The sequence below is a fragment of the Cololabis saira genome, chromosome 10, assembly GCF_033807715.1.
Source record: "Cololabis saira isolate AMF1-May2022 chromosome 10, fColSai1.1, whole genome shotgun sequence".
In the NCBI taxonomy this organism is placed as follows: domain Eukaryota; kingdom Metazoa; phylum Chordata; class Actinopteri; order Beloniformes; family Belonidae; genus Cololabis; species Cololabis saira.
The window spans coordinates 1,612,035-1,684,123 of record NC_084596.1 but is presented as its reverse complement, the minus strand read 5'-3'; the positions used below and the strand labels follow the sequence as shown (position 1 = coordinate 1,684,123).

The window sequence follows — 72,089 nt, the reverse complement described above, 5'->3', positions numbered from 1 at the left end:
ATATTCTCTCATCCATTCATGTGCAATATTCTCTCATCCATTCATGTGCAATATTCTCTCATCCATTCATGTGCAATATTCTCTCATCCATTCATGTCCAATATTCTCTCATCCATTCATGTGCAATATTCTCTCATCCATTCATGTGCAATATTCTCTATCCATTCATGTGCAATATTCTCTATCCATTCATGTGCAATATTCTCTCATCCATTCATGTGCAATATTCTTCATCCATTCATGTGCAATATTCTCTCATCCATTCATGTGCAATATTCTCTCATCCATTCATGTGCAATATTCTCTCATCCATTCATGTGCAATATTCTCTCATTCATTCATGTGTAATATTCTCTCATCCATTCATGTGCAATATTCTTCATCCATTCATGTGCAATATTCTCTCATCCATTCATGTGCAATATTTTCTCATCCATTCATGTGCAATATTCTCTATCCATTCATGTGCAATATTCTCTCATCCATTCATGTGCAATATTCTCTCATCCATTCATGTGCAATATTCTCTCATTCATTCATGTGTAATATTCTCTCATCCATTCATGTGCAATATTCTCTCATCCATTCATGTGCAATATTCTTCATCCATTCATGTGCAATATTCTCTCATCCATTCATGTGCAATATTCTCTCATCCATTCATGTGCAATATTCTTCATCCATTCATGTCCAATATTCTTCATCCATTCATGTGCAATATTCTCTCATCCATTCATGTCCAATATTCTCTCATCCATTCATGTGCAATATTCTCTCATCCATTCATGTGCAATATTCTTCATCCATTCATGTCCAATATTCTCTCATCCATTCATGTGCAATATTCTTCATCCATTCATGTCCAATATTCTCTCATTCATTCATGTGCAATATTCTCTCATCCATTCATGTCCAATATTCTCTCATTCATTCATGTCCAATATTCTCTCATCCATTCATGTGCAATATTCTCTCATCCATTCATGTGCAATATTCTCTCATCCATTCATGTCCAATATTCTCTCATCCATTCATGTGCAATATTCTCTCATCCATTCATGTGCAATATTCTTCATCCATTCATGTCCAATATTCTCTCATTCATTCATGTGCAATATTCTCTCATCCATTCATGTCCAATATTCTCTCATTCATTCATGTCCAATATTCTCTCATCCATTCATGTCCAATATTCTTCATCCATTCATGTCCAATATTCTTCATCCATTCATGTCCAATATTCTCTCATCCATTCATGTGCAATATCCTTCATCCATTCATGTCCAATATTCTTCATCCATTCATGTGCAATATTCTTCATCCATTCATGTGCAATATTCTTCATCCATTCATGTGCAATATTCTTCATCCATTCATGTCCAATATTCTTCATCCATTCATGTCCAATATTCTTCATCCATTCATGTGCAATATTCTTCATCCATTCATGTCCAATATTCTTCATCCATTCATGTCCAATATTCTCTCATCCATTCATGTGCAATATTCTTCATCCATTCATGTCCAATATTCTTCATCCATTCATGTGCAATATTCTCTCATCCATTCATGTGCAATATTCTCTCATCCATTCATGTGCAATATTCTCTCATCCATTCATGTGCAATATTCTCTCATCCATTCATGTGCAATATTCTCTCATCCATTCATGTGCAATATTCTTCATCCATTCATGTGCAATATTCTCTCATTCATTCATGTCCAATATTCTCTCATCCATTCATGTGCAATATTCTCTCATCCATTCATGTGCAATATTCTTCATCCATTCATGTGCAATATTCTCTCATCCATTCATGTGCAATATTCTCTCATCCATTCATGTGCAATATTCTTCATCCATTCATGTGCAATATTCTCTCATTCATTCATGTCCAATATTCTCTCATCCATTCATGTGCAATATTCTCTCATCCATTCATGTGCAATATTCTTCATCCATTCATGTGCAATATTCTCTCATTCATTCATGTCCAATATTCTCTCACTCATTCATGTCCAATATTCTCTCATTCATTCATGTCCAATATTCTCTCATCCATTCATGTGCAATATTCTCTCATTCATTCATGTCCAATATTCTCTCACTCATTCATGTCCAATATTCTTCATCCATTCATGTCCAATATTCTCTCACTCATTCATGTCCAATATTCTCTCATCCATTCATGTGCAATATTCTCTCATCCATTCATGTGCAATATTCTCTCATCCATTCATGTCCAATATTCTCTCATTCATTCATGTCCAATATTCTCTCACTCATTCATGTCCAATATTCTTCATCCATTCATGTCCAATATTCTCTCATCCATTCATGTGCAATATCCTTCATCCATTCATGTCCAATATTCTTCATCCATTCATGTGCAATATTCTTCATCCATTCATGTCCAATATTCTTCATCCATTCATGTCCAATATTCTTCATCCATTCATGTGCAATATTCTCTCATTCATTCATGTCCAATATTCTCTCATCCATTCATGTCCAATATTCTCTCATCCATTCATGTGCAATATTCTTCATCCATTCATGTCCAATATTCTTCATCCATTCATGTCCAATATTCTTCATCCATTCATGTGCAATATTCTCTCATCCATTCATGTGCAATATTCTCTCATCCATTCATGTGCAATATTCTCTCATCCATTCATGTGCAATATTCTCTCATCCATTCATGTCCAATATTCTCTCATCCATTCATGTCCAATATTCTCTCATCCATTCATGTGCAATATTCTTCATCCATTCATGTGCAATATTCTCTATCCATTCATGTGCAATATTCTCTATCCATTCATGTGCAATATTCTCTCATCCATTCATGTGCAATATTCTCTCATCCATTCATGTGCAATATTCTCTCATCCATTCATGTGCAATATTCTCTATCCATTCATGTGCAATATTCTCTCATCCATTCATGTGCAATATTCTCTCATCCATTCATGTGCAATATTCTCTCATCCATTCATGTGCAATATTCTCTCATCCATTCATGTCCAATATTCTCTCATCCATTCATGTCCAATATTCTCTCATCCATTCATGTGCAATATTCTTCATCCATTCATGTGCAATATTCTCTATCCATTCATGTGCAATATTCTCTCATCCATTCATGTGCAATATTCTCTCATCCATTCATGTGCAATATTCTCTATCCATTCATGTGCAATATTCTCTATCCATTCATGTGCAATATTCTCTCATCCATTCATGTGCAATATTCTTCATCCATTCATGTGCAATATTCTCTCATCCATTCATGTGCAATATTCTCTCATCCATTCATGTGCAATATTCTCTCATCCATTCATGTGCAATATTCTCTCATTCATTCATGTGTAATATTCTCTCATCCATTCATGTGCAATATTCTTCATCCATTCATGTGCAATATTCTCTCATCCATTCATGTGCAATATTTTCTCATCCATTCATGTGCAATATTCTCTATCCATTCATGTGCAATATTCTCTCATCCATTCATGTGCAATATTCTCTCATCCATTCATGTGCAATATTCTCTCATTCATTCATGTGTAATATTCTCTCATCCATTCATGTGCAATATTCTCTCATCCATTCATGTGCAATATTCTTCATCCATTCATGTGCAATATTCTCTCATCCATTCATGTGCAATATTCTCTCATCCATTCATGTGCAATATTCTTCATCCATTCATGTCCAATATTCTTCATCCATTCATGTGCAATATTCTCTCATCCATTCATGTCCAATATTCTCTCATCCATTCATGTGCAATATTCTCTCATCCATTCATGTGCAATATTCTTCATCCATTCATGTCCAATATTCTCTCATCCATTCATGTGCAATATTCTTCATCCATTCATGTCCAATATTCTCTCATTCATTCATGTGCAATATTCTCTCATCCATTCATGTCCAATATTCTCTCATTCATTCATGTCCAATATTCTCTCATCCATTCATGTGCAATATTCTCTCATCCATTCATGTGCAATATTCTCTCATCCATTCATGTGCAATATTCTCTCATCCATTCATGTGCAATATTCTCTCATCCATTCATGTGCAATATTCTTCATCCATTCATGTGCAATATTCTCTCATTCATTCATGTCCAATATTCTTCATCCATTCATGTCCAATATTCTCTCATCCATTCATGTGCAATATCCTTCATCCATTCATGTCCAATATTCTTCATCCATTCATGTGCAATATTCTCTCATCCATTCATGTGCAATATTCTCTCATCCATTCATGTGCAATATTCTCTCATCCATTCATGTGCAATATTCTCTCATCCATTCATGTGCAATATTCTTCATCCATTCATGTGCAATATTCTCTCATTCATTCATGTCCAATATTCTCTCATCCATTCATGTGCAATATTCTCTCATCCATTCATGTGCAATATTCTTCATCCATTCATGTCCAATATTCTCTCATTCATTCATGTGCAATATTCTCTCATCCATTCATGTCCAATATTCTCTCATTCATTCATGTCCAATATTCTCTCATCCATTCATGTCCAATATTCTTCATCCATTCATGTCCAATATTCTTCATCCATTCATGTCCAATATTCTCTCATCCATTCATGTGCAATATCCTTCATCCATTCATGTCCAATATTCTTCATCCATTCATGTGCAATATTCTTCATCCATTCATGTGCAATATTCTTCATCCATTCATGTGCAATATTCTTCATCCATTCATGTCCAATATTCTTCATCCATTCATGTCCAATATTCTTCATCCATTCATGTGCAATATTCTTCATCCATTCATGTCCAATATTCTTCATCCATTCATGTCCAATATTCTCTCATCCATTCATGTGCAATATTCTTCATCCATTCATGTCCAATATTCTTCATCCATTCATGTGCAATATTCTCTCATCCATTCATGTGCAATATTCTCTCATCCATTCATGTGCAATATTCTCTCATCCATTCATGTGCAATATTCTCTCATCCATTCATGTGCAATATTCTCTCATCCATTCATGTGCAATATTCTTCATCCATTCATGTGCAATATTCTCTCATTCATTCATGTCCAATATTCTCTCATCCATTCATGTGCAATATTCTCTCATCCATTCATGTGCAATATTCTTCATCCATTCATGTGCAATATTCTCTCATCCATTCATGTGCAATATTCTCTCATCCATTCATGTGCAATATTCTTCATCCATTCATGTGCAATATTCTCTCATTCATTCATGTCCAATATTCTCTCATCCATTCATGTGCAATATTCTCTCATCCATTCATGTGCAATATTCTTCATCCATTCATGTGCAATATTCTCTCATTCATTCATGTCCAATATTCTCTCACTCATTCATGTCCAATATTCTCTCATTCATTCATGTCCAATATTCTCTCATCCATTCATGTGCAATATTCTCTCATTCATTCATGTCCAATATTCTCTCACTCATTCATGTCCAATATTCTTCATCCATTCATGTCCAATATTCTCTCACTCATTCATGTCCAATATTCTCTCATCCATTCATGTGCAATATTCTCTCATCCATTCATGTGCAATATTCTCTCATCCATTCATGTCCAATATTCTCTCATTCATTCATGTCCAATATTCTCTCACTCATTCATGTCCAATATTCTTCATCCATTCATGTCCAATATTCTCTCATCCATTCATGTGCAATATCCTTCATCCATTCATGTCCAATATTCTTCATCCATTCATGTGCAATATTCTTCATCCATTCATGTCCAATATTCTTCATCCATTCATGTCCAATATTCTTCATCCATTCATGTGCAATATTCTCTCATTCATTCATGTCCAATATTCTCTCATCCATTCATGTCCAATATTCTCTCATCCATTCATGTGCAATATTCTTCATCCATTCATGTCCAATATTCTTCATCCATTCATGTCCAATATTCTTCATCCATTCATGTGCAATATTCTCTCATCCATTCATGTGCAATATTCTCTCATCCATTCATGTGCAATATTCTCTCATCCATTCATGTGCAATATTCTCTCATCCATTCATGTCCAATATTCTCTCATCCATTCATGTCCAATATTCTCTCATCCATTCATGTGCAATATTCTTCATCCATTCATGTGCAATATTCTCTATCCATTCATGTGCAATATTCTCTATCCATTCATGTGCAATATTCTCTCATCCATTCATGTGCAATATTCTCTCATCCATTCATGTGCAATATTCTCTCATCCATTCATGTGCAATATTCTCTATCCATTCATGTGCAATATTCTCTCATCCATTCATGTGCAATATTCTTCATCCATTCATGTGCAATATTCTCTCATCCATTCATGTGCAATATTCTCTCATCCATTCATGTGCAATATTCTTCATCCATTCATGTCCAATATTCTCTCATCCATTCATGTGCAATATTCTTCATCCATTCATGTCCAATATTCTCTCATCCATTCATGTGCAATATTCTCTCATCCATTCATGTGCAATATTCTCTCATTCATTCATGTGCAATATTCTCTCATTCATTCATGTCCAATATTCTTCATCCATTCATGTCCAATATTCTCTCATCCATTCATGTGCAATATTCTTCATCCATTCATGTCCAATATTCTCTCATCCATTCATGTGTAATATTCTTCATCCATTCATGTCCAATATTCTCTCATCCATTCATGTGCAATATTCTCTCATCCATTCATGTGTAATATTCTTCATCCATTCATGTCCAATATTCTTCATCCATTCATGTGCAATATTCTCTCATCCATTCATGTCCAATATTCTCTCATCCATTCATGTGCAATATTCTCTCATCCATTCATGTGCAATATTCTCTCATCCATTCATGTCCAATATTCTCTCATCCATTCATGTGCAATATTCTTCATCCATTCATGTGCAATATTCTCTCATCCATTCATGTCCAATATTCTCTCATCCATTCATGTGCAATATTCTTCATCCATTCATGTGCAATATTCTCTATCCATTCATGTGCAATATTCTCTATCCATTCATGTGCAATATTCTCTCATCCATTCATGTGCAATATTCTCTCATCCATTCATGTGCAATATTCTCTCATCCATTCATGTGCAATATTCTCTATCCATTCATGTGCAATATTCTCTCATCCATTCATGTGCAATATTCTCTCATCCATTCATGTGCAATATTCTTCATCCATTCATGTGCAATATTCTCTCATCCATTCATGTGCAATATTCTCTCATCCATTCATGTGCAATATTCTCTCATTCATTCATGTGTAATATTCTCTCATCCATTCATGTGCAATATTCTTCATCCATTCATGTGCAATATTCTCTCATCCATTCATGTGCAATATTCTCTCATCCATTCATGTGCAATATTCTCTCATCCATTCATGTGCAATATTCTCTCATTCATTCATTTGTAATATTCTCTCATCCATTCATGTGCAATATTCTTCATCCATTCATGTGCAATATTCTCTCATCCATTCATGTGCAATATTTTCTCATCCATTCATGTGCAATATTCTCTCATCCATTCATGTGCAATATTCTCTCATCCATTCATGTGCAATATTCTCTCATTCATTCATGTGTAATATTCTCTCATCCATTCATGTGCAATATTCTCTCATCCATTCATGTGCAATATTCTTCATCCATTCATGTGCAATATTCTCTCATCCATTCATGTGCAATATTCTCTCATCCATTCATGTGCAATATTCTTCATCCATTCATGTCCAATATTCTTCATCCATTCATGTGCAATATTCTCTCATCCATTCATGTCCAATATTCTCTCATCCATTCATGTGCAATATTCTCTCATCCATTCATGTGCAATATTCTTCATCCATTCATGTCCAATATTCTCTCATCCATTCATGTGCAATATTCTCTCATCCATTCATGTGCAATATTCTTCATCCATTCATGTCCAATATTCTCTCATTCATTCATGTGCAATATTCTCTCATCCATTCATGTCCAATATTCTCTCATTCATTCATGTCCAATATTCTCTCATCCATTCATGTGCAATATTCTCTCATCCATTCATGTGCAATATTCTCTCATCCATTCATGTGCAATATTCTCTCATCCATTCATGTGCAATATTCTCTCATCCATTCATGTGCAATATTCTTCATCCATTCATGTGCAATATTCTCTCATTCATTCATGTCCAATATTCTTCATCCATTCATGTCCAATATTCTCTCATCCATTCATGTGCAATATCCTTCATCCATTCATGTCCAATATTCTTCATCCATTCATGTGCAATATTCTCTCATCCATTCATGTGCAATATTCTCTCATCCATTCATGTGCAATATTCTCTCATCCATTCATGTGCAATATTCTCTCATCCATTCATGTGCAATATTCTTCATCCATTCATGTGCAATATTCTCTCATTCATTCATGTCCAATATTCTCTCATCCATTCATGTGCAATATTCTCTCATCCATTCATGTGCAATATTCTTCATCCATTCATGTCCAATATTCTCTCATTCATTCATGTGCAATATTCTCTCATCCATTCATGTCCAATATTCTCTCATTCATTCATGTCCAATATTCTCTCATCCATTCATGTCCAATATTCTTCATCCATTCATGTCCAATATTCTTCATCCATTCATGTCCAATATTCTCTCATCCATTCATGTGCAATATCCTTCATCCATTCATGTCCAATATTCTTCATCCATTCATGTGCAATATTCTTCATCCATTCATGTCCAATATTCTTCATCCATTCATGTCCAATATTCTTCATCCATTCATGTGCAATATTCTCTCATTCATTCATGTCCAATATTCTCTCATCCATTCATGTGCAATATTCTTCATCCATTCATGTCCAATATTCTTCATCCATTCATGTCCAATATTCTCTCATCCATTCATGTGCAATATTCTTCATCCATTCATGTCCAATATTCTTCATCCATTCATGTGCAATATTCTCTCATCCATTCATGTGCAATATTCTCTCATCCATTCATGTGCAATATTCTCTCATCCATTCATGTGCAATATTCTCTCATCCATTCATGTGCAATATTCTTCATCCATTCATGTGCAATATTCTCTCATTCATTCATGTCCAATATTCTCTCATCCATTCATGTGCAATATTCTCTCATCCATTCATGTCCAATATTCTTCATCCATTCATGTCCAATATTCTCTCATCCATTCATGTGTAATATTCTTCATCCATTCATGTCCAATATTCTTCATCCATTCATGTCCAATATTCTTCATCCATTCATGTCCAATATTCTTCATCCATTCATGTCCAATATTCTTCATCCATTCATGTGCAATATTCTCTCATTCATTCATGTCCAATATTCTCTCATCCATTCATGTCCAATATTCTCTCATCCATTCATGTGCAATATTCTTCATCCATTCATGTCCAATATTCTTCATCCATTCATGTCCAATATTCTTCATCCATTCATGTGCAATATTCTCTCATCCATTCATGTGCAATATTCTCTCATCCATTCATGTGCAATATTCTCTCATCCATTCATGTGCAATATTCTTCATCCATTCATGTCCAATATTCTTCATCCATTCATGTGCAATATTCTCTCATCCATTCATGTGCAATATTCTTCATCCATTCATGTGCAATATTCTTCATCCATTCATGTGCAATATTCTCTATCCATTCATGTGCAATATTCTCTATCCATTCATGTGCAATATTCTCTCATCCATTCATGTGCAATATTCTCTCATCCATTCATGTGCAATATTCTCTCATCCATTCATGTGCAATATTCTCTATCCATTCATGTGCAATATTCTCTCATCCATTCATGTGCAATATTCTCTCATCCATTCATGTGCAATATTCTTCATCCATTCATGTGCAATATTCTCTCATCCATTCATGTGCAATATTCTCTCATCCATTCATGTGCAATATTCTCTCATTCATTCATGTGTAATATTCTCTCATCCATTCATGTGCAATATTCTTCATCCATTCATGTGCAATATTCTCTCATCCATTCATGTGCAATATTCTCTCATCCATTCATGTGCAATATTCTCTCATCCATTCATGTGCAATATTCTCTCATTCATTCATGTGTAATATTCTCTCATCCATTCATGTGCAATATTCTTCATCCATTCATGTGCAATATTCTCTCATCCATTCATGTGCAATATTTTCTCATCCATTCATGTGCAATATTCTCTCATCCATTCATGTGCAATATTCTCTCATCCATTCATGTGCAATATTCTCTCATTCATTCATGTGTAATATTCTCTCATCCATTCATGTGCAATATTCTCTCATCCATTCATGTGCAATATTCTTCATCCATTCATGTGCAATATTCTCTCATCCATTCATGTGCAATATTCTCTCATCCATTCATGTGCAATATTCTTCATCCATTCATGTGCAATATTCTCTCATCCATTCATGTGCAATATTCTTCATCCATTCATGTGCAATATTCTCTCATCCATTCATGTGCAATATTCTCTCATCCATTCATGTGCAATATTCTTCATCCATTCATGTCCAATATTATCTCATTCATTCATGTGCAATATTCTCTCATCCATTCATGTCCAATATTCTCTCATTCATTCATGTCCAATATTCTCTCATCCATTCATGTGCAATATTCTCTCATCCATTCATGTGCAATATTCTCTCATCCATTCATGTGCAATATTCTCTCATCCATTCATGTGCAATATTCTCTCATCCATTCATGTGCAATATTCTTCATCCATTCATGTGCAATATTCTCTCATTCATTCATGTCCAATATTCTTCATCCATTCATGTCCAATATTCTCTCATCCATTCATGTGCAATATCCTTCATCCATTCATGTCCAATATTCTTCATCCATTCATGTGCAATATTCTCTCATCCATTCATGTGCAATATTCTCTCATCCATTCATGTGCAATATTCTCTCATCCATTCATGTGCAATATTCTCTCATCCATTCATGTGCAATATTCTTCATCCATTCATGTGCAATATTCTCTCATTCATTCATGTCCAATATTCTCTCATCCATTCATGTGCAATATTCTCTCATCCATTCATGTGCAATATTCTTCATCCATTCATGTCCAATATTCTCTCATTCATTCATGTCCAATATTCTTCATCCATTCATGTCCAATATTCTCTCATCCATTCATGTGCAATATCCTTCATCCATTCATGTCCAATATTCTTCATGTCCAATATTCTCTCATCCATTCATGTCCAATATTCTCTCATCCATTCATGTGCAATATTCTTCATCCATTCATGTCCAATATTCTTCATCCATTCATGTCCAATATTCTTCATCCATTCATGTGCAATATTCTCTCATCCATTCATGTGCAATATTCTCTCATCCATTCATGTGCAATATTCTTCATCCATTCATGTGCAATATTCTCTCATCCATTCATGTGCAATATTCTTTCATCCATTCATGTGCAATATTCTTCATCCATTCATGTGCAATATTCTTCATCCATTCATGTGCAATATTCTCTCATCCATTCATGTGCAATATTCTCTCATTCATTCATGTGCAATATTTTTCATCCATTCATGTGCAATATTCTCTCATCCATTCATGTCCAATATTCTCTCATTCATTCATTTTCATAGTGTATATATTATTTATTATTATTTATTCTTTATTTCATTCATTGATAAAATAAAACAACAAACAGTTTAATATAAACACAAATGTTCCTAAATTGTGAAAGAAAGGGAGCAGAAAGAAGAAGAATCTTATTAAATCTGACCCTTTTTCCCTAGAAATCAATTTACAAAGAACATGAATAAAAAAAAATAAAAAACAAAACAAAGTAAACTAAAAACTAAATTAAAATATCTGCCGGCGACACAAACACAAACATTCCTGTTTAGTTCCAAGTTACAGTTCAGTTAATCCCATTCAACATCAACAAACCATGTTAAACCTTTCATGACGATGGGTCTGTCAATCAAACGTAACTAACATTATATTTCCTTAACATTCTGGCTTTAATTGTTCTTTTGAATGTAAAGTTTGATTTAGATTCTTTGTTTTCTTTGTTCAGATTGTTCCATAAACTGATTCTTTCACAGAAACACAACGTTCCATCAATTTAGTCCTGAATCTTGGTTTTTAACATTTCTGTTCCTTTTAAGTTATACTTGATTTCTCTTTTATATAAGAGAAATCTTCTTTCTCTATATATATAATGTCTGTTTCTTATTTAGTTTTTACAGCCTTTTACATGTGTGCACTTTTATGGAGCTGCTGCTTAATCTCATGATATTATTATAATGACAATAAAGGCTTTCTATTCTTTTCTATTCTATCAATTATTTTCATCAATTTATTTTATTCTAATTACTTATTTATTTGAATTTTTTTAACTGATATTTGGGGGAGGTGTCTCAGTTTGCAGAGCGTTCGCTCTTGAACCTGAAGGTTGGATTCCTAGTTCCTCCTGTTTCCACCGTAGTGCCCTTGAGCAACACACTGGATCCTTGAGCAGACACTGAATCTACGGCAGCCGTTTGAACATGTAATGACTAAGTTTGACTAACCGGAATTAACATATAGATTTCTACAACTGCATTCGGACTATAGTCGTAATGACATTGTGTCTGGTGAGAATCGTGATTCTAGAGATCTATAACGTCATTTTGACTCGTCAAAACTCTAATTCTAGATATCTGTAGTTACATTGTGACTATAGAAGTTAAATATTCCTCCAATTTGAGATATCTATGATTAAAATTCATTTCAAGATATTTATAACTTGATTATATTATCATATAATAATAATATTATATTATAGATATCTACAATTAAATTATGACTGTCCGTAATTCCAGTTTGAGATTTCTACAACTTGAATGAATGAATGAATGAATGAATGAATGAATGAATGAATGAATGAATGAATGAATGAATTTATTTCGAACATGTATATAAAAAATAAAAATAAAAATAAAAATAAACAGTAACATCTTCAGGTTCTAAAAAGAGTAGGAAGAAGTTTACACTTGTTCCTAGTTCCTTTATAACTCTATGAATTTACATTATTGTTATTATTATATCTACACAATATCCATATAAATATAGTCTATATAAATACTACGTAAACATGCCTATTATTACATCATTATCCATATAAGTATATAGAAAATATAAATATTACATAAATATTATATCAATATATAGAAAATACAAATATTATATCAATATACACTATATAAACTACATAAATATCCCTATAAATATATATATGCTACATACATAATAAATATATAACATATATTACATAATTATAACTATCCCTCTCAACATATAATATATACATAAATACATAAATATCCTCTTCATTCTGACTAGTCAAGACTTAATTTAAGATATCTAAAAAGGACGATGTAGAAATGTTGAATTAAGGGGAATTAAATATATCTGAAACTGGAATTATGACTAGTCAGAATTAGATTGTAGATATCTGAAACTGGAATTACAGCTAGTCCTAATTCAGTTACAGAAATCCGTAATTCACATTCCAGATATCTGTAAGTGAATTGTAGAAATCTGTAATTAGAAACACATGAATGGCAGAATGACGTTGTAAATATCTGAAATGATAATTGTGGACAGGAAGAATGTAATAATATAAATCTGAAATGCTCTTTTTGACTAGGAATAAATGGAATTGTAGATATCTGCAACACATATCCAGTCTAGCTGTTAGATATTAAAACGGCTTGCCAAAGAATCCCCAGTTGTTCCTGTTGTCAGGGAGTGTCGTTGAACAGCCGGCGTGTGAATGTTATGTTAATGCATGTATGAATGTATGAATGTATGAATGCATGAATGCATGAATGCATGAATGTATGACTGTATGAATGTACCCCCCTTGGGGCTGCAGGAGTTACAGCTGGAAAGAGTTACATAAGTGTAAACCATGTACATGTATTCATTACTGTTCATATTTAAATACATATCCTTGATGCATTTTATGTTTTTACTTCATTTTTTTATTGTATCTATTTTATTTATAATTTTCAATTTTAAGTGATATTAATTTTTTTTTATTTTCATTTATTAATATTAAATTCTATTTAATTTTAGTTACTGTTTTCTATTTACATACATTTTATATATCTCTATTATTTCTAATTAAAGGCTTATTTTAACTAATTTTATTTTTACTTAATTATGCCTCACAGAGTTTACATTTCAAACTGTACTTACTTTGATATTCTTGATTTTTATCTGTGACGTAAGTCGACATAAATTGATACATCTCTTATCTTTTTTTATCCTCTGGTTTTTAATTTTTAACTTTCTTGATCTCAACGTTTTTATCTTTGTGTCTGTGAAGCGTCTTTGAGATCTTTTAAAAGCGCTCTATAAATAAAATTGATTCACAATATATTATACATTATACACACATATATATATATTATATTATATTATATTACAATATATATATATATATATATATATATATATATATATATATATATATATATATATATATATATATATATATATATATATATATATATATATATATATATATTTATATTTATTTATATTTATATATATATATATATATGTAATATATATTTATATATATTTGGTTCCTGAACGTTTAAGTAAGTAAAAGTTAAGAAGACTCAGATTCCCAGAATGCCCTGCGTGTGTCGGCGACGCCCTGAGCTGTGATTGGTGGAGCGGCGGTGACGTCACGGTTCCTGCTTCTCCGTCCGTGTTTGTTCAGTTTTAGTCGCCGCAGGCTCCGAGTTCTGCTGGTCATCATTTACACTTCCCCTCGAACCAGGACCAGAAACCGGACCAGGACCAGGACCAGGACCAGAACCAGGACCATAAACCCGGACCAGAACCCCGGTAGGTGGACCGGCTCCCGGACCGCTGCAGTTATCAGCTGTTTGATAAAAACTGATGTTAAAGTCAGAGCAGAGCAAAGGTCCAGCTGATAGAACTGATCAGAACTCATCAGAACTGAACTAAACTGATCACAACTGATCAGAACTGAACTAAACTGTAGTCTGACAGCTCTGTTACTCTGTTACCTCCGTTACTTTGACAGGTTAGTAGTTAGTTAGTTAGTTATTAGTTACAAAGTAGTGATGTAACTTAGTTACTACAGTCACCTGCTGGGACAGCTCGGTTCCTCCGTTAATCTGAAAGGTTAATGGTTTAATTTAGTTACTAGACTTAAATGCTTATTTTAACACAATTTATTTTTATTTTTACTTAATTATGCCTCGCAGAATCTACATTCCAAACTGTATTTTACTTTGATATTCCTGATTTCTATCTGTGACATAAGTCATAAATGGATATGTACAGAGCAAAAGTTTGGACACCTCATTCAAACAAATGGGGAAGTGTGTCCAAACTTTTGCTCTGTATATATATATATATATATATATATATATATATATATATATATATATATATATATATATATATATATATATATATATGTAATATATATATATACATATATATATATATATATATATATATATATATGGTATATGTATATATATATATATATATATATATGGTATATGTATATATATATATATATATATATATATATATGGTATATATATATATATATACCATATATATATATGGTATATATATATATATATATACCATATATATATATGGTATATATATATATATATATATATATATATATATATATATATATATATATATATATATATATATACATATATATATATATATATATGGTATATATATATATGGTATATATATATATATATATATGGTATATATATATATATATATACCATATATATATATATATATATATATATATATATATATATATATATATATATATACCATATATATATATGGTATATATATATATGGTATATATATATATATATATACCATATATATATATATATATATACCATATATATATATGGTATATATATATATATATATATATATATATATATATATATATATATATATATATATATATATATATATATATATATATATATATATATATATATATACCATATATATATATGGTATATATATATATATATATACCATATATATATATATATATATACCATATATATATATGGTATATATATATATATATACCATATATATATATGGTATATATATATATATATATATATATATATATATATATATATACATATATATATATATATATATACCATATATATATATGGTATATATATATATATATATGGTATATATATATATATATATATATATACCATATATATATATATGGTATATATATATATATATATATATATATATATATATACCATATATATGGTATATATATATATATATATATATATATATGTATATATATATATATATATATATATATATATATATATATACATATATATATATATACCATATATATATATATACATATATATATATATATACCATATATATATATATATATATATATATATATATATATATATATATATATATATATATATATATATATATATATATATATATATATACCATATATATATATGGTATATACATATATATATATATATATACCATATATATATATATATATATATATATATATATATATATGGTATATATATATATATATATATATATATACCATATATATATATGGTATATATATATATATATATATATATATATATATATATATATATATATATATATATATATATATATATATATATATATATATATATATATACCTTCCTGCTGTTGGGAGGAAGTGACGTGTCACAGCAGCAGTAGCAGCTGTTACCATGGTAACAGTAGCAGTTGTTACCATGGTAACAGCAGCAACAGCAGCAGTAGCAGTTGCTACCATGGTAACAGCAGCAGTAGCAGCTGTTACCATGGTAACAGCTGCTACTGTTACCATGGTAACAACTGCTGCTGTTACCATGGTAACAGTAGCAGTAGCAGTTGCTACCATGGTAACAGCTGCTACTGTTACCATGGTAACAACTGCTGCTGTTACCATGGTAACAGCAGCAGTAGCAGTTGTTACCATGGTAACAACTGCTACTGCTGCTGTGACATGAGTTGTTACCATGGTAACAGCTCCTGTCACAGCAGCAGTAGCAGCTGTTGCCATGGTAACGTGTAACAGCAGCAGTAGCAGTTGTTAACTTCGTTACTAGACTCTGTCTGAAAGTTAGTATTTTAACTTAGTTACTAAACTCTATTTGATGGATTAGTATTTTAACTTAGTTACTAGTCTCTATTTGATGGATGAGTATTTTAACTTAGTTACTAGTCTCTATTTGATGGATGAGTATTTTAACTTAGTTACTAGTCTCTATTTGATGGATTAGTATTTTAACTCGTGTGGTTTTGCTGGTTCCGAGGAGTTAACAGATTTAAGTGTTTCAACATGAGGATCCATCAGGGTGAAATCCTGCCCAGACTTTTGTCTCATCGTAGAGCAACAAGAACAGAACAAATCAAACTTTAGCAACAGAACAAATCAAACTTTAGCAACAGAACAAATCAAACTTTAGCAACAGAACAAATCAAACTTTAGCAACAGAACAAATCAAACTTTAGCAACAGAACAAATCAAACTTTAGCAACAGAACAAATCAAACTTTAGCAACAGAACAAATCAAACTTTAGCAACAGAACAAATCAAACTTTAGCAACAGAACAAATCAAACTTTAGCAACAGAACAAATCAAACTTTAGCAACAGAACAAATCAAACTTTAGCAACAGAACAAATCAAACTTTAGCAACAGAACAAATCAAACTTTAGCACAGTTGAGACACGTTTGTCTGCTGGGATTCCGACCTTTCACCGCGGTGCAGCAACGTTTGGGTCGGCGGTTTGAACTTCCTGAAGGTTCATGACGGCCGTCTGGGCAGAGAGAAGGAAGGGACACGCATTAGTGCTTCTGAATTGTCTACATGATTATTAGCAGGAAACTCTAAAATAGCCCCGATTATCGGCCGCGCCCCGTCCTTAACGACTCCTTTGTCTCTGCTTTTTCCCCAGACTCATCATGAACTTCGTCCTGGAGACGCTGCAGGTGCTGGTGCTGTCCGTCTGGTACAACCTGGAGTCCTTGGTGTTCGTGTTCGTGCCGCGGCGGAAGAAGAGCGTGAGCGGCGAGGTGGTGCTGATCACCGGCGCCGGCAGCGGCATCGGCCGCCTCATGGCGCAGGAGTTCGCGGCGCTGGACGCCGTGCTGGTTCTGTGGGACATCAACCAGGACGGAGTCAAGGAGACGGCGCGGCTGCTGAAGAGCAGCGGCGCCGCCAGGGTGCACTGGTACCTGTGTGACTGCAGCGACAAGAACGAGGTTTACCGGGTTGCCGACCAGGTAACTAGAGCCTGCTACTGATGCTAATGCTGCTAATGCTAATGCTGCTAATGCTACTGCTACTGCTACTACTACAGCTACTACTACTACTACTACTGGTACCTGTGTGACTGCAGCGACAAGAACGAGGTGTACCGGGTCGCTGACCAGGTAACTACAACCTGCTACTGATGCTAATGCTGCTAATGCTAATGCTGCTAATGCTACTGCTGCTACTGATGCTAATGCTACTACTACTACTACTACTACTACTACTACTGGTACCTGTGTGACTGCAGTGACAAGAACGAGGTGTACCGGGTCGCTGACCAGGTAACTACAACCTGCTACTGATGCTAATGCTGCTAATGCTACTGCTACTGCTACTGATGCTACTGCTACTGCTACTACTACTGCTACTACTGCTACTACTGCTACTACTGCTGGTACCTGTGTGACTGCAGCGACAAGAACGAGGTGTACCGGGTCGCTGACCAGGTAACTACAACCTGCTACTGATGCTAATGCTGCTAATGCTACTACTGCTACTGATGCTACTGCTACTGCTACTACTACTGCTACTACTGCTACTACTGCTGGTACCTGTGTGACTGCAGCGACAAGAACGAGGTGTACCGGGTCGCTGACCAGGTAACTAGAACCTGCTACTGATGCTAATGCTGCTACTGCTACTACTGCTAATACTGCTGCTGCTACTGGTAATGCTACTACTACTGCTGCTACTACTACTGGTACCTGTGTGACTGCAGCGACAAGAACGAGGTGTACCGGGTCGCTGACCAGGTAACTAGAACCTGCTACTGATGCTAATGCTGCTAATGCTACTGCTACTGATGCTACTGCTGCTACTGATGCTAATGCTACTGCTACTGATACCTGTGCTACTGCAGCGAAAAGAACCGGGTCGCCGACTAATGCTGAATGTCAATAAAAAGAAATAAAAAAGAAAAAATTAAAGCTGAAAGCAACGATGAACGGGCCCTTGCGCGTGCAATTCGAATCCGATAACACCACCATGATAGAGGGCTGCATTGGGATTGGCAACGCAAATCTCGCGGGATCGGGCGGTTTGAATTTTGCTGCGGGCGGGAGCGGCCGACAAAAAAAACCCCTGCGGGATCGGGATGTAGTCTAGCGACCAGATGGAAATAAATTACGTGAAAAAGAACCTAAAATAAGGTCTTTACAAAGCAAAGACCAAGCAAGGCCAGTCAGATATTTGGAGAAACTGCAACTCTAGCGTCGCCACGGTAACGCTTTTGACTGGGAAAGTAATGACCATCGTTGCAGGATAGAGACGCACATTTTGATGTATAACACATCTGGGTGCACGTTACGGTTCGGGCTGAATTAACGGCCGAAGGAATGGCATAAATTGCGCCAAAATGACACGATTAATTCAAAATGGCCGACTTCCTGATCGGTTTGGGCCATGGCTCCAAGAGACTTTTCTTTAAGTTGTGACATGATACAGGTGTATAGCGATTTTCGTGCATGTACGTCAAACCGTATGGTGGGGCTTGAGGCACAAAGTTTTCTAGGGGGCGCTGTTGAGCCGTTAGGCCACGCCCATTAATGTAAACCATTAAATATCACATTTATCACCAGGACTGGCTTGGTGCAAAATTTGGTGACTTTTGGGACACGTTTAGGAGGAAAAAAGACCCTCCTTTCGTCAGAAGAAGGAGAGAAAAAAACTATTCCTCCAGATACAACAGGGCGTTTGCACCGTCGGAGAGAAAAGAAAGAGAAGAGGTAAAATAATAAAAGCAGCAGTTGTTAGTCAGTAAGGGCAGTAGATCCAGCAGATTCATCTCATTCTTACAATGGCAGGAATTACGTTTCTATACGGTCAACACGTACAAAGACCGGGTCAAATACAGGATTACTAAAGTAATCTGTAACAATTTGACAATTCTATGTCACAATGCCTGAATTCAGGTCTTATTTCACACAACTGACGAGAATTACGCTTCTATGCGGTCAAAGCGTCCAAAGACCGGGTCAGGGAGGTTCATTTATCATTGTGAGTGTGTGGTAAGTGTGTGAACTTTCCCCCACATGTGTGAACTTTCCCCCAGATCTGCTCCTCGGCCACGTTATCAGCTCTGATCCGGGTCCAAAGGTGTGGTAGTCGTAGTAGGAGCCGGTCCAAAGGTGTCCCGGGGGGTTCTAGTGAGAGCAGTGTCTGGTTTCATCCGTCCAGGGAGATAACTGTAACTAGACCTCCTGCCAAGCCGCTCTGGCACGCTCACATCGTAGAATCTGGGTCTCCAGATCCACAAAGCACAGTAGTCCAGCGGTTTAGCTATAAAAATGATCCACAAAGCACATTAGTCCAGCGGTTTAGCTATAAAAATGATCCACAAAGCACATTAGTCCAGCGGTTTAGCTATAAAAATGATCCACAAAGCACATTAGTCCAGCGGTTTAGCTATAAAATGATCCACAAAGCACAGTAGTCCAGCGGTTTAGCTATAAAAATGATCCACAAAGCACATTAGTCCAGCGGTTTAGCTATAAAAATGATCCACAAAGCACATTAGTCCAGCGGTTTAGCTATAAAAATGATCCACAAAGCACATTAGTCCAGCGGTTTAGCTATAAAAATGATCCACAAAGCACAGTAGTCCAGCGGTTTAGCTATAAAAATGATCCACAAAGCCCAGTAGTCCAGCGGTTTAGCTATAAAAATGATCCACAAAGCACAGTAGTCCAGCGGTTTAGCTATAAAAATGATCCACAAAGCACATTAGTCCAGCGGTTTAGCTATAAGATGTGAAGGAATCGTTCAGTTTGTGATACAAGCATGACATTTGGTACACAAATAGCCAAAGGTTTCCCCAAAAGGTATGGACGTGGAGCCATCGTGAATTTTCAACATGGACACAACTGTTTTCTAATGAGTCTACACTCCTCTTTTTTTTCCTCTTTTTCTCCTTTTTTTCCTCTTTTTTTCCTCTTTTTGCCATGTCTTTTTCCTCTTTTTTTCATCTTCTCTTTTTTCATCTTTTTCTCCTTTTTTTCCTCTTTTTTTCCTCTTTTTGCCATGTCTTTTTCCTCTTTTTTTCACCTTCTCTTTTTTCATTTTTTTCTCCTCTTTCTTTCTCTTTTATTCCTATTTTTTCCATATTTTTTCATCTTTTTTTTCCTCTATTTTTTCTCTATCCCCAAAAGATATGGACGTGGAGCCAAGGAAAAACAGGAAAAAAAGAGGGAAAAAAAGATGAAAGATGAAAAGATGAAAAAGTTGAAAAAAGAGAAAAAAAGAGGAAAAAGAAGAGGAAAAAAATATAGAAAAAAGGGGAAAAAAAGAGAAAAAAAGAGCCAGGGCAAACTGGCAACTCATTTCAACTAATCACTCATTAGAAAACACTTGTTTCTGGCGGCCTTTTTGAAAAATGGCTGCCATGGGCGCCATGTTGAAAATTCACAATGGCTCCATGTCCAATTATTTTTGGAATGCCTTTGGCTATTTGTGTACCAAAGTTCATGCTTGTATCACAAACTGAACGATTGTTTTGGTTCTCTCCTGCACAACATGTGGAACTGGTTGGTCCAACTCCCATGAACCCTCGTCCCCCTGCGGAGGGTTTAGGTCAGGGGTCGGCAACCCAACATGTTAAAGAGCCATGTTGGACCAAAAACACAAAAAACTAATATGTCTGGAGCCACAAAACATGAAAAGTCTTGTATCATCTTAGAATGAAGAAACACGTGCTGCATGTTTCTATATTAGTTAGAACTGGGTCCTCGGCTGCAAATGTAGCTGCTAATGTAGCTGCTAATGTAGCTGCTAATGTAGCTGCTAATGTAGCTGCTAATGTAGCTGCTAATGTAGCTGCTAATGTAGCTGCTAATGTCTTTCCACGTTACTCTTTTTGTTATTGGACAACTTCTCGCTACAGAGCAAACATTCAGGAGGTAAATGCAAATGATTCGCTCCAAGAAACGTTGAATCCTCTTTTTTTCCTCAGTTATTTTTCTCTTTTTCTTTTTCTCCGGTCAAACAATCCTTTTGACCGGTTTGTTTCCAACAGCCACCTAACAATATTAAGAGAATAAAGTCGTAATATTACAACATTATTTTCTTAATTTTACGACTTTATTCTCATAATATTACGACTTTATTCTCACAACATTACGACTTTATTCTTGTAATATTACAACTTTATTCTCATAATATTACAACTTTATTCTCGTAATATTACGACTTTATTCTCGTAATATTATGACTTTATTCTAGTAATATTACAACTTTATTCTCATAATATTACAACTTTATTCTCGTAATATTACAACTTTATTCTCGTAATATTATGACTTTATTCTAGTAATATTACAACTTTATTCTCATAATATTACAACTTTATTCTCGTAATATTACAACTTTATTCTCGTAATATTACAACTTTATTCTCGTAATATTATGACTTTATTCTAGTAATATTACAACTTTATTCTTGTAATATTACGACTTTATTCTCTTAATTTTACGACTTTATTCTCATAATATTACAACTTTATTCTCACAACATTACGACTTTATTCTCTTAATTTTACGACTTTATTCTCGTAATATTATGACTTTATTCTAGTAATATTACAACTTTATTCTCATAATATTACAACTTTATTCTCGTAATATTACAACTTTATTCTCGTAATATTACGACTTTATTCTCATAATATTACAACTTTATTCTTGTAATATTACAACTTTATTCTCTTAATTTTACGACTTTATTCTCATAATATTATGACTTTATTCTCGTAATTTCCAATGTTTTTTTGGTCTTATTTTGGCCCTAATACTCGTCGTAGCAGAGAGCAGAAAGCCACCGTTATTCTCTCCCACGTCTCTAGATGTCTATCCAGTTACTCCATAAAGTGCTACGAATGGAGGCGGGGCCTTTTCACAAACATCTTAGAAAAGCTCTCAAAGATGAGCTGCCAGAGAGCTCAAAGCTTAGCTTCAGTTTTTAATCATTAATAAACATTTGTGTGAATCTTCAGAGAACTAAGAGTTTATATGAGCGTGGGTGTTGATAGTGAGTATGAAACCCGGAGATAAGCAGCTCCGAGGGTCACGTGGTTCCTCCTATCTTATCTCCAGAGAGATAATAATAATAATAATATACTGGTCTCCTGCAGGTCAAGAGAGAAGTTCCTCCTATCTTATCTCCAGAGAGATAATAATAATAATAATATACACGTCTCCTGCAGGTCAAGAGAGAAGTGGGTGACGTCGACATCCTGGTGAACAACGCCGGCATCGTGACGGGCAGGAAGTTCATCGACGCCCCCGACTCCCTGATCGAGAAGACCATGGAGGTCAACACCATGGCCCACTTCTGGGTAGGGTTATTACTATTATTATTATTATTATTACTAACCATGGAGGTCAACACCATGGCCCACTTCTGGGTAGGTTTATTATTAATATTATTATAATTATTACTAACCATGGAGGTCAACACCATGGCCCACTTCTGGATAGGTTTATTACTATTATTATTATAATTATTACTAACCATGGAGGTCAACACCATGGCCCACTTCTGGGTAGGTTTATTATTAATATTATTATTATTATTACTAACCATGGAGGTCAACACCATGGCCCACTTCTGGGTACGTTTATTACTATTATTATTATTATTATTACTAACCATGGAGGTCAACACCATGGCCCACTTCTGGGTAGGTTTATTATTAATATTATTATAATTATTACTCCCTGATCGAGAAGACCATGGAGGTCAACACCATGGCCCACTTCTGGGTAGGTTTATTATTAATATTATTAATATTATTATTACTAACCATGGAGGTCAACACCATGGCCCACTTCTGGGTAGGTTTATTATTAATATTATTATAATTATTACTAACCATGGAGGTCAACACCATGGCCCACTTCTGGGTAGGTTTATTATTAATATTATTATAATTATTACTAACCATGGAGGTCAACACCATGGCCCACTTCTGGGTAGGTTTATTAATATTATTATTAATATTATTATTACTAACTATGGAGGTCAACACCATGGCCCACTTCTGGGTAGGGTTATTACTATTATTATTAATATTATTATTATTATTATTATTATTATTATTATTATTATTATTATTATTACTATTATTATTATTATTATTATTATTATTAATATTATTATAATTATTACTCCCTGATCGAGAAGACCATGGAGGTCAACACCATGGCCCACTTCTGGGTAGGGTTATTATTAATATTATTAATATTATTACACCATGGCCCACTTCTGGGTAGGGTTAGGGTTTATTATTAATATTATTAATATTATTACACCATGGCTCACTTCTGGGTCAGTCTGGTTTAACAGGGTTCGGGTTCGAAGGTTTCAGGGGGAGCAACTCCTCCGTTAATGAATGAATGAATGAATGAATGAATGAATGAATGAATGGTATTTCGAACATGTCTATCAATACCTGGTTGGTTGAGCTGACCCCCCCTTCCCGAAATCGGGAACATTAACTCATCAGTAATCGGTGTTGTGTGCCCCGAAAGGTGCCTTAAATTAATGTAATGTATTATTTTTATTACTACGATGACGATGATTACTATTATTATTACTATTATAACTATTATTATTATTATTATTATTATTATTATTATTTCCATTATTATTTCCATTATTATTATTATACCTATTATTACTATTATTATTATTATTTTCATTATTATTATTATTACTATTATTATTATTATTATTATTATTATTATTACTTGTGTCCAAGTCAGCGTTTCAGAAACGCAGCGCTGCATCCTGGTGTCCGCACATCTGTGTTTCTGTGGCTCCAACAGTTCTTTGTTTCCCTGTTTCTTCCAGACCTACAAGGCCTTCCTCCCCGCCATGATGGCTAACAACCACGGCCACCTGGTTAGCATCGCTAGCTCGGCCGGACTCATCGGGGTCAGCGGACTGGCAGGTTGGTACCGTAGCAACACGGGGGCGTAACGGTGGTGCTGGTACCGTAACGGTGGTGCTGGTACCGTAGCAACACGGGGGTGTAACGGTGGTACCGTAGCAACGTGGTGGTGTAACGGTGGTGCTGGTACCGTAGCAACACGGGGGTGTAACGGTGGTGCTGGTACCGTAGCAACACGGGGGTGTAATGGTGGTGCTGGTACCGTAACAACACGGGGGTGTAACGGTGGTGCTGGTACCTAACGGTGGTGCTGGTACCGTAGCAACACGGGGGTGTAACGGTGGTGCTGGTACCTAACGGTGGTGCTGGTACCGTAGCAACACGGGGGTGTAACGGTGGTGCTGGTACCGTAGCAACACGGGGGTGTAACGGTGGTGCTGGTACCTAACGGTGGTGCTGGTACCGTAGCAACACGGGGGCGTAACGTGGTGCTGGTACCGTAGCAACACGGGGGCGTAACGTGGTGCTGGTACCGTAGCAACATGGGGGTGTAACAGTGGTGCTGGTACCGTAGCAACACGGGGGTGTAACGGTGGTGCTGGTACCGTAGCAACGTGGTGGTGTAACGGTGGTGCTGGTACCGTAGCAACACGGGGGTGTAACAGTGGTGCTGGTACCGTAGCAACACGGGGGTGTAACGGTGGTGCTGGTACCGTAGCAACGTGGTGGTGTAACGGTGGTGCTGGTACCGTAGCAACGTGGTGGTGTAACGGTGGTGCTGGTACCGTAGCAACACGGGGGTGTAACAGTGGTGCTGGTACCGTAGCAACACGGGGGCGTAACGGTGGTGCTGGTACCGTAGCAACACGGGGGCGTAACGTGGTGCTGGTACCGTAACGGTGGTGCTGGTACCGTAACGGTGGTGCTGGTACCGTAGCAACCTGGGGGTGTAACGGTGGTGCTGGTACCGTAGCAACCTGGGGGTGTAACGGTGGTGCTGGTACCGTAACGGTGGTGCTGGTACCGTAGCAACACGGGGGTGTAACGGTGGTGCTGGTACCGTAGCAACACGGGGGTGTAACGGTGGTGCTGGTACCGTAACGGTGGTGCTGGTACCGTAACGGTGGTGCTGGTACCGTAGCAACCTGGGGGTGTAACGGTGGTGCTGGTACCGTAACGGTGGTGCTGGTACCGTAGCAACACGGGGGTGTAACGGTGGTGCTGGTACCGTAGCAACACGGGGGTGTAACGGTGGTGCTGGTACCGTAGCAACACGGGGGTGTAACGGTGGTGCTGGTACCGTAGCAACACGGGGGTGTAACGGTGGTGCTGGTACCGTAACGGTGGTGCTGGTACCGTAGCAACACGGGGGTGTTGCAGTTTTAGCGCCGCCCTAGTGGCTCCTGGAGCTTTTTCAAAAATGTTTGTCCTTTTTTTTTCCATTTTTTCTTCTTTTTTGTCCTTTTTTCTTTTTTTTTGCTGTTTTTCTGTTTTTTTTCTTTTTTCCTTTCATTTTTAATCTCGACATTTCGACTTTTTTTTTTTTAATTTTGACTCTTTTCTCGACTTTTTTCTCAACATTTCAACTTTTTTCTCGAAATTTCGACTTTTTCTCGACATTTCGACTTTTTTCTCGAAATTTCAACTTTTTTCTCGAAATTTCAACTTTTTTCTCGAAATGCATAATGAAAAAAATAAATCTCCCCCCAGTTCTAACTAATATACAAACATGCAGCATGTGTTGTCTTCATTCTAATTCTGATACAAGACTTTATTTTTTGCGGCTCCAGACATATTTTTTTTTGTGTTTTTGGTCCGATATGGCTCTAAAACATGTTGGGTTGCCGACCCCTGGTTTAATGAAACATTTTGCAATGCAAAGTTTATTTATGGTGCAGGATACAGAAGAAGAAATCAAAGAAAGTGGCAGCTCCTAAATTTTATTAAGAATGCGATTTACGTGAGCAGAAAGAACAGAATGGACAGACCAGTTCCGGCGACGGCCTCATGGTGGCGCTGCAACACCAGACGATGGAGACTAGAATCCAGTTTTTATAAAATGATGAATGATGTGGATTGTTTTAAGAAACTCTTTTTCTTGCACTTCCTGGTTTATGATGTGACCGGTATCCTGTAAAAATGTGACTAAAGTGTAAAATCTCCCTGTCCTCCAGACTACTGTGCCAGTAAGTTTGCGGCGGTGGGCTTTGCTGAGTCGGTGGGTCTGGAGCTGGTGGGCCTGGGGAAGGACGGGGTGAAGACGACCATCGTCTGCCCGTACTTCATCAACACCGGCATGTTCGACGGCTGCCAGACCAAGTAGGTCCGAGAGCTTTACCGTTCACCAAACACACAAACTCCTCCTTCCCCACGGCCGTCTGGGACGTTGAGGGAACTTAGGATTCCTAACCTCATATCTCCAACTCTGTGTTCTATGTTTTAGCATTTCTGATCTTTGTTTCCAGCCTTTTGAGATCGGCTGTTGTGCTTCTAACTGTTCCTAAAGGTTCTTGAGGTTTCACCAACAGCCCGGTATCGTCTGCGTAGAGAAGTTGGCTCCTTCCGATGAAATGAGGGCCTTTTTGACCCCTAAACGTGCCCCAAAAGTCACCAAATTTTGCACCAAGCCAGGCCTGGTGATATTTAATATTTAATGGTTTGCATTAATGGGCGTGGCCTAACGGCTCAACAGCGCCCCCTAGAAAACTTTGCGCCTCAAGCCCCACAATACGGTTTGACGTACATGCACGAAAATCGGTACACACCTGTATCATGTCACAACTTAAAGAAAAGTCTCTTGGTGCCATGGCCGAAACCCAACAGGAAGTCGGCCATTTTCAATTATTATTATTATTCCGCACGCTTTTTTCGTCCGTTAATGCGGCCCGAACCGCAACGTTGCACCCATGCATGTCGTACATCGTTGGATGCGTCTCCATCTTGCCTCGATGGGCGTTACTTTTCTCAGTCAAAAGTGTTACCATGGCAACGCTAGATGCCAAAAAGCAAAAAAAAAGGCAAAAATTTGGACGCTTATTGCTCGGCCGAACTTTATCGTAGAGACATCGTTCAAATTTACAAACACTCAGCCCGATTGGCACTAAAGGACCATACAACCTCATCATGCTACTTATTACTGTTTTTGCGGTATTTAACTTTCAATTAAAAAAAAAAAAAATGTGATTTTGGAGGCTTGTTGCTAGGCAACGGTTTATCGTACAGACGTCATTACAACATTGAAAAACCCGGGACGTGTTGTACTACACCATATTTTAGTCTCATCATGCTAGCTGTTACGGTTTTTGAGATATTCAACTATGCTCATTTTGATGCGAAAAATTTGATATTTCATGGTTTGCATTAATGGGCGTGGCCTAACGTCTCAACAGCGCCCCCTAGAACTCTTCGTACCTCAAGCCCCACAATACGGTTTGACGTACATGCACGAAAATCGGTACACACCTGTATCATGTCACAACTTAAAGAAAAGTCTCTTGGCGCCATGGCCCAAACCCAACAGGAAGTCGGCCATTTTCAATTATTATTATTATTCCGCACGCTTTTTTCGTCCGTTAATGCGGCCCGAACCGCTACGTTGCACCCATGCATGTCAGACATCGTTGGATGCGTCTCCATTGATGGGCATTACTTTTCTCAGTCAAAAGTGTTACCATGGCAATGCTAGATGCCAAAAAGCAAAAAAAAAGGCGAAAATTCGGATGCTTATTGCTCGGCCGAACTTTATCGTAGAGACATCGTTCAAATTTACAAACACTCGGCCCGATTGGCACTAAAGGACCGTAAAACCTCATTATGCTACTTATTACGGTTTTTGCGGTATTTAACTTTCAATTTAAAAAAAAATTACATTTTATTTTGGACGCTTGTTGCTAGGCAACGGTTTATCGTACAGACATCATTACAACATTAAAAACCCGGGACGCGTTGTACTACAACATATTTTACTCTCATCATGCTAACTATTACGGTTTTTGAGATATTCAACTATGCTCATTTTGATGAAAAATGTGATATTTAATGGTTTGCATTAATGGGCGTGGCCTAACGGCTCAACAGCGCCCCCTAGAAAACTTTGTACCTCAAGCCCCACAATACGGTTTGACATACATGCATGAAAATCGGTACACACCTGTATCATGTCACAACTTAAAGAAAAGTCTCTTGGCGACATGGCCGAAACCGAACAGGAAGTCGGCCATTTTGAATTAATCGTGTCATTTAGGCGAAATTTCTGCCATTCCTTCGGCAGTTAATTCGGCCCGAACCGTAACATGCACCCAGGTGTGTTATACATCAAAATGTGCGTCTCCATCCTGCGACAACACGCATTACTTTTCTCTTTCAAAAGCGTTACCGTGGCGACGCTAGACGCCAAAAAGCGCGCCCACCCTTCATCTGGTTGGTTCAGACGGAAAAAACTTTGTTCCTCAAGCCCCACAATACGGTGTGACGTACATGAACGAAAATCGGTACACACCTGTATCATGTCACAACTTAAAGAAAAGTCTCCTGACGCCATGGCCCAAACCCAACAGGAAGTCAGCCATTTTGAATTAATCGTGTAATTTTGGCACAATTTATGCCATTTTCACGTGTCGTACTTTAACGAACTCCTCCTAGCAGGATCGTCCGTTCCACATAAAACTCACTCAGGAGACGCAAAAAACATTAACGATGAAAAGTTATCAATATCGTGAGTTTTCATGAAATGGCGTGGCCGTGGCGCCGCGTCAAACTTCAACATTAAACAGGAAGTGATACTAGTAGCTGATTGGTCCATATTTGATAGATCCTACTTTCTGCCATAACTTTTGAATGGCTTGACAAAAAGAGTCATGGTGGTGTCATCGGACTCAGTTTTGAGTCCTTGACCGTAATTGGTGAAAATGTCCCGTCCATGGCTGCTGCAGCTTTAATTATTATTATTATTTGTTTCCCCCCAGGTGGCCGAGTCTGCTGCCCATCCTGAATCCAGACTACGTGGCTAAGAAGATCATCCACGCCGTCCTGACGGACGAGATGTACCTGCTGATGCCGCGCACCATGTACCTGATGAGCGCCATGAAGAAGTGAGTCCAGGTCCAGATCCAGGTCCCCTAGGGTCCAGATCCAGACCTGCAGGTCCTCTACAGACCACTAGGGTCCAGATCCAGACCTGCAGGTCCTCTACAGACCACTAGGGTCCAGATCCAGACCTGCAGGTCCTCTACAGACCACTAGGGTCCAGATCCAGACCTGCAGGTCCTCTACAGACCACTAGGGTCCAGATCCAGACCTGCAGGTCCTCTACAGACCACTAGGGTCCAGATCCAGACCTGCAGGTCCTCTACAGACCACTAGGGTCCAGATCCAGACCTGCAGGTCCTCTACAGACCACCAGGGTCCAGATCCAGACCTGCAGGTCCTCTACAGACCACTAGGGTCCAGATCCAGACCTGCAGGTCCTCTACAGACCACTAGGGTCCAGATCCAGACCTGCAGGTCCTCTACAGACCACTAGGGTCCAGATGTTGATGGTTCTGGTTTTTCCTCCACAGTCTCCTCCCGATAAAGCTCGGGGTTCTGGTCGGTCATTACTTCGGAGCCTTCAACCTCATGGACACGTTCAAGGGCCGGGCCGTGAAGCAGGACTGAGACGGAACCAGGACCAGAACCAGGACCAAGTCCAAGTCCAAGTCCAAGTCCAAGTCCACGTCCCCCCATGTTTCAACCCTGTTTTAATCTGACTTGTTTTTAAACTGTTTTCTAGTCCAGAACGTCGGTAAACCTCCAGAATCCTGTCAGTTCTACCTCACACTGTATCCCAGCATGCAACGGGCCGGGGTCTGGGTCCGGGTCTGGGTCCGGGTCTGGGTTCAGGTCCAGGTCCAGGTCCGGGTCCTCCCAGACCACTGGAGTCTAAGGCCCCGTTTCCACATAGCCTGGTATTTACAAAAACGGATATTTCCCGCTCTACGTTTTGAAAAATTCCATCGTTTACACGAGATCGTTTTCAAAATCTCTTCGTTTACAGGAATCCTCATAAATATGCTGTTAACGTCATGCCAGCCAATCAGAATCCTGGAAAAAACATCAACAAATGACACGAGTAACTTCCAGTTAAGCCTGAATTATGTTCCCGCGTTAAATCGACGCAGAGCTACGGCGTAGGGTACGCGGCGACGCCACCGTACGGCATCGCCGCGTACCCTACGCCGTAGCTCTGCGTCGATGTAACGCGGGACCAGAATTCAGGCTTTACTTCCAAGATGAACCAGAGTCTTTGGTTTGGAGTGACAGAGAAGTGGAGTTACTTTTAAGTGTGACGTTAGAATATAAAACAGGTAAAATACAAGAAAATATTGACGGTTACAAACTAATTGTAAACACAGGTGTCACTCATGACGCTGGTGACGTTTCTGTCTCATAATGTGACGTTCTGAAGAATAAATGTCCGTTTCTCTCCGTTTACAAGCAAACGTGAAGACGGAGGTTTGAAAAATCTACACTTTGGACGGAGTTTTCAGAAATGATGGTTTTTGGAGACTTTGAGCTTCGTTTTCGTGTAAAACGAACGAACAAAACACATGAAAACACCAGCGTTTTTACTACGTGGAAACGGGGCCTGAGACAGAAGGTCCATCGTGCAGGGACAGATCTTACAGTTTCACTTTATGCAGATGATGCTGTTATTCCCCTAAATAACAGCATCATCTGCATAAAGAATATAGAAATAGCAATAGCATATTATTCCCCTAAATTCCTGGTCCTCCCTGACCCCCAGGTCCAGGTCCAGGTCCTGGTCCAGGTCCTCCCTGACCTCCAGGTCCAGGTCCAGGTCCAGGTCCAGGTCCTGGTCCTCCCTGACCTCCCAGGTGGCCTGTTGCATTATGGGATACAGTACTTGAGTCCGTTTCGACCCTGAAGTTCCCGAGGAAGTAGCAAAGCATCCTGGGATCGTCCTCACGGCACATATGGGTCCTGGTCTGGGGTCCGGTTCCCGGCGGGAGGGGGCCCTGCGAGAACCGGACCTGGTCCAGGTCCGCCGGTCCAGGACCCGGTCCAGGACCGGGTCCAGGTCCGCCGGTCCACAGCATTTCATGTCCTGGGAATGTGAACAGCTGATTCTCACGAGTCAGCAGTATTTAGACGGTGAGACGCCTCCGTGTTGCCACGGCGACTCAGCGACCCGAAGCCTTTCCAGTGTTTCAGTGTCTGAATCATTTCATATGAAGTCCCAGCTGGAGTTTCCAGGACCAGGTCCTGGTCCAGGTCCAGGTCCAGGTCCTGGTCCAGGACCTGGTCCTGGACCACGTCCTGGACCGGGCTGAGACTCAGCTAACAGTCTAACTGGTGTTTAACTCGTTAAAGGAGCAGTTTGTGATTTCAACACCTGTATTTATCCTGTATCTTTCTGTGCTAACTATCATGTAATTAATTATCCTGTAATTAATTATCCTGAAAAAAAAATATTTGAGAGGGGAAGATTTTTTTTATTGTGCACTTTGAGAAAAAAAAGTAGAAATGTCGTGAATAAAGTCGAAATTTTGCCTTTTCTCTCTACATTTCGACTTTTTTCACGAAATTTCAACTTTTTTCTCAACATTTCAAAATTATTCTCAACATTTCAACATTAATCTCAACGTTTCAACTTTTTTCTCGACATATCGACTTTTTTATCCTGTATCTGTCGGTGCTAACTATCCTGTAATTAATTATCCTGTAACTATCCTGTAATCATGGTCCCGTCCCACCCGGCCCTCAGGGGCCCCACGTGAAATAAAGTGTTTTCTCCTGGAAACGAGTCGCTGCTCTTTTTCCTGGAGAGATTCCAACATTAGGCAGGTGGAAGCAGCAACGGGATGACCGGGGATGGGGGGGGGGCCGGGAACACAGGCCAGCACGCAGCTCCTGAGGCTCCGGCCTGCAAACATGCATAAAAGAGAAAAAAGGGGGGCCGGCACAAGAAACTACAGGAACGATGGACAAAAATGATAGCTATGAGATATTTATAATAAATAAAAATGGAAATGGAGAAGAGAGGAAGGGAAGAGGAGAGGAGAAGAAGGGTGAGAGGCACCGCCCAGTGGATCATGTCGGTCCCCCCTGCAGCATAGGCCTATAGCAGCATATCTACCACCTAGCTATATTTGAGACTAACTATTATAGTCTTGTTCTATAGCTGCAAGTATGACTACTGACTCTAACACACTAGAGTTTACACTACCTAGAGATTTACCAACACCAGCTAGATGTTTACTAAACACTAACTATACCTTTACTAAACAGAAAGGTTTTAAGTTTAGTTTTAAAGGTGGAGGTGGTGTCAGCCTCCTTAACCCAGATTGGAAGTTGGTTCCATAGTAATGGTGCCTGATAGCAGAACGCCCGCCCTCCAAATCTACATTTAGATACTCTAGGAACTACGAGTAAACCTGCACTCTGAGAAAGAAGAGCTCTGCCAGGAACATAAGGCACTATCAGGTCATGCAAATACTGCGGAGCTAAGCTGTTTTGGGCTTTATATGCAAGTAATACAATTTTAAATTGGATTCTGAATTTTACCGGTAGCCAATGGAGCGACGCTAACACTGGAGAGACGTGGTCTCTCCTGCTGATTCCTGTCAGTACTCGTGCTGCTGCATTTTGGATCAGCTGGAGCCTATTCAGCAAATTACTTGGACATCCTGCTAACAACACATTACAGTAATCCAGTCTAGAAGATACAAACGCATGAACTAGTTTTTCTGCATCACTCTGCGAGAGGATTTTCCTAATTTTTTTATTAGTTATGGACAAAAGGTTTTCAAAAACCACTGCAAACAAATTGGGACATGTATATCTATATAGATAGTTATAACTATATAGCTAGTTATAGCTATAGCGAGTTATTGGTGGCAACATTCACCTATAAAGGTCTGATCAATGATTTAAAACCAGACCAACAACGACATCCTAAAATCTTTATTAGATCCACAAACATTCACAATTTAAAAAAGGTAGAAAAACATAAAATCCAATAAAAAAAAGGTCAGTTTTCAGGTCCGTCTGTCCGACTGGACCAGGTTCTGGACCAGGTTCTGGACCAGGTTTAGTCCGACTGGACCAGGTTTAGTCCGACTGGACCAGGTTCTGGACCAGGTTCTGGACCAGGTTCTGGACCAGGTTCTGGACCAGGTTTAGTCCGACTGGACCAGGTTTAGTCCGACTGGACCAGGTTCTGGACCAGGTTTAGTCCGACTGGACCAGGTTTCCGTAGTAGGCGCAGATCGTCTTCAGCTTGTTGTTCAGCAGGTTCTGCTCCACCTCCACCTTCCCACCCGGACCGGCCAGCGCCGCCACCTGGTGGAGAGACACGGAATTACAACCAGAACCAGGACCAGGACCAGGACCAGAACCAGGACCAAAACCAGGTCCAGAACCAGGACCAGGACCAGAACCAGGGTCTGGGTCCGGACCTGCGGTTGCTGGTGGTATTTTTTAATAATTATATTTTTATAGCAATTATCATTTTTAATAATAATCATGTTATTTTTTTATTTTTTATATTATTTTACAATTATAATTTATTTATATTTTTTTAATAATAATTTTTTTTCATTATTTTTAATTTATAACTTTTTTCAATAACAATTATCATTATTTGTTACTATGGTGGTACTATGGTGGTACCATGGTGGCACTATGGTGGCACTATGGTGGCACTATGGTGGTACTATGGTGGTACTATGGTGGTACAATGGTACTACTATGGTGGTACTATGGTGGCACTATGGTGGCACTATGGTGGCAGTATGGTGGTACTGTGGTGGCACTATGGTGGTACCATGGTGGCACTATGGTGGTACTATGGTGGTACCATGGTGGTACCATGGTGGTACCACGGTGGTACTATGGTGGTACTATGGTGGCACTATGGTGGCATTATGGTGGTACCATGGTGACACTATGGTGGTACTATGGTGGCACTATGGTGGTACTATGGTGGCACTATGGTGGCACTATGGTGGCACTATGGTGGTACTATGGTGGTACTATGGTGGTACCCTGGTGGCACTATGGTGGTACTATGGTGGCACTATGGTGGCACTATGGTGGTACCATGGTGGCACTATGGTGGCACTATGGTGGTACTATGGTGGCATTATGGTGGCACTATGGTGGTACTATGGTGGTACTATGGTGGTACTATGGTGGTACCATGGTGGTACTATGGTGGCACTATGGTGGTACTATGGTGGTACCCTGGTGGCACTATGGTGGCACTATGGTGACACTATGGTGGCACTATGGTGGTACCATGGTGGTACCCTGGTGGCACTATGGTGGTACTATGGTGGCACTATGGTAGCACTATGGTGGTACCATGGTGGCACTATGGTGGCACTATGGTGGTACTATGGTGGCATTATGGTGGCACTATGGTGGTACTATGGTGGTACTGTGGTGGCACTATGGTGGCACTATGGTGGCAGTATGGTGGTACTGTGGTGGCACTATGGTGGTACCATGGTGGCACTATGGTGGCACTATGGTGGCAGTATGGTGGTACTGTGGTGGCACTATGGTGGCACTATGGTGGTACTATGGTGGTACCATGGTGGTACTATGGTGGTACCATGGTGGCACTATGGTGGCACTATGGTGGTACTATGGTGGTACCATGGTGGTACTATGGTGGTACCATGGTGGCACTATGGGGGCACTATGGGGGCACTATGGTGGCACTATGGTGGTATTATGGTGGTACCATGGTGGTACCATGGTGACACTATGGTGGCACTATGGTGGTACTATGGTGGCACTATGGTGGCACTATGGTGGCACTATGGTGGTACTATGGTGGTACTATGGTGGTACTATGGTGGTACCCTGGTGGCACTATGGTGGCACTATGGTGGCACTATGGTGGCACTATGGTGGTACCATGGTGGCACTATGGTGGCACTATGGTGGTACTATGGTGGCATTATGGTGGTACTATGGTGGTACTATGGTGGTACCATGGTGGTACTATGGTGGCACTATGGTGGCACTATGGTGGTACTATGGTGGTACTATGGTGGCACTATGGTGGTACTATGGTGGTACTATGGTGGTACTATGGTGGTACTATGGTGGCACTATGGTGGCAGTATGGTGGTACTGTGGTGGCACTATGGTGGTACCATGGTGGCACTATGGTGGCACTATGGTGGCAGTATGGTGGTACTGTGGTGGCACTATGGTGGCACTATGGTGGTACTATGGTGGTACCATGGTGGTACTATGGTGGTACTATGGTGGCACTATGGTGGTATTATGGTGGTACCATGGTGACACTATGGTGGTACCATGGTGGCACTATGGTGGCACTATGGTGGTACTATGGTGGCATTATGGTGGCACTATGGTGGTACTATGGTGGTACTATGGTGGTACTATGGTGGTACCATGGTGGTACTATGGTGGCACTATGGTGGTACTATGGTGGTACCCTGGTGGCACTATGGTGGCACTATGGTGACACTATGGTGGCACTATGGTGGTACCATGGTGGTACCCTGGTGGCACTATGGTGGTACTATGGTGGCACTATGGTAGCACTATGGTGGTACCATGGTGGCACTATGGTGGCACTATGGTGGTACTATGGTGGCATTATGGTGGCACTATGGTGGTACTATGGTGGTACTGTGGTGGCACTATGGTGGCACTATGGTGGCAGTATGGTGGTACTGTGGTGGCACTATGGTGGTACCATGGTGGCACTATGGTGGCACTATGGTGGCAGTATGGTGGTACTGTGGTGGCACTATGGTGGCACTATGGTGGTACTATGGTGGTACCATGGTGGTACTATGGTGGTACCATGGTGGCACTATGGTGGCACTATGGTGGTACTATGGTGGTACCATGGTGGTACTATGGTGGTACCATGGTGGCACTATGGGGGCACTATGGGGGCACTATGGTGGCACTATGGTGGTATTATGGTGGTACCATGGTGGTACCATGGTGACACTATGGTGGCACTATGGTGGTACTATGGTGGCACTATGGTGGCACTATGGTGGTACTATGGTGGTACTATGGTGGTACTATGGTGGTACCCTGGTGGCACTATGGTGGCACTATGGTGGCACTATGGTGGCACTATGGTGGTACCATGGTGGCACTATGGTGGCACTATGGTGGTACTATGGTGGCATTATGGTGGTACTATGGTGGTACCATGGTGGTACTATGGTGGTACTATGGTGGCACTATGGTGGTATTATGGTGGTACCATGGTGACACTATGGTGGTACCATGGTGGCACTATGGTGGCACTATGGTGGTACTATGGTGGCATTATGGTGGCACTATGGTGGTACTATGGTGGTACTATGGTGGTACTATGGTGGTACCATGGTGGTACTATGGTGGCACTATGGTGGTACTATGGTGGTACTATGGTGGTACCCTGGTGGCACTATGGTGGCACTATGGTGACACTATGGTGGCACTATGGTGGTACCATGGTGGTACCCTGGTGGCACTATGGTGGTACTATGGTGGCACTATGGTAGCACTATGGTGGTACCATGGTGGCACTATGGTGGCACTATGGTGGTACTATGGTGGCATTATGGTGGCACTATGGTGGTACTATGGTGGTACTGTGGTGGCACTATGGTGGCACTATGGTGGCAGTATGGTGGTACTGTGGTGGCACTATGGTGGTACCATGGTGGCACTATGGTGGCACTATGGTGGCAGTATGGTGGTACTGTGGTGGCACTATGGTGGCACTATGGTGGTACTATGGTGGTACCATGGTGGTACTATGGTGGTACCATGGTGGCACTATGGTGGCACTATGGTGGTACTATGGTGGTACCATGGTGGTACTATGGTGGTACCATGGTGGCACTATGGGGGCACTATGGGGGCACTATGGTGGCACTATGGTGGTATTATGGTGGTACCATGGTGGTACCATGGTGACACTATGGTGGCACTATGGTGGTACTATGGTGGCACTATGGTGGCACTATGGTGGTACTATGGTGGTACTATGGTGGTACTATGGTGGTACCCTGGTGGCACTATGGTGGCACTATGGTGGCACTATGGTGGCACTATGGTGGTACCATGGTGGCACTATGGTGGCACTATGGTGGTACTATGGTGGCATTATGGTGGTACTATGGTGGTACTATGGTGGTACCATGGTGGTACTATGGTGGCACTATGGTGGCACTATGGTGGTACTATGGTGGTACTATGGTGGCACTATGGTGGTACTATGGTGGTACTATGGTGGTACTATGGTGGCACTATGGTGGCAGTATGGTGGTACTGTGGTGGCACTATGGTGGTACCATGGTGGCACTATGGTGGCACTATGGTGGCAGTATGGTGGTACTGTGGTGGCACTATGGTGGCACTATGGTGGTACTATGGTGGTACCATGGTGGTACTATGGTGGTACTATGGTGGCACTATGGTGGTATTATGGTGGTACCATGGTGACACTATGGTGGTACTATGGTGGCACTATGGTGGTACTATGGTGGCACTATGGTGGCACTATGGTGGCACTATGGTGGTACTATGGTGGTACTATGGTGGTACCCTGGTGGCACTATGGTGGTACTATGGTGGCACTATGGTGGCACTATGGTGGTACCATGGTGGCACTATGGTGGCACTATGGTGGTACTATGGTGGCATTATGGTGGCACTATGGTGGTACTATGGTGGTACTATGGTGGTACTATGGTGGTACCATGGTGGTACTATGGTGGCACTATGGTGGCACTATGGTGGTACTATGGTGGTACCCTGGTGGCACTATGGTGGCACTATGGTGGCACTATGGTGGCACTATGGTGGTACCATGGTGGCACTATGGTGGCACTATGGTGGCATTATGGTGGCACTATGGTGGTACTATGGTGGTACTATGGTGGTACTATGGTGGCACTATGGTGGCACTATGGTGGCACTATGGTGGTACTATGGTGGTACTATGATGGTACTATGGTGGCACTATGGTGGCACTATGGTGGCACTTTGGTGGTACTATGGTGGTACCATATAGTGGTAGTATAGTGGTACTCTGGTGGTACTATGGTGGCACTATGGTGGTACTATGGTGGTACTATGGTGGCACTATGGTGGTATTATGGTGGTACCATGGTGACACTATGGTGGTACTATGGTGGCACTATGGTGGCACTATGGTGGTACTATGGTGGCACTATGGTGGCACTATGGTGGCACTATGGTGGTACTATGGTGGTACTATGGTGGTACCCTGGTGGCACTATGGTGGTACTATGGTGGCACTATGGTGGTACCATGGTGGCACTATGGTGGCACTATGGTGGCATTATGGTGGCACTATGGTGGTACTATGGTGGTACTATGGTGGTACTATGGTGGTACCATGGTGGTACTATGGTGGCACTATGGTGGCACTATGGTGGTACTATGGTGGTACTATGGTGGTACCCTGGTGGCACTATGGTGGCACTATGGTGGCACTATGGTGGTACCATGGTGGCACCATGGTGGTACCCTGGTGGCACTAGGGTAGTAGTATAGTGGTACTCTGGTGGTACTATGGTGGCACTCTGGTGGTACTATGGTGGTAGTATAGTGGTACTATGGTGGTACTATGGTGGTAGTAGTATAGTGGTACTATGGTGGTACTATGGTGGTACTATGGTGGCACTATGGTGGCACTATGGTGGTACCATGGTGGCACTATGGTGGTACTATGGTGGCATTATGGTGGCACTATGGTGGTACTATGGTGGTACTATGGTGGTACTATGGTGGTACCATGGTGGTACTATGGTGGCACTATGGTGGCACTATGGTGGTACTATGGTGGTACCATGGTGGTACTATGGTGGTACCATGGTGGCACTATGGTGGCACTATGGTGGTACTATGGTGGCATTATGGTGGCACTATGGTGGTACTATGGTGGTACTATGGTGGTACTATGGTGGCACTATGGTGGCACTATGGTGGCAGTATGGTGGTACTGTGGTGGCACTATGGTGGTACCATGGTGGCACTATGGTGGCAGTATGGTGGTACTGTGGTGGCACTATGGTGGCACTATGGTGGTACTATGGTGGTACCATGGTGGTACCATGGTGGTACTATGGTGGTACTATGGTGGCACTATGGTGGTATTATGGTGGTACCATGGTGACACTATGGTGGTACTATGGTGGCACTATGGTGGTACTATGGTGGCACTATGGTGGCACTATGGTGGCACTATGGTGGTACTATGGTGGTACTATGGTGGTACCCTGGTGGCACTATGGTGGTACTATGGTGGCACTATGGTGGCACTATGGTGGTACCATGGTGGCACTATGGTGGCACTATGGTGGTACTATGGTGGCATTATGGTGGCACTATGGTGGTACTATGGTGGTACTATGGTGGTACTATGGTGGTACCATGGTGGTACTATGGTGGCACTATGGTGGCACTATGGTGGCACTATGGTGGCACTATGGTGGTACCATGGTGGCACTATGGTGGCACTATGGTGGTACTATGGTGGCATTATGGTGGCACTATGGTGGTACTATGGTGGTACTATGGTGGTACTATGGTGGCACTATGGTGGCACTATGGTGGCACTATGGTGGTACTATGGTGGTACTATGATGGTACTATGGTGGCACTATGGTGGCACTATGGTGGCACTTTGGTGGTACTATGGTGGTACCATGGTGGCACCATGGTGGTACCCTGGTGGTACCCTGGTGGCACTAGGGTAGTAGTATAGTGGTACTCTGGTGGTACTATGGTGGCACTATGGTGGTACTCTGGTGGTACTATGGTGGTAGTATAGTGGTACTATGGTGGTACTATGGTGGTAGTAGTATAGTGGTACTATGGTGGTACTATGGTGGCACTAGGGTGGTACTATGGTGGTACTATGGTGGTACCATGGTGGCACCATGGTGGTACCCTGGTGGCACTAGGGTAGTAGTATAGTGGTACTCTGGTGGTACTATGGTGGCACTATGGTGGTACTATGGTGGTACTATGGTGGCACTATGGTGGTATTATGGTGGTACCATGGTGACACTATGGTGGTACTATGGTGGCACTATGGTGGCACTATGGTGGTACTATGGTGGCACTATGGTGGCACTATGGTGGCACTATGGTGGTACTATGGTGGTACTATGGTGGTACCCTGGTGGCACTATGGTGGTACTATGGTGGCACTATGGTGGTACCATGGTGGCACTATGGTGGCACTATGGTGGTACTATGGTGGCATTATGGTGGCACTATGGTGGTACTATGGTGGTACTATGGTGGTACTATGGTGGTACCATGGTGGTACTATGGTGGCACTATGGTGGCACTATGGTGGTACTATGGTGGTACTATGGTGGTACCCTGGTGGCACTATGGTGGCACTATGGTGGCACTATGGTGGTACCATGGTGGCACCATGGTGGTACCCTGGTGGCACTAGGGTAGTAGTATAGTGGTACTCTGGTGGTACTATGGTGGCACTCTGGCGGTACTATGGTGGTAGTATAGTGGTACTATGGTGGTACTATGGTGGTAGTAGTATAGTGGTACTATGGTGGTACTATGGTGGCACTATGGTGGCACTATGGTGGTACTATGGTGGTACTATGGTGGTACCATGGTGGCACCATGGTGGTACCCTGGTGGCACTAGGGTAGTAGTATAGTGGTACTCTGGTGGTACTATGGTGGTACTCTGGTGGTATTATGGTGGTAGTATAGTGGTACTATGGTGGTACTATGGTGGCACTATGGTGGTACTATGGTGGTACTTTGGTGGTACATTGGTGGTACCATGGTGGCACTATGGTGGTACCATGGTGGTACTATGGTGGTACTATGGTGGCACTATGGTGGTACTCTGGTGGTACTATGGTGGTAGTATAGTGGTAGTATAGTGGTACTATGGTGGTACTATGGTGGCACTATGGTGGTACTATGGTGGTACTTTGGTGGTACATTGGTGGTACCATGGTGGCACTATGGTGGTACCATGGTGGTACTATGGTGGTACTATGGTGGCATTATGGTGGCACTATGGTGGTACTATGGTGGTACTATGGTGGCATTATGGTGGTACTATGGTGGTACTATGATGGTACTATGATGGTACTATGGTGGCACTCTGGTGGTACCCTGGTGGCACTAGGGTAGTAGTATAGTGGTACTATGGTGGTATTCTGGTGGCACTATGGTGGCACTATGGTGGTACTATGGTGGTACTATGGTAGTACCATGTTAGTACTATGGTGGTACTATGGTGGCACTAGGGTAGTAGTATAGTGGTACTATGGTGGTAATATGGTGGCACTATGGTAGTAGTATAGTGGTACTATGGTGGTACTATGGTGGCACTATGGCAGTACCATGTTAGTACTATGGTGGTACTATGGTGGCACTATGGTGGTACTCTGGTGGTCCCATGGTGGTACTATGGTGGTACTATGGTGGTACTAGTACTCACCTGATCCATGTCTGCGTTGCGCGGCAGGAAGTAAACGATGTCGTCTGAGATTTTTTTGGCCAGATTGAAAATCTGCAGCGTGTCGCAGTCAAGGAACGAACAGGAAGTGGCGCATTGAAAAACCGGAAGTGGCGCATTGAAAAACCGGAAGTGGCGCATTGAAAAACAGGAAGTGACGCATTCAAAAACGGGAAGTGGCGCATTCAAAAACGGGGAAGTGGCGCATTCAAAAACGGGGAAGTGGCGCATTCAAAAACGGGGAAGTGGCGCATTCAAAAACGGGAAGTGGCGCATTCAAAAACAGGAAGCAGGGCATTCAAAAACGGGAAGTGGCGCATTCAAAAACGGGAAGTGGCGCATTCAAAAACGGGAAGTGGCGCATTCAAAAACGGGAAGTGGCGCATTCAAAAACGGGAAGTGGAGCATTCAAAAACGGGAAGCGGCACATTCAAAAACGGGAAGCGGCACATTCAAAAACGGGAAGCGGCACATTCAAAAACGGGAAGCGGCACATTCAAAAACAGGAAGTGGAGCATTCAAAAACAGGAAGTGGCGCATTGAAAAACGGGAAGTGGCGCATTGAAAAACGGGAAGTGGCGCATTGAAAAACGGGAAGTGGCGCATTCAAAAACAGGAAGTGGCGCATTGAAAAACAGGAATTAGCACATTCAACATATCCCATGATGCACCAGTAAAGGATATCCGTCCGGCTCCATCATGGTCTGCAGGTCGAACACCTCGGCCCCCAGGTAGTCCGGCCCCCCCCAGGGGGGTGACAGGAAGACCACGTCGCCACGGAGACGGGGGGCCAGCTGCAGGAAGTCCCCCTGCAGGAAGTGGATCCGCTGGGAAACCCCGTAGACGGCGGCGTTGTGGCGAGCCATTTCCAGCCGGACCGGGTCGATGTCGACCGCTACGACTGGGAGAGAGAGGAGGGTCAGACCTGGACCTGGACCTGGAACCAGGACCTGGACCTGGAACCAGGACCCTGGTACCCGGTGCCCCCGGTACCCGGTCTCTGGTTCTCACCTGTGCTCCCGGCCAGGGCGAACTGGATGGCGTTCCCTCCGACTCCACAGAAAGCGTCCACCACCAGCTGGGTTTCTGGGCGACTCCTCGCCACCCGGAGGGCGATGTGCTCGGCGATCCGCTCCGGAGTCACGGAGAACCAGCCCTCTGGAAGAGAGGGGGGGATTTATTATAATTTTATTTTGAATTATTATTCTTAATAATAATGGCTAGCCTCCAAAACCAGGTTCCGTGTGGTTAGCAGGTTAGCTGGTTAGCCGGCTAGCCTCCAGAACCAGGTTCCGTGTGGTTAGCAGGTTAGCTGGTTAGCCGGTTAGCCGGCTAGCCTCCAGAACCAGGTTCCGTGTGGTTAGCAAGTTAGCTGGTTAGCCGGTTAGCTGGTTAGCCGGCTAGCCTCCAGAACCAGGTTCCGTGTGTCCCAGACTGACCTCGGTCCAGCCGGACGCCCTCGTCGTACCGGGAGAACAGCCGGTACCGCTGGGCCCAGTACTTGAGCAACTCGCCGTCGGCCGCCATCTCCGCCGGCACTTCCTGCTGCGTCTTCCTCTTCCTCCTCTTCCTCTTCTGCTTCTTCACCCGCCGCTCGCTCCTCTCTACGAGAGAGAGAAACAGAAACATCCTGAGACTCGGTCCGACCGCAACGGGACATGTACGGGACTCCTACGGGACTCCTACGGGACACGTACGGGACACGTACGGGACTCCTACGGGACTCCTACGGGACATGTACGGGACATGTACGGGACATGTACGGGACACGTACGGGACTCCTACGGGACTCCTACGGGACACGTACGGGACACGTACGGGACACGTACGGGACACGTACGGGACACGTACGGGACACGTACGGGACTCCTACGGGACACGTACGGGACACGTACGGGACACGTACGGGACTCCTACGGGACACGTACGGGACACGTACGGGACACGTACGGGACTCCTACGGGACACGTACGGGACACCTACGGGACTCCTACGGGACACCCACGGGACACCCACAGGACTCGTACGGGACACGTACGGGACTCCTACGGGACTCCTTTGGGACACCTACGGGACACCTACGGGGACTCCTTTGGGACACGTACGGGACTCCTACGGGACTCCTACGGGACACGTACAGGACTCCTACGGGACTCCTCTTGGGTCCTAACCTAACCGGTCCTAACAACCACCAACCAGCACGCGGGACAGACCTGGGGGCGTGTCCTCCTGCAGGAAGTCCGGTATGGACGGGCGTGTCAGCGGTCGTCCGGGCGACGGCCCTCGTCCCCCGTCCAGGGAGACGGCTTCATCCGGACCGGATCCAGAACCTGAACCTGAACCTGAACCGCCGTCTTCAGGAGGCTCCCCGGTTCCTGTCCCCGTCCCAGTCTCCAGGTCCAGGTTCTGGTCTCCTGGACCCGGGTCCAGGTTCTGGTCTCCTGGACCCGGGTCCAGGTTCTGGTCTCCTGGACCCGGGTCCAGGTTCTGGTCCTCCTGGACCTTCTGGAGGAAACTCTGGACCTGAAAGACAAACTCTGATTGGTGTAATTCACATCAAACCATTCAAAAGTTCTGGCACAAAGTAGGAACTATCAAATATGGACCAATCAGATGAAGGGGGGGCGCGCTTTTTGGCGTCTAGCGTCGCCACAGTACCACTTTTGATAGAGAAAAGTAATGCGCGTCGTCGCAGGATGGAGACGCACATTTTTATGTATAACACACCTGGGTGCACGTTACGGTTCGGGCTGAATTAACTGCTGAAGAAATGGCATAAATTGCGCCAAAATTACACGATTCATTCAAAATGGCCGACTTCCTGTTGGGTTTCGGCCATGGCGCCAAGAGACTTACCTTGTGGAGGCAGGAGCGGCTCGGCAGTTGGGGAGCGGCGTCTCCGTCTCCGTCCTCGTCTGGGAACCGGGTGTGTCGGTTTCTGGCGGCCATCTTGTTCCGGTGCCGCGGCGTCGGCCGCGAGGAGCTTCTGAAGGTTAGCATGGCATCAAACCTGCAGGAAACACCAGTCTGGAGTCTGGAGGAGGACCTGGACCTGGACCAGGACCAGGACCTGGACCAGGACCTGGACCTGGACCAGGACCTGGACCTGGACCAGGACCTGGACCTGGACCAGGACCTGGACCAGGACTGGACTGGCGGTGGACTGACTGTCCACCTAGCAGGTTTCTGGAGTGTCCAGGATTCAGGATCCCCTCAGGACCCTGAATCCTGGACACCAGGAGGTTCCCTGACCACTAACGCAGCAGAGCTAACGCAGAAGGGCTAATGCTAATTCACTAGAGCTAACGCAGCAGAGCTAACGCAGAAGGGCTAATGCTAATTCACTAGAGCTAATGCAGCAGAACTAATGCTAACAAAGCAGAGCTAATACTAATGCAGCGGGGCTAATGCTAACGCACCAGAGCTAATACTAACGCAGCAGGGCTAATGCTAACGCAGCAGAGCTAATACTAACGCAGCAGGGCTAATGCTAACGCAGCAGAGCTAATATTAACGCAGCAGGGCTAATGCTAACGCAGCAGAGCTAATGCTAACGCAGCAGAGCTAATACTAACGCAGCAGGGCTAATGCTAACAAAGCAGAGCTAAGGCTAATGCAACAGAGCTAATGCTAACGCAGCAGGGCTAATGCTAACGCAGCAGGGCTAATGCTAACAAAGCAGAGCTAACTCAGCGAGTCTAACGCTAATGCAGCAGAGCTAACGCTAACACAGCAGCGCTAACGCTAACCCCCTCAAACCAGCACCAGTAAATAGCTCCGACGTACCGCGGCTGCAGCCGCCGCTTGAACCCGAGTTCAGTCCAGAATTCAGGAGATTCTTCCAGATCCAGTTCATGACTGAGGAGACAAAGAAGAGACGGACCGGGTTCAGGTCCGGGTTCAGGTCCAGGTTTGGGTTCAGGTCTCCTGCTGAGATGCTAACAGAGGACGAGCTAACACTCACCTGCGCTTGACCCGGGCTCGTCCCCCCGGTTGGTCTTCACCTTCATCCTCCTCATCCTCCCTCCCTGCTGAGCTGGTTCCAGAACCCCCAACCCGCTCCGGGACCCGAGTCCCCCGATCTGAGTCCAGACAGAAACTAGCGTTAGCCGTTAGCCAGCAGGACCCGGGGTCAAAGGTCACCCCCCACCGTCCTCTGCTCTCACCTGTCTGTCCGGAGGTTTGGGGGGGGTCAGGTGGTCTGTCCTCCCCGCCCCCCCCAGGGGGATCCTCAGAACCGCATACGGGTCCCCCCGAGTCCGCCGGACCCCCCGAGTCCCCCAGACCCCCCGAGGGTTCCTCTAAGGTGCAGCTCTGGTCGAACTCGCGGCTCAGATCCTCGTTGGGGGCGATTCCCTCCGTCCCCGCTGCCTCCCCGGTTCCTCCGGTTCCTCCGGTTCCCCCGGTCCCCCCCTGGGCGGCGGTCCAGCCCTGGCCGGCCCAGTACCAGTACTGGTCCCAGTAGGACCGGTAGGTCTCCTCAGCGTGCCGGTCCCAGGCGGCCCTGGAGTCCGGGTCGTCCCACGGAGCCGCCGGGTCCTCGGAGGACGACGTGGACGGGTGTTTGTCCAGCCAGCCGGTCCAGAGAAGAGACTCTCCGTGCTGAGCTGGAACCAGGAAGAGGAGGATGAAGGTCTGGACCAGGTCCTCTACAGACCACTAGGGTCCAGATCCAGACCTGCAGGTCCTCTACAGACCACTAGAGACCAGATCCAGACCTGCAGGTCCTCTACAGACCACTAGGGTCCAGATCCAGACCTGCAGGTCCTCTACAGACCACTAGGGTCCAGATCCAGACCTGCAGGTCCTCTACAGACCACTAGGGTCCAGATCCAGACCTGCAGGTCCTCTACAGACCACTAGAGTCCAGATCCAGACCTGCAGGTCCTCTACAGACCACTAGGGTCCAGATCCAGACCTGCAGGTCCTCTACAGACCACTAGGGTCCAGATCCAGACCTGCAGGTCCTCTACAGACCACTAGGGTCCAGATCCAGACCTGCAGGTCCTCTACAGACCACTAGAGTCCAGATCCAGACCTGCAGGTCCTCTACAGACCACTATGGTCCAGGTCCAGACCTGCAGGTCCTCTACAGACCACCAGGGTCCAGATTGGTTACCCGTAAAATTCAGAATCCAATTTAAAATGTTATTACTTGCGTATAAAGCCCAAAACGGCTTAGCTCCGCATTATTATTAGACCTGATAGTGCCTTATGTTCCTGGCAGAGCTCTCCGCTCTCAGAGTGCAGGTTTACTCGTAGTTCCTAGAGTATCTAAATGTAGATTTGGAGGGCAGGCGTTCTGCTATCAGGCACCATTACTATGGAACCAACTTCCAATCTGGGTTAAGGAGGCTGACACCACCTCCACCTTTAAAACTAAACTTAAAACATTTCTGTTTAGTAAAGCCTATAGTTAGTGTTTAGTAAACCTCTAGCTGGTGTTGGTAAATCTCTAGGTAGTGTAAACTTTAGTGTGTCAGAGTCGCTCCTGTAGTTTCTTGTGCTGGCCCCCCCTTCTCCTCCCTTTTCTCTCTTTTGTCCATGTTGCAGCATCCTTTGCCGGACACCGGAACCTGCAGGTGGTCGTGGGTGGCTTGTAGCTTGCATTACGGAGCACAAGTCTTTTCCTGACCCTTTCCCTTCAACCCTTCCCCGACCCTGCACCCCAACCTGGGACTTGCTGATTGGGCCGGAGCTTCGGGAGCTGCGTGCTGGCCTGCGGTCCCCACCCCTGGTCATCCCGTTGCTGCTTCCACCTGCCTGCTGTGCTGTTGCCGTCCCTGACCCACCAGTCTGGCCCTCGGCAGGAGGGTCCCCCCTGATGAGCCTGGTCCTGCTCAAGGTTTCTTCCTCCTAAAGGGGAGTTTTTACCTGCCATTGTTTATGTAATAACTGCTCGGGGGTTATGTTCATGTTCTGGGTCTTTGGAAAGCGTCTAGAGACAACTCTGTTGTATTAGACGCTATATAAATAAAATTGAATTGAATTGAAATCCAGACCTGCGGTTCCACCAGGATCAGGACCGGTAGAGGTTAGGGCTGTGCGATTAATCGATTTTAAATCTAAATCGGATTTATTAATCAAGTCGATGTTAAAAAAAGGAAAATCAGAAAATGGATGTTCCTTTTCTGCAGCTGCATTACAGACGGAGCTCGTCTAGTCTTTGTTTGGTCAAGAAAATTGTAAAAGTTGTCACTTTACTAAACTCAAGGAGGATTTACAGGATCTTTCAAATGCACGTCATTCCCAGTAGGGAAATGTGTTTGCTATTTTTCTTTAAAAATAAAGATAAAATATTTGAAACAATTTATTCCATTGTCTTTTGTAGTTTTACCAAAAAAAAAAATCAAAATCAAAATCGAAAATCGGGTTTTCAGAGAAAGAAATCTGGATTTTATTTTTGTCCAAAATGGCCCAGCCCTAGTAGAGGTCAGTAGAGGAATCTACTCACCCCAGTAAGTTTCCCAGCCGGCGTCCTTACGTCCGTCTGCAGGATCCAGGTCTTTCTGAGATTCCTGCTCACCCCCTTCTGCTGGAGAGACAATCAATGATCAATACGTGGAACAAGGATCAATACGTGGAACAAGGATCAATAAGTGGAACAAGGATCAATAAGTGGAACAAGGATCAATACGTGGATCAAGGATCAATAAGTGGAACAAGGATCAATACGTGGATCAAGGATCAATAAGTGGAACAAGGATCAATACGTGGAACAAGGATCAATAAGTGGAACAAGGATCAATACGTGGAACAAGGATCAATACGTGGAACAAGGATCAATACGTGGAACAAGGATCAATATGTGGATCAAGGATCAATAAGTGGAACAAGGATCAATTTTCACCAATGAAGGTCAAGGACTCCATACAGAGTCCGATGACACCACCCATGACTCTCTATGTCAAACCATTCAAAAGTTACAGCAGAAAGAGGAACTTCTGGTTATTCTAAGGGGTTATTGGTGTTTACATGGCCGTGTAACCGGGTTATTGATCATATTCAGGTTATTGGTGTTTACATGGCCGTGTAACCGGGTTATTGATCATATTCAGGTTATTGGTGTTTACATGGCCGTGTAACAGGGTTATTGGTGTTTACATGGCCGTGTAACCGGGTTATTGATCATATTCAGGTTATTGGTGTTTACATGGCCGTGTAACCGGGTTATTGATCATATTCAGGTTATTGGTGTTTACATGGCCGTGTAACCGGGTTATTGATCATATTCAGGTTATTGGTGTTTACATGGCCGTGTAACCGGGTTATTGATCATATTCAGTTATTGGTGTTTACATGGCCGTGTAACCGGGTTATTGATCATATTCAGTTATTGGTGTTTACATGGCCGTGTAACCGGGTTATTGATCATATTCAGTTATTGGTGTTTACATGGCCGTGTAACCGGGTTATTGATCATATTCAGGTTATTGGTGTTTACATGGCCGTGTAACCGGGTTATTGATCATATTCAGGTTATTGGTGTTTACATGGCCGTGTAACCGGGTTATTGGTGTTTACGTGGCCGTGTAACCGGGTTATTGATCATATTCAGGTTATTGGTGTTTACATGGCCGTGTAACCGGGTTATTGATCATATTCAGGTTATTGGTGTTTACGTGGCCGTGTAACCGGGTTATTGGTGTTTACATGGCCGTGTAACCGGGTTATTGCTGATATTCAGGTTTTAAAAGGTTATTGATGCTGGAAACACAGTCATGGTGGAGTCATCGGACTCAGTTTTGAGTCCTTGACCATTATTGGTGGAAATTGCACGCACGAGGGCCCGTTCATCGCGGCTTGCAGCTTTAATTATAACTTTTTATTTACATGTCTACCTGAGGTAAACCAGTCCTGCTTGGTCTCATTTCTTACAAAAGTCTGCAATTATTGATCGTAAATCTCTCACCGTTATTCTGATTCTGAGCCGGTTCTTCCTCCCCGTCTTCCTCCTCCAGGGACGGGACCAGGACCGGGACCAGGACCGGGACCGGTTTCCTGCTGGACCTGCCGGGTTTCCCCTGTTAGAGGAACCAGCAACATCTTTATGTTCCTGCTTTCATTGAGGTAGCAGGAACCAAGATGGAACCAAGCTGGAACCGGTCCGACTCACCCGTCTCTTCCGGTCCGAGGAGCTGCTGAAGGCGACAGGGAGACCCATGCTAGCCATTAGCTGGGCCTCTTCATCCAGGACCTCCTCCTCCTCTTCCTCCTCATCCTCCTCTTCCTCCTCCTCCTCCTCGTCTGTTTCTGTCGTTCAGGGAGAAAACAAAGCCTCAGCATCGTCACATGACCGGGCCACGCCCCCTGACCGGGCCACGCCCCCTGACCGGGCCACGCCCCCTGTGATGTCATCACGACATGACCGGGCCACGCCCCCTGTGATGTCATCACGACATGACCGGGCCACGCCCCCTGTGATGTCATCACGTCTGGTACCTGCGGCGCCGGCCGGTTCCCAGAACAGCAGTCGGTTATCGGAGCGGTAAAGTTCCCGGTCCCTGGAAGAGAGGAAGACGAGTTAGAGAACATCAGTTACGTCTCTGCTAACGTCAGTTACGTCTGCAAACGTCAGACAGAAACTAAAAAGGCCACACCCCTCAGGGACGGACCCCCAAAACGGTAAACCCCGCCCCCTAGAACTTGCATATTACTTGATATAAAGCCCAAAACGGCTTAGCTCCGCAGTATTTACAAGACCTGATAGTGCCTTATGTTCCTGGCAGAGCTCTCCGCTCTCAGAGAGCAGGTTTACTCGTAGTTCCTAGAGTATCTAAATGTAGATTTGGAGGGCGGGCGTTCTGCTATCAGGCACCATTACTATGGAACCAACTTCCAATCTGGGTTAAGGAGGCTGACACCACCTCCACCTTTAAAACTAAACTTAAAACCTTTCTGTTTAGTAAAGCCTATAGTTAGTGTTTAGTAAACCTCTAGCTGGTGTTGGTAAATCTCTAGGTAGTGTAAACTTTAGTGTGTTAGAGTCAGTAGTCATAGTCGCAGCTATAGAACAAGACTATAATAGTTAGTCTCAAATATAGCTTGGTGGTAGATATGCTGCTATAGGCTTATGCTGCAGGGGGACATGATCCGCTGGGCGGTGCCTCTCACCCTTCTTCTCCTCTCCTCTTCCCTGCCTCTCTTCTCCATTTCCATTTTTATTTATTATAAATATCTCATAGCTATCATTTTTGTCCATCGTTCCTGTAGTTTCTTGTGCCGGCCCCCCTTTTTTCTCTTTTGTGCATGTTTGCAGGCCGGAGCTTCAGGAGCTGCATGCTGGCCTGCGGTCCCGGGTCCCCCCCATCCTCGGTCATCCCGCTGCTGCTTCCACCTGCCTGCTGTGCTGCTGACGCCCCCGACCCTCCCAGTCTGGCCTTCGGCAGGAGTTTTTCTTGCCACTGTTTGGCTTAAGGTTTTTCTCCCACTAGGGGAGTTTTTACCTGCCATTGTTTATGTAATAATTGCTCAGGGGTTTATGTTCATGTTCTGGATCTCTGGAAAGCGTCTAGAGACATCTGTTGTATTAGACGCTATATAAATAAAATTGAATTGAACCAGCCTCTTTGAACAGTTATATATTAATGTTGGAAAAGTGAGCCTGTGTTTCACCAAAACACGTTACTAATATCTCATGAAGGAGTTCTCAAACTGTTTTTTAGGGAATAAGGATGAAATAGTCTCCTCTAAAACCAAACAGGAACCAAGATGGAACCAGTCTGGAACCAGGGGGGAGGCAATAGTCTCCTCTAAAACTCTAAAAAGGAAAAGCCTAAAACATAGTGTAAGAGCCATTTGTGTTATTGTACCAATGTGTTTATCTTGTGCTCGGTCAGCCTTCCATCCACTAGGGGGAGTAGTGATACCATCAATTGGGCTCGGCCTATTTAAAAAGGTATAGTCCTTGATTTTGGAGACCTAGCAAGATTTAAAAGTGGCACCTCCTCTAAGCCCCGCCCCTCCTCTAAGCCCCGCCCCCTCCTCCCCCTCCCGTCAGTGCTCCGTCCAAAGCCCCGCCCCCTCCTCCCCCTCCCGTCAGCGCTCCGTCCAAAGCCACGCCCCCTCCTCTAAGCCCCGCCCCCTCCTCCCCCTCCCGTCAGCGCTCCGTCCAAAGCCACGCCCCCACAAACTTTGGGGAACGCGCATTTGCAGGAGTCGAGTTTTCCAGGACATTTTCAACAAAACTACACCATGTCTCATTCACCTGTAAGCGAGGCCGGTTTTAGGGGGGGCAGGGGTGGGCTGTGTCCACCCAAACGTGCGTCCTGCCCACCCCATCAAAGTTATGGGGATCCTTTATTTTTTTATAATTTTATTTTTTTATAAATATAAAAAAAATATCTGTGCCGTTTCTGATTGGGTGGCCACTGCGCATCATTTTTAGACACAACAATGAACGCATACTGCAAAAGTTGTGTCTCGGCGGAGGGACCGACGTCCCAGTGAAATGAGAAACAGAGAAGTTCAGAACAGCAGACAGAGACACACTGAAGCTGATTTATGGTTCAGGTTACACCAACACAGAATGGTGCGCGTCGCCGCGTAACCTACGCCGTACTGGGGGTCCGTGGCAGACCCCCAGTATGGGACAACCTGCGCCGCAGAATCGCACTTTGGCTTTCTTTTTTTAGCCTTTTTAGCAGGGCGAGCCATTACATTCGATGTGACCGCCCGACCGCGAGCCGGCGGTGAAGCCGGGAGTGGGGGGGGGCCCTCCAATGTCAGGCCACGGTGGCCGTTAGTCGGTCTGGAGGAGCTGGGGGCTACACTGGGACACTCTGAGCCGAGGACGACCCGTGGGAAGTGGACACGGGGGCTGGAGGCAGCTGGAAGCAGAGAGACGTGACGAGAGCGCGCATGGGACAGAGGGGGGCGGGACTTAAAATGAAGGCATCTGATTGGTTCTTTCCTTCCTGCCAATCCTCTGGTCCTCTGACCAATCCGTGCCATTCGGACCGCAAAAAACAGATTGGTCAGAGTTTTTACAGGATTAAAGCGTCAGAGAGGTCGGATGTTTTGATGAGCTGCTGAGATACGTCACCGTCGCCGCCATATTGGATGTTCAAGACTGCGCTGTAAACTAATACAAGTAAATTGACTTATTTTCATAAAGCACCTTTCTTTTTTTTTCTTTTTTTTTTAAAAATATTTTTATCCCGTTTTTTTCCCCATTTTATCACCCAGTGCTCCTACCTAACAGTCCTGGGCATTGCTCCATCTACCAACCCCGGGAGGGCCCCGCACTGAGCTCAGGGGCCTGTACTACGAAGCAAGTTCAACATATCCAGGATATCTTTTCCTTATCCAGATTCACTAAGCGGGACAATTGCAATCACGCTAAGCGGTCACACGACGGCGGTTATCAACTCGGTATATCAACCCAGGTTTCTCCAATCTGGATATGAGCGCGTGCACATAAAAGGGGCAGTGTTTTCAGCGCATGACCAATCGCAAGCATGGAGAAGTCCGCTGTCAGAGCCGCTTATTTCAGTAGCGAAGAGCAAACAATAATTTTACGGAAATATGATGAGTATAGGCATATAATACAGGCAAAAAGCAACACAGTTGCAGCTGCAAAATGCAGGAAAGACAGCTGGCAAAAGATCGCTGACTGTATAAATGCGTAAATTCATAGGGATATAAACATATATTCGAATATTCTGGGAATCTTAATCTTAAACTGTAAACCATGATCAGCAATATTAAAATAATAAAAGGCTTGCAATATTTCAGTTGATTTGTAATGAATCCAGAATGTATGACATTTTTTTGTTTTTGTGTTTGCATTACAGAAAATCACAATATTCTAATTTTCTGAGACAGTCCTGTATATATTGGTTCTATAACTATTGTTGTTGACCGATAACTTGTGCTGATGCTGTACCAAAGAATTGGGTTTTTTTATTTATTTTATTTAATTTTTTATTTTTTCAGGAGGGGGGTATTTAGTATTTTAAAGTGACTTCTCAGAATGTTCGAGGGACGAAATTGAAAATCCCTTTTTTGCTATCCCCTTACAAATGCATCTTCTTTTTCATTTCTTCTTGATTTATTTATTTAATTGGTATTAGTTTTGGATTGACTGTACATCGGATTTTGGGTGATGATTTGTTTTATTTATTCATTGATTGATTTATTTTTTATTTTCTCCTCCACCTCTTTTTTCTTTTTTTCCTTTTTTTTTGGATCGTTCATACAGGTACTCATCAGGGAAAGCAAAGGGGTTTTGGTGGTCCCTGAATACGCATTCTCTTCGGAGGGATCCTCTCACGATCCGCGCACCGAGCTCCACTGGATTCTCTTCGAAAGGGCATGCCATTTTCCAAGAGAGCTGATTGGTCAGTGGGCGGTGCTTTTACACCCGGCGATCTGTATCTCGAACATAACCTGCTCCGGAGCAGGTTAGCGGTTCAGCATAAGTTACCATGGCGATGTACCCCGGTGAGAAGTGAACCACCGTCGTAGTCCTGAAAACCCAGGGTTAAACCTGAAGTTACCTCGCTAACCCCAAATCCTGCTTCGTAGTACAGGCCCCAGGTCTCCTCCTCCATTTAATTTTCTCAGATGGCAAAATTAAGAACTTTATTGATCCCACATAGGAGTAATTCATGTTATATCAGCTATAGAGAACAAGGTAGTGCCGAAAAACAATATATATCCCCCCTCACAAAAATAAGAAAAATACAGAAACATATTTTCACATCAACAAAACATTTTTAAAATTTTTCAAGTAACAAAATAAAAACATTTGAACCATTTTCAGACAATAAAATAACAGAAAAATTATTTTTCAGTTTTTAATGTAAAACATGTTTATGTAAAATATGTTTTTTTGATGAGAAAATGTGTTTCTATTTTTATTATATTGTGAAACTGAACTCACGTGACGAAGGCTCTGGAGCAGCGCAGGTGGATGACGTCACCGCCGGCCTTGGCGCTCAGGATGACGTCAGCGACCACCTTCACGCAGCTGCGCTCCAGCATCATGACTCAGCAGAAACACTCGGACCCCCGGACCAGGTCAGGGTCCCCGGTTCGAACCCCTGGACCCTCGGACCCGCTAGAACCCGCAGCAGCAGCAGCAGCAGCAGCAGCAGCAGAAACAGGAAACACGCGCGGAGCTTCAAACACGGGAAACACCGGGGCTTCCGGTCTGGCCCTTTCAAAATAAGGCGAAGCTCCGACCGTCTAACTCGGGGGATCAGCAACCCGCGGCTCTCTAGCGCCGCCCTGGTGGCTCCTGGAGCTTCTTCGAAAATGTTTCACCTTTTTTTTTCCTTTTTTTCTTTTTTTCTTCTTTTTTCCTTTTTTAAATCTTTTTTTCTTCCTTTTTCCTTTCCTTTTTAATCTCGACATTTCAACTTTTTTCTCGAAATTTCAACTTTTTTCTCAACATTTCGACTTAAAGGAGACCTATTATGGCATTTAATGTATATTTTAAACAGGCCTTGAATGTCTTAAAAACAATCTAAAGCTTGTTTTTTCTACATAAATCATAAATCCAGCCTGTGGGCCCTGTCACTAGTTTTACCGCTTCTAACCTCTTTTTCTGCGCCTCATTTTTAGGGAAGGGGGGGGTATGATAATGAGGCTCTGTGCTGATTGGCTCTCTGAATGACGTGTAACAGGGGAGGAGCATAAACCTGCTCCGCCAGACCAGCCCGAGCCTGTAAATTATCACAACACTGAATTTTCACAAATGGAAACTTTATTGTTAAAAAAATAAAATATGAGTTGTATATAAATAACATTTATGCACTATTTAAGCCGGATCTACCCGGCGGATGCTGAACGCTGGCCCCGGAGCCACGCCGGGCGCCCAGCATGGCTCCGGGGAACATCGCCCGTTACCCGGGATCAAACAGACAGATTTCTCTGAAAATCTCGGAGGGTGAAGCTGGTCCAGCCTGGGACGTACCCCAGAAATCCCAAAGCGGCTGGGAACCTGGATGATTTAGTCGGACGGACCCCGCTTTGGGAACCAGGAAGTGGAGCAGCGCGCATCACCGCGGCTTTAACCGGGGAATCTGATCGGTTCCGACCGGCCGGGACCGCAGGAACCGGCCTGGACTGGTAGCAGGGACTCCCGGGGACCGACCAGCGGAATTTCAGCCGGATCTACTCGGCGGATTCTGCGCGACGGGCGCCGCAACCCCACGGCGGGCGTACAGATCGGCTCCGGAGCGCATCCTGTGCGCATCGTCGGTTACCGGTGATCAAACCGACAGATTTGGCTGAAAATCTCGGAGGGTGAAGCTGGTCCAGCCTGGGACAGACCCCCGAGGACCCAGCTCCCAAACCACCCGGGAACCTGGATGATTTAACCCGGATCCGCTCCGCCGCGGCGCCGCGTCCGACTGGCTCAAGGAAGCGCCGCTCCAGCAGCGTAGAGAGCTGGTTGTGGGCGTGGTTTCAGCAGCGGAGGCTGAACCTATGGAAATGAGCGCCTATGGTGACGTCACCATAGGAGCAGATTCAGAATGGCTCAAAAAAAGGTCACGTGACACTGGGGGACTCTGTAAGGCGGGGGTCAGAGAGCTTGCAGAAATTCATGGTATTTTGTCTCCCCTGTGCTGGCAGGGTGAGGGGAGACCACTTTATATATGTTAAAACAAGAAAAAACGTGTTTTTCATAATAGGTCCCCTTTAAAAGGAACAGAAATCTTTAAGAAAACAAAATTCAGGACCAAATTACTGGAACGTTGTGTTTCTATAAAAGGTATCAGTTTATGGAACAATCTGGATACAGAAGCCAAAGAATGCAAATCAAACATTACATTTAAAACAATAATAAAAGCCAGTTTGATGGAGAAATATCATGATAATTGTTAAATTAGGTGGGTTTTCTTTTCTCTCTCTCTTTTTAGCAACATTGTCATATTTTCTTTTCCTTGAATCAAAAAACAATACGACTATCTGTGTTTGACGGCAGCTATTTTGTGTTATTTTATAACTTTGTTGTAGTTTTGGTTTTGTTTTTTGTGTTTGTTTGTTGTTTTTTTAAATTACGTTTATTGGAAAGTGTTTTTTTTTAATTGCCTAATTTTTAATTTTGTAATTTTTTTATTATTACATTAATTATTAAAAAAATTATTATTAGATTTCGTAGGTAAAAGTGACAGATAAAATAAGCTTAGTCTTCTTTCTATTCCCTTTCATTCAAGGAAAGAGATTTGTTGTAATTATATTGAACTGTTTAGTTTTTCTTTTACTGAATGAAATAAATAATAAAATAAAATGAATAAAATGTTTGTCTCTGCACACGTATATATTATTCGTTTTTCGGGTTTAGTACTTCTTTTGTACATTGCTCATTTTTATATTGCTCTTTTTTATTTACTTAGCTATTTATCGTTTTTTTTAGGATATACTTTTTATTCCTTTTCATACTTTTCTTTTATATTTTTTGTAAAAATTGTAGATCGTGTATGTTATCTGCTGCACAAGGGAATTTCCCCTCTGGGGGATCAATAAAGTCTATTCTATTCTACTGTATAAAAATGAAAGAGAAATGAAAGAGAAATAAAATGAAAATTAATTAAAATAAAATAAAAACAATTTGAGGAAAAACAGTCTTTAAAAGCTCTTCTACAGCGTCTGTGGTCAACATTAATATCGTTTTTATAGTTTGGTTTTTAACCCGCTTTTATTTTGGAGGGCCCGTCTTCCACAGGAAGTTTCGTTCCCGGAACGTTTGTTTATTTCCGGCCTTCCCGGTGGTGTCACAGTGAAAGCGTTCCGGGCTCCGGCTGAAACAGATGTTCAGTTTCCAGTGAGTTTAAAAATCTACGTGGAAGAAAAGACAGAAGAGACGGGGCTGCGCATGCGCAGAGCGCCCCGCGGCGGCCAGGTGAGTCTGGTTTGGGACCGGAAGCTGCTCAAAGGTTTCTGGTCCAGGTTCAGGTTCAGGTTTCTGGTCCAGGTTTCTGGTTCTGGTCCAGGTCCAGGTTTCTAGTGGGGGTTGTGGGTGCGAATCCGTGTTTCCTGACCTGCAGGTTCCTCTAATATCAGCCACTCTTTTTATTCAGACTCAGGTCCATTAAAACAGACAAACAAACATACAAGAACGTTTAAAAAAGCCAGTCCTACCAGTGTTCCCACAGAGCAGACTGGGCTGGTTTAACATCACAATAATGCCATTATTATAATATATATATTATTGTAATAATGGCATTACAAGAGCTATTACGTCCACATGAATTTGAACACCAGTCGCCTCAAAACAGCATGAAAAGTGATAACTTGTACTTTACAAAAGAGTTCACTTGCACTAGATCAGCGGTCGCAACACAACATGTTTTAGATCCATATTGAACCAAAAACACAAAAAACTAATATGTCTGGAGCCACAAAAAATGAAAAGTCTTGTATCAGAATTAGAATGAAGAAACACATGCTGCATGTTTCTATATTAGTTAGAACTGGGGGGATTATTATGAACATCTCTGGCTCACCTTTCTCCTCTGTTGTACATCCTGGATACAAACGACTGCTGTAGCACTTTAGAAAACTGTCACATACTGAAGTTTGCAGATGACACTGTTATAGTGATCCTGCTGAATAACTGAGACTTCACATGGTCCTGTGTTTGAATACTATTGTATTACTATTGTTCTTTTAAATGCCGGAAGGAAAAGGTAGTGGGTGAAAAGGTAGTGGGTGAAAAGGTAGTGGGTGAAAAGGTAGTGGGTGAAAAGGTAGTGGGGGAAAAGGTAGTGGGGGAAGCTTAGGTCTATACTACTATTGTAATTTATTAGGTATATTTTATGTATATTTACCATTGTGTGCTTCTCCTGTCGCGAAACTAATCGCCCCCATGGGGACAAATAAAGTAATTGATTGGTTGATTGATTGATTATTATGCACTTTGAGGAAAAAAGTCTAAATGTCGAGAAAAAAGTCAAAATTTCGAGAAAAAAAGTCGAAATTTTGCGAAAAAAGTCGAAATGTCGAGAAAAAAGTCAAAATTTCAAGAAAAAAGTCGAAATGTCGAGATGAAAAAGGAAAGGGAAAAAGGAAGAAAAAAAGAGAAAAGAAGAGAAAAAGAGGAAAAAAAGGAAAAAAAGCTCAAACATGTCTGAAAAGCTCCAGGAGCCACTAGGGCGGCGCTAGAGAGCCGCGGGTTTCTGATCCCTGGTCTAAACTAACAGGCGTTGGACCCAACGTGGACTCAGACTCCTGTAGTTCCTCTAATCCAGTGGTTGTCAAACTTTTTCAGTCAGTCCCCCCACCCCCACCTAACGGTTCCCACCTAGATCGGTAGAATTAATAGTATATAATTGTACAAAATTACTCTACTAATAATAAGACACGAAACCCAACTATAATTTTATATTGTATTATGAATTGAACGTCAACAAAAGTGCTTGTATTGGCAAATGATTCAGTGAAACTGAAATAATTAGAATAATAAAATAATAATATAACTTTATTTGTGTAGCACTTTTCAATACAAATACCAACCAACACTTATGATACTAACAATAATAAGTAGTAATTGAAACTAGGCTTGGTTCCCTGAGTATACATTTTTTCTAGAACTTATTTTGTGAACATTGGAGTATTAACTGTGGTTTCTTAGACTGGCCGATACGATAAGCCGCTTTGTAGGAGGGTCAAAGACGTGACGCTTACTTTTTCTGTCCGATGGAACTTTTTACCTAATAATAAACATAAAAATGAATAAAAAATACAACATGTATGTCTAATACGTTCCTTCTACATGTGCCCACTCTTATTTTATTTAAACATGTTAGTTATTGGTCATTTTCTGCCATCTGAAGTGTGAAAACATCATGTGGGGTGACCGTCCGGCCTTGACTTCTGTTTGGACAACTGGTTTTAAATCACATTAAAACAATTTAAAAATAATGCTTGCCCTATCGGGCATACTTTCAAACTTGTTTTAGATTTATTGACAAAGTTATGGAACATTTGTACACACATTTCAATCATAATACACAAACTAATCTTGTCCGAATATGTTCATTGTCTGAATTATCATCTGGGGTGACCATGAAAAAAATACAATTGAGGGACTTTTATATTGACAATCATCTCAAAGAGGATGTTGCATCAGCAAGTTACTCTATGAGGGTCCCAGAGAGACAACCTGCAGGTCAGCAGTCTCTCTCTCCTTTACAAATAAATCCTCTTTCTAACTGCTGCAGTGTATACGTCACATTTTGATATCATGTGGGGTGACCACCCTAAAACTGTAAATAATTCGTTTTATTTGCAAATCTATATTTTGAAGGTAAATTTGTTAGTGATATGTGGTGAGAAGTAGCTAGCTTAGATCATAACGCTAACTGTTAGCCTGTTATATTTGATTAACTTGAAAGCATCATGTGGGGTGACCACCTGTCATGTGGGGTAACCAACAAATGGCAATTCTGTATCAAATTCAAAATTGAATGTCTATCAGTTTTGGTTCAAATATGAATTATTGGTATAGCATGCATAAGTGGATACACCTTGTACACATTTTAAATCAGTTTTATGAATTTTAGAGTAAGTAAGAGGGTGACACTGCCATTATGGATAGAATGTATTTAAAAATGGTTTTCAAAAAATGAAAGGAAAAATGTGTCTATCTTTCTTGAACAGTTAATTTAATTACTGATACTTATTAAAATATACATTTTGTTATGGAAATCTATTAATTTTGAGATAAATGGTCGCCCCAAATGACGGTTTAAAGGTTTAAAAACACTAAAATACCTTTGTTTGAAGTTTTCACATACATGTATGTGTACACTACATTTCAAATGTTTGGAAAATTGCCAAAAATATCTTTATTTTAAGTATTTTAAAAATGGGCTACTCAAAGGCCTTATACGTCTTTGACCCAGGAGCAAGTTGAGCATTAGAAGTAACTGATGCTGTTTTAATGAAGTGGCTCTGCTGAGCACGATATTCCTGGAGTTTTCTCTTGAATAAATCTAGGGGTGTTCGGTCTCCACGTGAAGCTTAAGCTCGTTCGGTTTCATGTATCTGCTGCTGGGAGTTTTAGACACACAGTGGTCGTTCCATATTAGACCTGAAGCCAAATGAGAGGAATCCTTCATCATATTTTCTTGATTTGGGTTTTGTACCTGGAAGTACGGTGGCCGAGACCCGCCCTTGCTGAAAATAAAAGAAACGCCGCTGCAAATAAAAGAAATGCTGCAAATAAAAGAAATGCTGCAAATAAAAATAAACGCTGCTGCAAATAAAAGAAACGCTTTGCAAATAAAGGAAATGCTGCAAATAAAATAAACGCTGCAAATAAAATAAACGCTTTGCAAATAAAATAAACGCTGCAAATAAAATAAACGCTTTGCAAATAAAATAAACCCCGCTGAAAATAGAAGATGAAGAGGATATAAGTGAAAAGGAAGAAATAAGAAGAACAACAAACGAGAAAATAAGTGAAAAGGTTAGTGTTCAATGTCCTTTTCACTAACGTCCTCTTCGTCTTCTTCTTCTCTCACGTAAAAAACACCGGTGCATCAGCAAAAATAGTCCCCGGTAATTCACTTCCGTTGTGGCTTTTTTATTTGCGTAGTTTTTTTATTTAATTTGCAGCAGCGTTTGTTTCTGTTTGCAGCGTTACTTTTATTTTCAGCAATGTCGGGTCTCGGCCACCGTTTGGAAGGCTTGTTGTGACTCCTCTGCTTTTCTTTTAACTGTCGACTTTGTCTAAAAACGTCTCCATTTTATCTGTTTCCAGCTCCGCTCTGTGTTCCCGCGCTCCCCTGCAGTACCGCCGCGCCCCACTAGGAGTTTGAAAACCACTGCTCTAAAGGCTCTATAGCCGGTGTTGGACCCCAACGTGGACTCAGACACCGTAAATATTCTGAACTCCATCAGCAGGTTCCCTCCATGCAGCGCGATCGGACCCCCGGAGGTGGATCCGGCTGATCCGGTCCGGCTGATCCGGTCCGGCTGATCCGGTCCGGCTGATCTGGTCCGGCTGATCCGGTCCGGCTGATCCGGTCCGGCTGATCCGGTCCGGCTGATCCGGTCTTCGCCGCCGCTGCCGGAAACCCGCAGTAGCAGAAGAAGAAGATGGCCGACGCCGGAAACCAGTCCTGTTTCCTGGGAGCAGAGGACACCGTCTCCTTCCTGGTACGACGCAAAACACTCAGACAACTTCACATCACGATATTCAGCTCATTATACGATATATATCACGATATTCATCTCATGATACGATATATATCACGATATTCAGCTCACGATACAATATATATGATATTTAGCTAACGATACGATATCACGATATTTAGCTCACGATACAATATATATATCATGATATTCAGCTCATAATACGATATATATTAATATTTTCAGCTCACGATATATATCACGATATTCATCCCTAATACGATATATATCACGATATTCGGCTCAGGATACGATATATATCACGATATTCAGCTCACGATACGATATATATGATATTTTGCTAACGATACGATATCACGATATTTAGCTCACGATACAATATATATTAAGATTTTCAGCTCACGATACGATATATGTCACGATATTCAGCTCACGATATATATCACGATATTCATCCCTAATACGATATATATCACGATATTCGGCTCAGGATACGATATATATCACAATATTTAGCTCACAATTACAATTTAAGCCCATGTTACAATAAAGTCTACTGGATTTACAACTGTCTGAAACATGATTTAATATTAAAGAAAAACAAAAAAAAAAACAATATAATAATGTTTTTATATCGATATCGAATCGTCCGGCAAAGTATCGCAATATATAGCATATCAATATTTTTGCCCACCGCTAGCTAAGCAACCGTCCAACCGTCATCCATATTATCCATTTGAATTCAATGCCAAGGACTTGTGTTTAGTCACAGCTAAGTTCCAGGAAGTTTGAGGTGAACCCAGATTCTACTTTAGATGGGCAGGTGGTGAAGGACGAGGAATTTGTGTTGCTGGAGAGGTAGAGCGGGGCGTCATCTGCAAAGCAGTGGAAAAACAGAGAGAGGCCCCGGGATCGAGCCCTGGGGAACACCTGCAGTACCACAGGAGCATCTGAAAGGCTTGAATGGGATGAACTAGGGCTGGGCGACATGGACCAAAAGTCATATCTCGATATTTTCTAGCTAAATGGCGATACTCGATATATATCTCGATATTTTTTCTGCGCCTTAATTGGGGTTTCCCCCAAAGCATTATAGCATAGCATCTCTGTTAGCTTCATTTTTTCTGAGGCAAACCCTTAAAAAAACAGTCAGTTTTAATACAAAACCTCGTGCCAAATGTCACACAGGTTCCTTTATTAACAGAGGTCTGCACAATATCAACATGTATAAAACAAATGAAATAAAAATAAACTGCCTGCATATATAGAATAAAAATGCTTCTTGAATAAAATAAAACAAATATCTCTTTCCTGCATAACAATTAAATTAAAATACCCTGTAATTAATACAATGTAGACAGTAACAGGCAGACTTTTCCACTGAGGTTGACAGTTGTGCAAATAACAAAACATTTGTGAAAATCTCAAATAAAACATTCAAGTCAATTTGTCACAAAATAAGCTATATCAAAATCATAAAAAAAAAATGTAATTTTTTTTTTTTTTTTTAAATCGATATAAACGATATTGTCTCGTACCATATCGTGTTTGAAAATATATCGATATATATTAAAATCTCGATATATCGCCCAGCCCTAGGATGAACGTGTAGAAACACAAAACTAACCACGTCTACGGATTACGTCTGATTGTTTGAAACGTAAACCTCATAAACTCACCCCTGGGTGCTTTTGTGTGGAGCATTGTCATGCACGGCGGTGATTTGTTTTTCTGTTTCAGTATTCAGTCTACGATCTATATATATATCGCGACATTCAGCTCACAATATATATATATATATATATATATATATATATATATATATATATATATATATATATTTATATGACGATATTCAGCCCACGATACGATATATATATCACCATATTGAGCTCACGCTGTCCCCTCGGACCCCCCCGGTCTGACCCCCCCCCGGTCTGAACCCCCCCCCCGTCCCCAGGTGTGCCTGTTCCACCAGTGGGAGGACTGGGCCGGCCTCGGCCCCCTGCAGGACTACCTGAGCGTCCTGGACTACCTGCTGTGGGTTTTCACCCCGCTGGCCGTCGTCTTCATCCTGCCCTTCCTCATCGTCATCCTGCTCTACCTCTCCATCCTCTTCCTGCACGTCTACAAGGTACTTTTATTTATCAAGTTATTCTTTAGTCGATCTCTTTAGTCTCTCTTTAGGATATCTTTAGTCTCTTTAGTCGATTTACAGTACTGTATAGTCTGCCTCCGTATCTTGAACAAACGTTAAACGCTGCCGTACGTGATCTTTCCCCAGAGGAAGAACCAGCTGAGAGAGGCGTACAGCCACAACCTGTGGGGCGGAGCCAGGAAGACGCTGGCCACGCTGTGGGACGGACACGGATCCATCTGGCACGGTAGGACCTCAGCTTTCAGTTAATGTTACAGTAAAAAAACTGAAACAAATTACGCAATTAAAAAAAAACACTTTCCAATAAACGTAATTTAAAAACAAAACAAACTACAACAAAGTTATGAAATAACAAAAAATAACTGTCGTCAAACAAATATATTCTTTTTTGATTCAAAGAAAAAAATATGACAATGGTGCTAAAAAGCCATATATTAGCCGGTGGCTAGCTGGTGGTTAGCCGGTGGTTAGCCTGTCGTTAGCCGGTCCATAGCCGGTGGTTAGCCGGTGGTTAGCCGGTGATTAGCCGGTGGTTAGCCTGTGGTTAGCCTGTAGTTAGCCGGTCCATAGCTGGTGGTTAGCCGGTGGTTAGCCGGTGGTTAGCCTGTCGTTAGCCGGTCCATAGCTGGTGGTTGGCCGGTGGTTAGCCGGTGGTTAGCCTGTCGTTAGCCGGTCCATAGCTGGTAGTTAACTTCTCTCTACCTCCACCAGGGTACGAGATCCACGGCATGGAGAAGATCCCGGACCAGGGCCCGGCCCTGATCGTCTACTACCACGGAGCCATCCCCATCGACTACTACTACTTCCTGGCTAGCGTCATCCTGCAGAAGGGCCGCACCTGCCACTCCGTGGCCGACCACTTCCTCTTCAAGATCCCCGGTAATCAGTAACGTTATTGATCCTGTCGGACCTCAGTTATTGATCCTGTCGGACCTCAGTTATTGATCCTGTCGGACCTCAGTTATTGATCCTGTCGGACCTCAGTTATTGATCCTGTCGGACCTCAGTTATTGATCCTGTCGGACCTCAGTTATTGATCCTGTCGGACCTCAGTTATTGATCCTGTCAGACCTCAGTTATTGATCCTGTCGGACCTCAGTTATTGATCCTGTCAGACCTCAGTTATTGATCCTGTCGGACCTCAGTTATTGATCCTGTCGGACCTCAGGGGGCTACCAACCCCCCCCCACTCTCACCTCTTTATACCATAACCTTTAATTAGGGCCCAAGCACTGACAGTGCCAAGGCCCTATTGTATCTGCAGGAATTGTTTTTCTCATTTTTCTTCTGACGAAATGAGGGTCTATTTTCCCCCTAAACGTGCCCCAAAAGTCACCAAACTTTGCACCGTTTTGTGCCTGGCGAAGAATTTGATATTTAATGGTTAAAACTTTGTGCCTCAAGCCCCACGATACGGTTTGACATACATGCACAAAAATCACTACACACCTGTATCATGTCACAACTAAAAGAAAAGTCTCTTGGAGCCATGGCCCAAACCCAACAGGAAGTCGGCCATTTTGAACATTTTGAATTAATCGTCGTCATTTTGGCGCAATTTATGCCATTTCTTCGGCCGTTAATACGGCCCGAACCGTAACGTGAACCCAGGTGTGTTACACATCAAAATGTGCGTCTCCATCCTGCAACGATGCGCATTACTTTTCTCAGTCAAAAGCGTTACCGTGGCGACGATAGACGCCAAAAAGTGTGCCCCCCCCCCCCCCCCCCCCCCTTCATCTGATTGGTTCATATCTGATAGTTCCTACTTTCTGCCATAACTTTTGAATAGTTTGACATGAAGAGTCATGGTGGAGTCATCGGACTTAGTTTAGAGTTTATATTTGCAGCAGCGTTTCTTTTATTTGCAGCGGCGTTTGTTTTTATTTGCAGCGTTTATTTTATTTGCAGCAGCGTTTGTTTTTATTTGCAGCGTTTATTTTATTTGCAGCGGCGTTTGTTTTTATTTGCAGCGTTTCTTTTAGTTGCAGCGTTTCTTTTAGTTGCAGCGTTTCTTTAAATTTGCAGCGTTTATTTTATTTGCAGTGGGGTTTCTTCATATTTGCAGCGTTTATTTTATTTGCAGCGTTTCTTTTATTTTCAGCAATGGCGCGTCTCGGCCACCGTAGTTCAGTGTGATCCACGGGCCCCAGCAGGAGTGATAGTGATATTGATATTGATTATGATTGTCTGTCCCCCCCCAGGACTGAAGCTTCTGTTAGAAGTGTTCAGCGTGATCCACGGGCCCCAGCAGGAGTGATATTGATTATGTTTGTCTCTTTTCCCCCCCCAGGACTGAAGTTATTACTAGAAGTGTTCAGCGTGATCCACGGGCCCCAGCAGGAGTGTGTCCGGGCCCTGAGGGGGGGTCACCTGCTGGGTGTTTCTCCTGGGGGGGTCAGGGAGGCTTTGTTCAGTGATGAGACGTACCGGCTGCTCTGGGGGACCCGGAGGGGATTCGCCCAGGTGGCTATCGACTCCAGGGTGGTGAGAGACATTTAAAAACACTTTATAAAGTATTTAGACCCGGAGGGGATTCGCCCAGGTGGCTATCGATTCACGAGTGGTAAATATACTTTAAAAACCATTTATAAAGTATTTAGACCCGGAGGGGATTCGCCCAGGTCGCTATCGATTCACGAGTGGTGAGAAACATTTAAAACAGTTTATAAAGTATTTATAAAGTATTTAGACCCGGAGGGGATTCGCCCAGGTGGCCATCGACTCCAGGGTGGTAAGAAACATTTAAAATACTTTAATAAAGTATTTATAAAGTATTTAGACCCGGAGGGGATTCGCCCAGGTGGCTATCGACTCACGAGTGGTGAGAAACCTCTAAAAAACACTTTAAAATTAGTTTATAAAGTATTTAAAATGTATTTAGACCCGGAGGGGATTCGCCCAGGTCGCCATCGACTCCAGAGTGGTGAGAAGAGTTTAAAAACAAGTATTTAAAAAGTATTTAGATCAGCCATCTAGTCCAGGGTGGTGAGTTTAAAAATACTTTAAAAGTATTTTAAAAGTATTTAGAACAGCCATCGACTCATGAGTGGTGAGGAATCTCTTTAAAACAGTTTATAAAGTATTTAAAAACAGTTTAAAAGTATTTAGAACAGCCATCGACTCCAGGGTGGTGAGAAGATTAAAATACTTTAAAAGTATTTAAAAACTGTTATAAAGTATTTAGAACAGACTCCCGGGTGTTGAGGAATCTCTAAAAAAACAATTAAAAGTAGTTTATAAATTATTTAAAACAGCCATCGACTCCAGGGTGGTGAGTTTTAAAACAGTTTAAAAACCATTTAAAAGTATTTAGAACAGACTCCCTGGTGGTGAGGAGAATATACAACAGTTTGTCAGTTTTCTTCTTTCTTTCTTTCTTTCTTTCTTTCTTTCTTTCTTTCTTTCTTTCTTTCTTTCTTTCTTGCTTTCTTGCTTTCTTTCTTTCTTTCTTTCTTTCTTTCTTTCTTTCTTTCTTTCTTTCTTTCTTTCTTTCTTTCTACACTGGTTTCTAAAGGAAAATAACATGAACTTTTCTTTATAATAAGTGATAATTTGTTGATCTTAAACCCCCCCCCTCTAATAATCCTCTCTTTTTGCCCCCCCCCCCTCTAATAATCCTCTCTTTTTGCCCCCCCCTCTAATAACCCTCTCTTTTTGCCCCCCCCCCCCCCCCTCTAATAACCCTCTCTTTTTGCCCCCCCCTCTAATAACCCTCTCTTTTTGCCCCCCCCCTCTAATAATCCTCTCTTTTTGCCCCCCCCCCTCTAATAATCCTCTCTTTTTGCCCCCCCCCCCTCTAACTCCTCTCTACCCTCTCTTTTGCGTCCGTTTTGCGTGCGTTTTGCGTGCGTTTTTTCGTGCGTTCCTGCGTTTTTTCGTATGTTTTTTCGCAAAAAAACGCACGAAAAAACGCACGAAAAAACGCACGAAAAAACGTACGAAAGTAAGTTTTTTCGGACGTTTTTTCGGACGTTTTGCGTGCGTTTGTGCGTTTTGCGTGCGTTTTTGCGTGCGTTCGTGCGTTTTTTCGTGCGTTTTGCGTCCGTTTTGCGTGCGTTTTGCGTGCGTTTTGCGTCCGTTTTGCGTGCGTTTTGCGTGCGTTTTTTCGTGCGTTTTTTCGTACGATTTTTCCTACGTTTTTTCCTACGTTTTTTCCTACGTTTTTTCGTATGTTATTTTGTACGTTTTTTTAGTACGTTTTTTCGTACGTTTTGTTGTACGTTTTTTCGTACGTTTTTTTTTTGCCCCCCCCCTCTAATAATCCTCTCTTTTTGCCCCCCCCCTCTAATAATCCTCTCTTTTTGCCCCCCCCTCTAATAACCCTCTCTTTTTGCCCCCCCCCTCTAATAATCCTCTCTTTTTGCCCCCCCCCCCCTCTAACTCTCTACCCTCTCTTTTGCGTCCGTTTTGCGTGCGTTTTGCGTGCGTTTTTTCGTGCGTTCCTGCGTTTTTTCGTGCGTTTTTTCGTATGTTTTTTCGCAAAAAAAACGCACGAAAAAACGCACGAAAAAACGCACGAAAAAACGTACGAAAGTAAGTTTTTTCGGACGTTTTTTCGGACGTTTTGCGTGCGTTTGTGCGTTTTGCGTGCGTTTTTGCGTGCGTTCGTGCGTTTTTTCGTGCGTTTTGCGTCCGTTTTGCGTGCGTTTTGCGTGCGTTTTGCGTGCGTTTTGCGTCCGTTTTGCGTGCGTTTTGCGTGCGTTTTGCGTGCGTTTTGCGTGCGTTTTGCGTCCGTTTTGCGTGCGTTTTGCGTGCGTTTTTTCGTGCGTTTTTTTCGTACGATTTTTCGTACGATTTTTCGTACGTTTTTTCCTACGTTTTTTCCTACGTTTTTTCGTATGTTATTTTGTACGTTTTTTTAGTACGTTTTTTCGTACGTTTTGTTGTACGTTTTTTCGTACGTTTTTTTTTTGCCCCCCCCCTCTAATAATCCTCTCTTTTTGCCCCCCCCTCTAATAATCCTCTCTTTTTGCCCCCCCCTCTAATAACCCTCTCTTTTTGCCCCCCCCCTCTAATAATCCTCTCTTTTTGCCCCCCCCCCCTCTAACTCCTCTCTACCCTCTCTTTTGCGTCCGTTTTGCGTGCGTTTTGCGTGCGTTTTTTCGTGCGTTCCTGCGTTTTTTCGTGCGTTTTTTCGTATGTTTTTTCGCAAAAAAAACGCACGAAAAAACGCACGAAAAAACGCACGAAAGTAAGTTTTTTCGGACGTTTTTTCGGACGCTTTGCGTGCGTTTGTGCGTTTTGCGTGCGTTTTTGCGTGCGTTCGTGCGTTTTTTCGTGCGTTTTGCGTGCGTTTTGCGTGCGTTTTGCGTCCGTTTTGCGTGCGTTTTGCGTGCGTTTTTTCGTGCGTTTTTTCGTACGATTTTTCGTACGTTTTTTCCTACGTTTTTTCCTACGTTTTTTCCTACGTTTTTTCGTATGTTATTTTGTACGTTTTTTTAGTACGTTTTTTCGTACGTTTTGTTGTACGTTTTTTCGTACGTTTTTTTTTTGCCCCCCCCCCTCTAATAACCCTCTCTTTTTGCCCCCCCCTCTAATAACCCTCTCTTTTTGCCCCCCCCCCCCCTAATAACCCTCTCTTTTTGCCCCCCCCCTCTAATAATCCTCTCTTTTTGCCCCCCCCCTCTAATAACCCTCTCTTTTTGCCCCCCCCTCTAATAATCCTCTCTTTTTGCCCCCCCCCTAATAACCCTCTCTTTTTGCCCCCCCCCCCTCTAATAATCCTCTCTTTTTGCCCCCCCCTCTAATAACCCTCTCTTTTTGCCCCCCCCCCCCTCTAATAACCCTCTCTTTTTGCCCCCCCCCCTCTAATAATCCTCTCTTTTTGCCCCCCCCCCCCCCTCTAATAACCCTCTCTTTTTGCCCCCCCCCCTCTAATAACCCTCTCTTTTTGCCCCCCCCCCCCCCCCTCTAATAACCCTCTCTTTTTGCCCCCCCCCCCCTCTAATAACCCTCTCTTTTTGCCCCCCCCCCTCTAATAATCCTCTCTTTTTGCCCCCCCCTCTAATAATCCTCTCTTTTTGCCCCCCCCCCCCCCTCTAATAATCCTCTCTTTTTGCCCCCCCCCCTCTAATAACCCTCTCTTTTTGCCCCCCCCCCTCTAATAACCCTCTCTTTTTGCCCCCCCCCTCTAATAACCCTCTCTTTTTGCCCCCCCCCTCTAATAATCCTCTCTTTTTGCCCCCCCCCCCCCCTCTAATAATCCTCTCTTTTTGCCCCCCCCCCTCTAATAATCCTCTCTTTTTGCCCCCCCCCCTCTAATAACCCTCTCTTTTTGCCCCCCCCCTCTAATAATCCTCTCTTTTTGCCCCCCCCCCCCCCTCTAATAATCCTCTCTTTTTGCCCCCCCCCCCTCTAATAACCCTCTCTTTTTGCCCCCCCCTCTAATAATCCTCTCTTTTTTTGCCCCCCCCCCCTCTAATAACCCTCTCTTTTTTTGCCCCCCCCCCTCTAATAACTCTCTTTTTGCCCCCCCCTCTAATAACCCTCTCTTTTTTTGGCCCCCCCCCCCTCTAATAACCCTCTCTTTTTTTGCCCCCCCCCCCTCTAATAACTCTCTTTTTGCCCCCCCCCTCTAATAACCCTCTCTTTTTGCCCCCCCCCTCTAATAACTCTCTTTTTGCCCCCCCCCCTCTAATAATCCTCTCTTTTTGCCCCCCCCCTCTAATAACCCTCTCTTTTTGCCCCCCCCCTCTAATAATCCTCTCTTTTTGCCCCCCCCCCTCTAATAACCCTCTCTTTTTTTTGCCCCCCCCCCTCTAATAATCCTCTCTTTTTTTGCCCCCCCCTCTAATAATCCTCTCTTTTTGCCCCCCCCCCCCTCTAATAACCCTCTCTTTTTGCCCCCCC

General features: G+C 42.5%; 2 protein-coding genes across 11 annotated transcripts; one reads left to right on the top strand and one right to left on the bottom strand.

Annotated features, from left to right (window-relative positions):
• The first annotated feature begins 14,852 nt into the window (after nt 1-14,852).
• On the top strand, nt 14,853-32,673 carry LOC133452296 (epidermal retinol dehydrogenase 2-like). Of its 6 annotated transcripts, none has more exons than XR_009783245.1 (8): nt 14,853-14,991; nt 18,190-18,517; nt 23,744-23,875; nt 25,393-25,492; nt 27,607-27,751; nt 30,397-30,522; nt 30,991-31,282; nt 31,325-32,673. XR_009783245.1 is itself a non-coding variant. In XM_061731526.1 (8 exons), the coding sequence occupies exons 2-8, from the start codon at nt 18,197-18,199 to the stop codon at nt 31,085-31,087; spliced, it is 921 nt and encodes a 306-aa protein (XP_061587510.1). In that variant the 5' UTR covers nt 14,853-14,991; nt 18,190-18,196; the 3' UTR covers nt 31,088-32,673. The 6 variants fall into 6 exon arrangements, 5 of the variants coding, with proteins under 5 accessions (XP_061587510.1, XP_061587511.1, XP_061587512.1 ...); XM_061731526.1 differs by adding an exon at nt 19,280-19,300 and having other exon boundaries at nt 18,190-18,496; nt 30,991-32,673; XM_061731527.1 differs by adding an exon at nt 18,974-18,994 and having other exon boundaries at nt 18,190-18,496; nt 30,991-32,673.
• Nucleotides 32,674-34,381: 1,708 nt separating this feature from the next.
• tgs1 (trimethylguanosine synthase 1) lies at nt 34,382-56,093 on the bottom strand. 5 transcript variants are annotated; one of them, XM_061730919.1, is made up of 16 exons: nt 55,851-56,093; nt 51,407-51,468; nt 51,081-51,217; nt 50,877-50,988; nt 49,419-49,499; nt 47,131-47,571; nt 46,929-47,046; nt 46,751-46,822; nt 45,821-45,974; nt 45,178-45,499; nt 44,404-44,568; nt 43,976-44,122; nt 43,649-43,865; nt 42,947-43,025; nt 34,682-34,774; nt 34,382-34,649 (listed from the first exon to the last, which is right to left on the bottom strand). In XM_061730919.1, the coding sequence occupies exons 1-16, from the start codon at nt 55,952-55,954 to the stop codon at nt 34,632-34,634; spliced, it is 2,322 nt and encodes a 773-aa protein (XP_061586903.1). In that variant the 5' UTR covers nt 55,955-56,093; the 3' UTR covers nt 34,382-34,631. The 5 variants fall into 5 exon arrangements, with proteins under 5 accessions (XP_061586903.1, XP_061586906.1, XP_061586902.1 ...); XM_061730922.1 differs by having other exon boundaries at nt 34,382-34,774; nt 45,178-45,394; nt 45,449-45,487; XM_061730918.1 differs by having other exon boundaries at nt 34,382-34,774.
• Nucleotides 56,094-72,089: the final 15,996 nt, after the last annotated feature.

What these genes read in the sequence shown, in the direction of transcription:
- LOC133452296 (XM_061731526.1), top strand. Translation starts at nt 18,197, where the DNA reads ATGAACTTCGTCCTGGAGACGCTGCAGGTGCTGGTGCTGTCCGTCTGG. An exon ending in TGTACCGGGTCGCTGACCAG is followed by an intron (nt 19,301 to 23,743) that starts GTAACTAGAACC and finishes CGTCTCCTGCAG; the next exon opens with GTCAAGAGAGAAGTGGGTGA. An exon ending in CTGATGAGCGCCATGAAGAA is followed by an intron (nt 30,523 to 30,990) that starts GTGAGTCCAGGT and finishes TTTCCTCCACAG; the next exon opens with TCTCCTCCCGATAAAGCTCG.
- tgs1 (XM_061730918.1), bottom strand. Translation starts at nt 55,954, where the DNA reads ATGATGCTGGAGCGCAGCTGCGTGAAGGTGGTCGCTGACGTCATCCTG. An exon ending in CGCCCTGGCCGGGAGCACAG is followed by an intron (nt 43,866 to 43,975) that starts GTGAGAACCAGA and finishes TCTCTCTCCCAG; the next exon opens with TCGTAGCGGTCGACATCGAC. An exon ending in GCAACGCAGACATGGATCAG is followed by an intron (nt 34,775 to 42,946) that starts GTGAGTACTAGT and finishes TCTCTCCACCAG; the next exon opens with GTGGCGGCGCTGGCCGGTCC.